This window comes from Bolinopsis microptera, chromosome 10, assembly GCF_026151205.1.
Source record: "Bolinopsis microptera isolate Bmic1 chromosome 10, MBARI_Bmic_1.0, whole genome shotgun sequence".
Lineage (NCBI taxonomy): Eukaryota > Metazoa > Ctenophora > Tentaculata > Lobata > Bolinopsidae > Bolinopsis > Bolinopsis microptera.
This window is the reverse complement of record NC_087081.1, coordinates 7,852,043-7,924,131: the sequence shown is the minus strand read 5'-3', so window position 1 is coordinate 7,924,131 and position 72,089 is coordinate 7,852,043. Positions and strand designations below refer to the sequence as shown.

Genomic DNA, 72,089 nt, shown 5'->3' with positions numbered 1-72,089 from the left:
CAGAACTACAGGCGACTTCGTGCGACACTAAATTAGAAACATTCAGTCATTTTTGTTCTGTAAAACAATTTGGTTGGCTGTTCACATGCCACCAAAATGCTGGCATGGTTGTTTAAATTAAAATAATAGTTGTAGAGTAAACTTCTTTTCTTAACTTTTCTTAGAACTTCAGAAAAGGTCTGCAATCCCTGATCAGTCATCACCAGAATGTGTAATTAAGTGTGTCCAATTGTATGTCATTTCAAATTTTTTAACAAACGCACGTGTAAATGGTTCAATGCTGACAATTCTTACTAAAATATGATAAAAATGCTTAGTCTCTGGAATCTACCATCTACTTCTACAGTGTTGAACGAGACGAAAATAACGTACGTATTTGAATTAAATATGTTAACTTAAACCTTACTTCGGCTGACTAACGATTACTTTATCGGATTATTTCATTACATTTAGAAGATTAGCGTGTACGTGTCTCGTGTGTCTAGCCTTGGTTTAACTATGTTAATGAAGTGAAAAACGTGAGAATAATAAGTGATTTTTAGTATCTATACTAGACAAAATTTATATAATATGAAATGTTAAATGTTGACCAGTTTACTCATAACACTCCATATATGTGACCAATATAGTGACTATTTTAATGACTATTATCATCATCATAGTGGCCTAATTTAACTTATAGAGTCACTGTAATATCTTAAGTGTCCAATAGTGATCACTGATCGGTTGAGAGGATGTCTTGTGGAATACAGTTGTTGAACGGTTTTGGTAAATTTTTTAATGTGACTTCTGTTTTATTCCCGATATTAAGTTGCACACTGAATAAGTTACTCCAGTTTCTTTAGAACACAAAGACTCGTAAGTAATCGGGTTATAAATTAGATATGATTCTGTATTATTTTCTGGTAGTCTTTGCGGATTTAAGAAGGTCAAATGAACACAACGGATTCGACAAAACTATTTAACATTATTCAACAGTGGTTATACGGTCGGATGCATGCAGCTGTGGAAATGAATAGAAAGCTTACACGATAAAATACTAAGCAGACTAGTCAGCAAAACAAAACTCTCGCAAAAATTAGATCTTTATTTATTGATTAATTCTAATCTACGACTATTGGGACTTAAAAGCGCTTTCAAAAATTCTAATTGAAAATAAACTCGATTTAACATCTCGTCTTTTGATATCTGACATATAAACTACACGTTTTGTTTTCATGATGTTATAACTTTCTAGAGTCCTGATGTTATCTTGAAAGTATTGTCGTAGAGTCTAAAGAGATCTATGCGAAGTTGCATGATCGCTCCTTGCACATGCAAGCGAAGGGTCGTTTCAGGAAGGTGAAGCTGTCGTCCCAAGTTCCGTCCTTACGGGACATGGCCACAACTTGTTGCTCTGAAAAGAAAATAATTAAATAGCAAATAAATCATAGGCGTGTAATTGGTTTGGAGAACTGTTTTCTACTTTAACTGGTCACGTGTCGAGCATGAATTACTGTCACGTGTCCTAACGTTTTTAAAATGGAATAAACTATATTTTAAATGTTTTAAGAACTACCAAATTGTTATTGAACAATTAAAGTAGCAATCTCAATTATTGTTCAACTTTTAACAATTATAGTAATAATCTATACCTAATTTTCATTTAATTGATCTGACACAATATGTGAAGTTGTAATGATCATTCTAATTTTTAATTTCTAATTACCTACACCTCTTTTTTACTTAACTGGTTTAGTATGAATTACTGTTAACAATAGTAAATACAATAATAATATTAATTATGATAATAATATTTAATTATAATAATAATCTATACCTCCTCGTTTCTTGACCCAGTTGTCGGGTTGCAGTTTAAAGTCCCACTTAGGACTGTAAGGAAGGGGGGAGTCGTCCCAGTGAGTCCAAACTCCGTTACCCTTACCTTCCGCGTCCATCTGCTCCTTCTCTCCTATCCATACCTGGACAATTTCATTGTTTTATAAAGTGCATACTGGAAAGTTGAATTTGTTAACAATTGCAAGATTATTCAAATATTCTACATTTAGATTATCTTCCGGAAGCTTTTTTAATTTATGGGCTCAGCCAGAATGGTATTAGTAGGTGGGGTGTCTACTGTTTGTGATATTATAGTGCACTCTATAATATTACAGAAGATAAATCACCATGGTAACCAGCTCAGTAACCATGGTGACACGTAGATTTGAAATTAAACTGACTGTCCCAACTCACCGCCCCATGATGACGTAGCATCTTAATAACGACTTGAAGCTGGTTGTAACTTTGTAAAGTGAATTGTCCCCAACAAAGAGGCAACATGGAACACCACCATCTTTAGTAGGTTGTTAAAGTCATTATGGCCCGCTTTATACCTTTATAGGAACAGTACCGCTCTAGCTCAATCATCCAGAAACTGTGCAATATAACATGTTATAATTACTGCTACCTTTAGGCAACTTTTTGTGAGTCTGCTGTGTAACGTTACACTTCAATCTAGGTTGTAGACCATAAGGTTTCTATGTGGCCAATAGTCCACATGAATGCCCTTACAACAAAGTGGGTTTAAGGTTCGGTGGAATTATTTTAAACTCCGCGAGTTCGAGTTAGCTCAAACAATGAAAACTTTGTAGGTTAGTCCGAAATTAAATGTTAGATTCTCTAAGTGAAATTGTCGCCATAAATACAAACTCCAGGATAGCTTTACCGATGGATGAATCAGGATTCTGACTCAGGATTCTGAGCTTGGCTTTATATATCGTTCACATATTACGTAATTACTTTTTGGACAATTTTAACCCCCCTCCGTTATCAGTTTTACACTTATAGCTATTGTGTCAAAATTGCACTAGCGTAATCATTCGGAAACCCCCCCCCCCCCCCCCCCACCCTCGGCTGCTTACGTAATATGCGAACGACCCCTTATTGGCAACGGCCGACTTTACGTTTCCTAGTTCTGTGGACTGTGACTCTTTTCAGCATTAGCAGCTCTAAAAGCATTGAAGCTAAAGTTAAACCATGAGAGGTTGCAAGGAAAGTTTATGGGTATTTCATTAAGTTGCAAGCGGCTTACACTTAAAGATAAGGAGTGTCAAAAATAGGCGACAACAAAAAACGGGTAAAACATTTAGGCTGCGATGTTGAGAACTCGAAAGGAGGCAGCGTTCCTGTCTACATCTTTGGTGGGATCTAACCTTATCGACAGTCCTAACCATGTGTGTGACATTCATGGCCGTGCAACTCTTGCCCGGATATTGAAGCCACCCTAAGTCGAAGTAAGTGATCAACCCCTTCCTATAGTCAACCTTTATAAGCCTCCCAACTCTTTATATAATCCCGTATATAATAATATAATATTCTCACAATATGATAAAATATAATATAATATAGCGAGAATTTATACAATTAACTGTTATAAGGGATTGGAACTAACGAACCCCATGTGGCAAAGTCGGTGAGGCATATAAAAATATTACCTCCTTACCTTAGGAATTAAAGTGATGATGAATAACGATCATGGTAAACATTATTACTATATTATAACTTATATAAAACTATAAAACTTCCTATGATTACTATATTATGATATAATAGAAGTAGTAATTTCTGAATAGATTTGTTTCTTGAGATGATCTAGTTGTTTGCTGCTGGATAATTTCACCACACCCTTTAGAACCACTCTCACATGGTTATTACCTGCCACTTGTGTCAGTTGCTAACCATATGGGCAGACTACAAGCACATTATTTCATTTCATATAACAAATAAATATAAGGGGTATAGTGATGATAATGATGATAAGATGATGAGTCACCATGGTAACCAGCGCAGTAACCGTGGTAATATAAAATGTTCTCACCCAGTTGTCGTTGTTCCACCGTTTCTCGTGGAGGGTGTCCCCTAGAGCTAGCTCAGCTGCAAACATCAGCTCAGCGTTATCTTCTTTGCTCTCAACCTGAATGTTAACCATGTTAACTATGTTAAATACGTTAACTTTGATCTCAATCTGGAGAGGGAAGGAACTGTTATAGTTGTGATAAAGGGTACAGGGTGTTTCAAGACTCGTGTCCAAATTAGAAATTATAATTTTTCTATTTTATGAAGGAGCAAATTAAATGAAATCGGTTTGGGAATGCTTGTTAGGTATTACATTTTAGTTATTTCTTGCAAAATTGTGTTAAAACCCATTTTTTCATAATTTTGCAATCTTTTGAAATTTTTCGAAGAAGGACCTATTTGTTAGATTTTAAGGACCTATTTGTTAGATTTTAACGGCCTTTCTAAATTCGGACACGAGTCTTGAAACACCCTGTAGAATAACTAGAGACTGCAGTCTGCAGAACATGTCGCAATATAGTGCAAATTGCGGTCACAATCCGATCAGCCGGAAATATTGATAGAGAAAATGAATGCATGTTAACCAAGTTAACCATGTTAACCATATTAACTATGTCAACTGTGTTAATTGTGTTAACTCTGTTAGTTCTTTTACCGTAGCGAAAGTAAGTCCCACACTCTCACAATGTCCCTTAGCTGCTGTCCAGCTCACATGTTTTGACAATACCACGTATTTTCCTGAGCAGATTTATTGGTTAACAGTTAACACTTTTATATAGCCTCATAAATATAAAAACATTTAGATTAATTAACATTGTAATTTCAAACAATCAGTAGTACTTAAGATGAATAAGAATTAAAATAAGCATCTTACCGCAGTATTGGCAAACAAAGGGGAGTGGCTTGGAGGCGAAGGTATCGTCCCAATATCCTTTCTTGTTCACTTGCACAACCACCTGATATTCATAGCCCTTCTTTCTGAAGGTTAAAAACTGTGGTTTAGGAAACGCTTGATCACAAATGGGTACTTGTAATTGTATGTTAATTTTCTACAATGTGAATCAAGTAAAATAATTGGCGTCATCGGCACATTTTACAGTCAGTTTGTCATACTAAACTTCAAATATAAAAAAGGTCAGAGAGTAACATGGTTGACAAGTTTTAAGCGGGTAAGAGCCAGTCCAAACCCTGACTCAATAACATATCATGAAGGCCTTGTTTTAATTTGTATTGAAAAACACTTATAATATGATAGCATTCTTAAATAAATATAATAAAGCACTACAAATATAACAGCTTCCTTACTTTGATCCCTGTTGTTGTTGGTCAGGCATGCGAGCACGGAAGTTGTTGTACCGAGCCATACCCCTATCTTCGTAGTACCACTGCTCTGGGTTAAACTCTCCCTGTTATCAGACACATTAATTGGGGGAAATAAAATATTTATTTTATTAGGAACATGTTACATTTTAATTCATAAGTGTGATTAACAACTACAAGTGTACTTAATTCTTATCAGTATATTTTCTTATCAGAAAGATTTCTTATCTGTCTATTTTCTTATCAGTATAATATCTTATCAAACCTTTTCCTGCTTGGTAAGTTTCCTGTCGTTGTCTATTCGTTTTGTGAGTCCGATGTAGGCCCAGTTTCCAAGCTTGTACGGGTTATTGTTCTGGAGGTAAATTAGGTTTATATTTAGATAGTTGGAGACTGAATCAGTTAACAAAATAAGGGGTTCAATTCCAAGTCATTACCAAGTTTTCAGTCGTTTACCGACTTTTTTATGTCTTTAGAATTACAAGTCCTTCATATTATAACTTTATAAAGCCAGGGTTTATTTATAAAGCCAGGGTGTGGACTGGCTACGACTGGTTTATATTAAAGTACTTCCATTACATAATACTCAATAAATTTAATTGATTTGTAGTGCTGTAATTAGTTTAAAACTCACATCGAACTTCATTCCGAACGCGTATCTGATAAGGGTCTTAACATCGTTGTTTTCAGCCGAGTTCTGCACTGTTGCCATGCCAATTCCTGTTATGTTAATATTGTGTTTATCATACAAATAATGATTAGAAAAACAAGCTGGCTTATTCCTTTCACGAGACTAAAAAACAACAACATTGTACGAATTTCCTTCGTACCTGTGATACAAACAAATAAGAATTAAAATGAGATCTAAAACATGCCCGATTTCTTAAGTTTCAAGTATCTTATACAAAATGTCAAACACAAGGAAATATTTTACCACTAACCAGTGTTGGTGAGAGGCCACTGTAAGTGGGAGCAGTAGTCACGTGCGTTAGTGTAGTTCTGTGGTATCTTGAACAGGAGATACCGGCATGCTGAAAATGTTCCCCGTTATTTTCTGTGACTTATTACGAGAGAGTGCAGTGCACATTTATTGCATGTTGGGCGAGTTATAGGTACAATTCCGACTGTAGCTGTTAGAGGGCTATAAGCCGGCTGTTACAGTAAGAGCCCTCTAACAGCCATCTTATAGAAAAACACAAATAAGTGCAAGCTGTCAGAGGGCTATTAGGGGGCTGTTGCCTGTAACAATATCCCTTTGCACCTATTTGCCGGCCTGTTGATATAAGTAAATAAATGAATGAAAAATCGAAAAGTTGAAAGAAAAAATTCAGAAATCTTACTCATCACGACGTTCTGGGAGGGAGCAAGCTTTTGCATCTTCCTAGCTTCAATAACCGTGGGGTCTGATTCAAATATTTCCTGGTCTGTTGGCAACTCCTGTAGATGGGAAGCTTAGTTAGAAACTACTTCTATAATTAAACAGTAACACTATTATTGTTGGAGGCTTAGTAACTGCTATTATTTTGATGTTTAAATAAAACTAGATCCTATTCATTTATTGATTTAAGTTAAAATTTTGATATTTATAAGTAAATGAAATAACAGGATTACAAATTTTCTATTTGATAATTTTAGTTTTACTAGAAACTGCTGCTTAAATTTGGCCTTGATCGGGTCCTCAAGACGATAATAATAAAATCACTTACTGGGGGTGGGTCGGGTTTCCATTTAGCGGCGGCTAGAGCCCTGAGAAACACAAAATATTACAATAAAGCATTGTGGTTGTAAAAGCACGCAATTTTAAAAGGTAATCAAATTGTAATGTTATATTCATGGATCAAAAGTTACTTGAAACATTGAACTATAATTTTGAAAATCCGAGATTTAACAGTTTATTTAATAGTTCAATAAGTTACTTTTAAAACTTACAACAGGGAAGTTACAAATACTAATTTCAGCATATTTCTGGGGGTGAAGGGAATGGTCGGTTTTATCTTCTCCTTGTTTTCTTATCAGACCCTATAATTGGATCCATAAATGGATGTATGATTAGAATTTTATGTAAGACTTTTTAGTTATCACTTACAAATTATTACTGCTTTCAACGCGGTTAACAGTTATTAAATTTAGGTTATTGCCATTGGTATTGCTAACGTGTTCAAACTAAAAAGATCGGAAAGTCACCTCCAAAACACTTCTTGTTTAAAGATTAAACTTGAACTATCAATTTAAATCCAGCGAATTTCTTAAATTGCAGCGGAAAATCTTTCGACTAATGCATTTTATAGATTTCGACTGCAGTCTGCATTGTAATTATCATCACTGAATCGGAGCAACCTTACAAACCATTAAATTTGAACAACGGATAAAATTAGTAAAAAGCAAAACTGATAATTCAGAATTGGTTTAAGTTATAAAAAGAAGTAAGTCACACCTTAAACTAGTATTAGTAAGAACTATTGACAATAGTTAAATAGCTGATATTGATGACGCACTGTCGTTCTTACTAATACTAGTTTAAGGTGTGACTTACTTCTTTTTATAACTTAAACCAATTCTTCAATAGTATTGAAGACTATTGTCAGCATCATCATATGGTGTGCGAGGAATTATAATGACTCCAAAAATAAAAGCGGTGGAGATCTATCTAGCTTTACGTAACTCTTAAGCCTAAACTAAGAAACTTCAAGTCACAAATGATATAGTCAGTTGCCCGGCGACGCCCGATTCAAATGTCTGCACTCGAAGACTGTCACTCAACATGGTGTTTTTCCTCGTAGCGACTATCACATAGGGTTGCAATAACAACTCAGCTCAGTGGACTAAATCCAGAACTGTCCACCACACCCATGACTAAATCCTTTTGAACCCTAGACAAGGATCATGTTTATAATTTACTCAAATTCCTCACCAAAAGTGTAACTATTTTACCTGCAACTTGCGTATCATTGTTTTATCAGCTACGTTTAACACTTGTTCCAGGCACGTGAGAGCACGCTATACCGACACAGCACCCTAGCAACTCCCTAGCAACTCCCCATCAACACAGCACCCTGCAGTTACTAACACTTGACTACAGCGGCCCTGGTGGAGTCAAGTCATGGATATAACCTCACGATCGCATCTACCTCCGCTTCAGGTTACACTAGTAATTAATTAGTACATTAGCAGAGAGTACGCTCATAGCAACAGGTTAGACGAACAACACCAATAACTATAAGTCTAAATCTGGTATTATACACTTTATACACTGTGACATTGTTGGCGGTAGCTCTAAGAGTAGGGAGGCAATAATCATTACTCAGCGGTAACAGATTACTTTAGGACACTTTCTCTCATAATACTTAGTGGTGAGGCACTGTACTTCAAATTGGTGTAATTTCTTTCGGTTTGGAAAAGGAGACACTGCGGCCACTTTACCCTATTTTGGTTAAGGTAACATTTTGTACAGGTACAGGTTTTGACACGGTCAAGCAAGCTACATAACTACCTTTTTGTATAATTCCGTAAGGGCTACGATCACCTTTGGAATGCAGGAATTGCATGCTTAAACTTTTTCACGTTGTAGGCCCGCCGCGCACGAGCAATTTCGCCCCGATATTTAAATGAAATGACGATGAGGGTCACGACGTGAGACAAGTGGACTAGTCGAGGTGGAGAGGTGCAGGAGACTACTTCACCCTGACAGATAATACTACTTCTAACAATAATAATAATTCAAATTGCACAAACACAGCACACGGCGAAGAGTAATTGTTTGAACAGTAGAGAGTATAAGCTGTAAAATAAGTTTTTAGTGTTGTGTTTTGTGCACTTCCCACATGAAACAACTACAAAATATTTTTCTGAAATAGAGCGTTTAGTGTATGTTAACTGTCAACTATAACACGATAATAAAGCTCAACTTTTAGTGTTGAAACTACTGTTCGACTAAACCACAAATCTTTCTTTACTCACGACGGAAATGAAATCCGCTCCAAAACAAGTAGCATGCACGTGCTATCAACGCTAATTCCGAATACCTTATCGAACGTTATTTGACCGGAAATTGAGTGAACGGAAAAAAATTTCGACGGACATTAAAATTAACGCTAGGGCCTTTAGTGTCCACAGTACAATTAATGTCCGTTCAATTAAAGTCCAATAAGGTAACTAAAAAGACTTAAGGATAAACTGCAACCTTAAATCAGAAGAGTGATCATGTCTACAAATATTGCGCTAAGAAATATCAAGTCCAATGGCTCTTACAGGTACCCAATACCCATACAGCAAGAATAGATTGACTGAGGAAAATCCCCATTTTTTATAGATATAACTGCAAATACAGTTAATATGTTATGGCCAAAGCATGGTTACCGTTATAGTGAATTTGATGCATTACGCTATTTTGGTTAGGATATAATTATAAGTAAAAAAGCGTAAAGACAACTCGATGTTATATTTTAGTATAAGGGGTCACATAGTTCACCGACAGAATATTAAAAGTAGTCAGTCTAACTGGTAATAATATGTTCTATTTCATGCAGTTAATATGTACTATTATCTAACTAGGTATTTATCGGACGTTATTTGACCGGACATTTTGTGAACGGACATTAAAATGAACACTCAAAGACATTCATTTAATATATTTAATTTAAATACCTTGTCGGTTTTTATTTGAACGGACATTAAAATGAACGCTAAGGCCTCCAGCGTCCAATTAATGTCCGTTCAAATAAAGTCCGATAAGGTATCAGTATCACCAAGTTCCATTCCAATATATTTTAGTCGTTTCTTGGGAACGTGAAGATTATAACTACAATATTATCACTATTCACTAAATGAGCTCGGGGCCGCTATAATATACAATTCAAAATTAAAATCATAACTGTATAGATTTACCGACTATTTAAGTCGGTAAAAATTAAACAATAAAACTTTTAACCCCTTTAAAAAGTAGTAAAGCTAAGAATCCCTATATTCGACAGTTTTCAAAGTAGTCCTTACCCCCGGTCTGGGATCTAACGAGACATCACCCCGTGAGGGGGTGAGCTAAGTGGGGCAGTGCATGGTCACGTGCTACATGGTCACGTGCTACCTGGATAGCTAGTAAAGCTATGATAATAACATCAGCTGCAATAATAATCAACCTGGACCTCATGGAAGCAACTTAACAGTTTCCCTGCGAGCTGTTGAGCAGACCTGGAAAAGTTAGGTCACAGTTGAAAGTTACTGAGTTAGTAGTGGGGGTGCTCAGGTGGTGTGGTGTATCCTGTGCGGCGAGGGGAGTGGTGTGAGGTCACGTGCTACACTTAGTGGGGTCACGGTGGTCGCGCGCGCACGTGGTGGAGTCACGTGGTTTGAAGTACAGGTGATGTAGGTTTAGCACTTCGTTTCTGAAAAAAGATGGAATTTTTTGTAGCTCAAATAGATAAGTTGAAAAATTAAATGATTATGAGGCAGCACGGTACTTATCTCAAGTTCACATTGCAATAGAACAATTCAAAGGTCCATTTGTATTTCAGCTCACATTCTGATAAAATCACAAAACCATGATCTGTATCTGCTCATGGAACCACGACTAAACTTGTCGTCAGGTCCACGTTTGGAATTAGGACCACCCAAACATGGCCGTTTAGTGATCATCTCATCATGAAGTTTTGGTAACAACCATTTAACATGAGGACCTCAGGTTGATCGCTTTAACTATAAAAGTATAAACTCTCTAAAACTCTCTAAAACTTAGGTTTAACTTAGGTTTAACTAGGGTTACCCTACGTTTAACACGAGGACCCCACTAGGTTGATCGCTTTTACTATAAACTCTCTAAAACTCTCTAAAACTTAGGTTTAACTTACGTTTAACTAGGGTTACCCTACGTTTAACACGAGGACCCCACTAGGTTGATCGCTTTTACTATAAACTCTCTAAAACTCTCTAAAACTTAGGTTTAACTTACGTTTAACTAGGGTTACCATACATTTAACACGAGGACCCCACTAGGTTGATCGCTTTTACTATAAACTCTCTAAAACTCCCTAAAACTTAGGTTTAACTTAGGTTTAACTAGGGTTACCCTACGTTTAACATGAGGACCCCACTAGGTTGATCGCTTTTACTATAAACTCTCTAAAACTCTCTAAAACTTAGGTTTAACTTAGGTTTAACTAGGGTTACCCTACATTTAACACGAGGACCCCACTAGGTTGATCGCTTTTACTATAAACTCTCTAAAACTCTCTAAAACTTAGGTTTAACTTACGTTTAACTAGGGTTACCCTACATTTAACACGAGGACCCCACTAGGTTGATCGCTTTTACTATAAACTCTCTAAAACTCTCTAAAACTTAGGTTTAACTTAGGTTTAACTAGGGTTACCCTACATTTAACACGAGGACCCCACTAGGTTGATCGCTTTTACTATAAACTCTCTAAAACTCTCTAAAACTTAGGTTTAACTTAGGTTTAACTAGGGTTACCCTACATTTAACATGAGGACCCCACTAGGTTGATCGCTTTTACTATAAACTTTCTAAAACTCTCTAAAACTTAGGTTTAACTTAGGTTTAACTAGGGTTACCCTACATTTAACATGAGGACCCCACTAGGTTGATCGCTTTTACTATAAACTCTCTAAAACTCTCTAAAACTTAGGTTTAACTTAGGTTTAACTAGGGTTACCCTACATTTAACACGAGGACCCCACTAGGTTGATCGCTTTCACTATAAACTCTCTAAAACTCTCTAAAACTTAGGTTTAACTTAGGTTTAACTAGGGTTACCCTACGTTTAACACGAGGACCCCACTAGGTTGATCGCTTTTACTATAAACTCTCTAAAACTCTCTAAAACTTAGGTTTAACTTACGTTTAAATAGGGTTACCCTACGTTTAACACGAGGACCCCACTAGGTTGATCGCTTTTACTATAAACTCTCTAAAACTTAGGTTTAACTTAGGTTTAACTAGGGTTACCCTACATTTAACACGAGGACCCCACTAGGTTGATCGCTTTTACTATAAACTCTCTAAAACTCTCTAAAACTTAGGTTTAACTTAGGTTTAACTAGGGTTACCCTACATTTAACATGAGGACCCCACTAGGTTGATCGCTTTTACTATAAACTCTCTAAAACTCTCTAAAACTTAGGTTTAACTTAGGTTTAACTAGGGTTACCCTACGTTTAACACGAGGACCCCACTAGGTTGATCGCTTTTACTATAAACTCTCTAAAACTCTCTAAAACTTAGGTTTAACTTAGGTTTAACTAGGGTTACCCTACATTTAACATGAGGACCCCACTAGGTTGATCGCTTTTACTATAAACTTTCTAAAACTCTCTAAAACTTAGGTTTAACTTAGGTTTAACTAGGGTTACCCTACATTTAACACGAGGACCCCACTAGGTTGATCGCTTTCACTATAAACTCTCTAAAACTCTCTAAAACTTAGGTTTAACTTAGGTTTAACTAGGGTTACCCTACATTTAACACGAGGACCCCACTAGGTTGATCGCTTTCACTATAAACTCTCTAAAACTCTCTAAAACTTAGGTTTAACTTAGGTTTAACTAGGGTTACCCTACATTTAACACGAGGACCCCACTAGGTTGATCGCTTTTACTATAAACTCTCTAAAACTCTCTAAAACTTAGGTTTAACTTAGGTTTAACTAGGGTTACCCTACATTTAACACGAGGACCCCACTAGGTTGATCGCTTTTACTATAAACTCTCTAAAACTCTCTAAAACTTAGGTTTAACTTAGGTTTAACTAGGGTTACCCTACATTTAACACGAGGACCCCACTAGGTTGATCGCTTTCACTATAAACTCTCTAAAACTCCCTAAAACTTAGGTTTAACTTAGGTTTAACTAGGGTTACCCTACATTTAACACGAGGACCCCACTAGGTTGATCGCTTTTACTATAAACTCTCTAAAACTCTCTAAAACTTAGGTTTAACTTAGGTTTAACTAGGGTTACCCTACATTTAACACGAGGACCCCACTAGGTTGATCGCTTTTAATATAAACTCTCTAAAACTCTCTAAAACTTAGGTTTAACTTAGGTTTAACTAGGGTTACCCTACGTTTAACACGAGGACCCCACTAGGTTGATCGCTTTTACTATAAACTCTCTAAAACTCTCTAAAACTTAGGTTTAACTTAGGTTTAACTAGGGTTACCCTACGTTTAACACGAGGACCCCACTAGGTTGATCGCTTTTACTATAAACTCTCTAAAACTCTCTAAAACTTAGGTTTAACTTAGGTTTAACTAGGGTTACCCTACATTTAACATGAGGACCCCACTAGGTTGATCGCTTTTACTATAAACTTTCTAAAACTCTCTAAAACTTAGGTTTAACTTAGGTTTAACTAGGGTTACCCTACATTTAACATGAGGACCCCACTAGGTTGATCGCTTTTACTATAAACTCTCTAAAACTCTCTAAAACTTAGGTTTAACTTAGGTTTAACTAGGGTTACCCTACATTTAACACGAGGACCCCACTAGGTTGATCGCTTTCACTATAAACTCTCTAAAACTCTCTAAAACTTAGGTTTAACTTAGGTTTAACTAGGGTTACCCTACGTTTAACACGAGGACCCCACTAGGTTGATCGCTTTTACTATAAACTCTCTAAAACTCTCTAAAACTTAGGTTTAACTTACGTTTAACTAGGGTTACCCTACGTTTAACATGAGGACCCCACTAGGTTGATCGCTTTTACTATAAACTCTCTAAAACTCTCTAAAACTTAGGTTTAACTTAGGTTTAACTAGGGTTACCCTACATTTAACACGAGGACCCCACTAGGTTGATCGCTTTTACTATAAACTCTCTAAAACTCCCTAAAACTTAGGTTTAACTTAGGTTTAACTAGGGTTACCCTACATTTAACACGAGGACCCCACTAGGTTGATCGCTTTCACTATAAACTCTCTAAAACTCCCTAAAACTTAGGTTTAACTTAGGTTTAACTAGGGTTACCCTACATTTAACATGAGGACCCCACTAGGTTGATCGCTTTTACTATAAACTCTCTAAAACTCTCTAAAACTTAGGTTTAACTTAGGTTTAACTAGGGTTACCCTACATTTAACATGAGGACCCCACTAGGTTGATCGCTTTTACTATAAACTCTCTAAAACTCTCTAAAACTTAGGTTTAACTTAGGTTTAACTAGGGTTACCCTACATTTAACACGAGGACCCCACTAGGTTGATCGCTTTTACTATAAACTCTCTAAAACTCTCTAAAACTTAGGTTTAACTTAGGTTTAACTAGGGTTACCCTACGTTTAACATGAGGACCCCACTAGGTTGATCGCTTTTACTATAAACTCTCTAAAACTCTCTAAAACTTAGGTTTAACTTAGGTTTAACTAGGGTTACCCTACATTTAACATGAGGACCCCACTAGGTTGATCGCTTTTACTATAAACTTTCTAAAACTCTCTAAAACTTAGGTTTAACTTAGGTTTAACTAGGGTTACCCTACATTTAACACGAGGACCCCACTAGGTTGATCGCTTTCACTATAAACTCTCTAAAACTCTCTAAAACTTAGGTTTAACTTAGGTTTAACTAGGGTTACCCTACATTTAACACGAGGACCCCACTAGGTTGATCGCTTTCACTATAAACTCTCTAAAACTCTCTAAAACTTAGGTTTAACTTAGGTTTAACTAGGGTTACCCTACATTTAACACGAGGACCCCACTAGGTTGATCGCTTTTACTATAAACTCTCTAAAACTCTCTAAAACTTAGGTTTAACTTAGGTTTAACTAGGGTTACCCTACATTTAACACGAGGACCCCACTAGGTTGATCGCTTTTACTATAAACTCTCTAAAACTCTCTAAAACTTAGGTTTAACTTAGGTTTAACTAGGGTTACCCTACATTTAACACGAGGACCCCACTAGGTTGATCGCTTTTACTATAAACTCTCTAAAACTCTCTAAAACTTAGGTTTAACTTAGGTTTAACTAGGGTTACCCTACATTTAACACGAGGACCCCACTAGGTTGATCGCTTTCACTATAAACTCTCTAAAACTCCCTAAAACTTAGGTTTAACTTAGGTTTAACTAGGGTTACCCTACATTTAACACGAGGACCCCACTAGGTTGATCGCTTTTACTATAAACTCTCTAAAACTCTCTAAAACTTAGGTTTAACTTAGGTTTAACTAGGGTTACCCTACATTTAACACGAGGACCCCACTAGGTTGATCGCTTTTACTATAAACTCTCTAAAACTCCCTAAAACTTAGGTTTAACTTAGGTTTAACTAGGGTTACCCTACATTTAACACGAGGACCCCACTAGGTTGATCGCTTTTACTATAAACTCTCTAAAACTCTCTAAAACTTAGGTTTAACTTACGTTTAACTAGGGTTACCCTACGTTTAACACGAGGACCCCACTAGGTTGATCGCTTTTACTATAAACTCTCTAAAACTCTCTAAAACTTAGGTTTAACTTAGGTTTAACTAGGGTTACCCTACATTTAACACGAGGACCCCACTAGGTTGATCGCTTTCACTATAAACTCTCTAAAACTCCCTAAAACTTAGGTTTAACTTAGGTTTAACTAGGGTTACCCTACATTTAACACGAGGACCCCACTAGGTTGATCGCTTTTACTATAAACTCTCTAAAACTCTCTAAAACTTAGGTTTAACTTAGGTTTAACTAGGGTTACCCTACATTTAACATGAGGACCCCACTAGGTTGATCGCTTTTACTATAAACTCTCTAAAACTCTCTAAAACTTAGGTTTAACTTAGGTTTAACTAGGGTTACCCTACATTTAACACGAGGACCCCACTAGGTTGATCGCTTTTACTATAAACTCTCTAAAACTCTCTAAGACTGTTTAAAGCTGTTTATGGCTCAAAGGTAAAAAGGAAAAAACCGGTACCACTAAATCGTGATGTATAACGTTTCTATATTATAAACGTTTATATCTGTAATGTTTATGACAATTTAACAACTCAGCAGATACTGAGGCGTCTTATAGAGGGTGTCAAGAGTCGGAAACTGCCAGCTGTTCTGACATTTATAGACTTTAAGAAGGCTTTCGACAGTGTACATCGTGGGAAAATGCTCAAGATTCTAGAAGCTTACAGTTACGGTATTCCAATCAAAATCGTACAGCTTATACGGCTCATGTACGAGAAGACAATGGCCAAAGTCCTAACTCCAGACGGAGAAACGGAATTGTTCGAAATACTTGCAGGTGTGTTACAGGGTGATACCTTAGCACCTTACCTCTTTGCAATAGTTATTGACTACTGCATGAGGCAAGCCATAGGCGATGATACGGAGCGACTTGGACTCACTCTCGAATGTAGAAAAAGCAGAAGAGTGGGGCCCAAGATCATGACCGATGTGGACTTTGCAGATGATATAGCACTTTTATCTGAGGACATGGACAAGGCTGACGAGTTCCTGCTCAGATTAGAATCATCGGCAGCAAGCGTGGGACTACAGATAAACGAAGGCAAGACCAAGGTCATGACACTGAATATGGAGGATCGATCTAGCGACCTTCAAAGTCGATCCGGGGAAGCCGTAGAAAATGTGGATGATTTCATCTACTTAGGCTCCTGGATTGAGAGCACAGATAGGGAGATAAGGGTTAGAAAGGGAAATGCGTGGGGTGCCCTACATAGACTGAAGGATATCTGGAAATCTAAACACTCAAAGAGCCTTAAGATTAGATTGTTCAAAGCAGCTTGTGAATCAGTACTGCTTTACGGATCAGAGAAAAGGTTGGACTGGACATACAAAAAAATGTTGCGTATGGTGCTGGGTATCTCATGGAAGGACAAGGTCAGCAATATAACTTTGTATGGTAGCCTACCAAGGCTGTCAAACAAATTACGAAGCAGGGGATTAAAAATGGCGGGACACTGCATCCGACATCCTGATCTACTTTCCAGTGATTTAGTCTTATGGGAACCTACGCACGGTAGATCACAGCAAGGCCGACCTAGACAAAGCTACTTGTCTATGTTACTGAAGGAAGTTGGGACAAACTCTAAAGAGGAACTGCGAACCCTGATGCGGGACAGGGTTATCTGGCGTAGATCGGACTTAGTAGAAGTAGTTATGACAATTATGTATGCCGTTGATGTATAACGTTAAAGTAAAAGAACATTGTTAACTGAAACAATTAACAATCGAATTTTTAGTCCATATTAGGAATAATCGGTAAGATTGCAATTTGCATTTGCTCTAACCAGAGCTTCTAGGAGCAAAAGTGGAGAGTGGAGATCATATTGAGATATTGAGGAGTAGGGTCATTTCGATGAATACATAATATTTTAAAGTCGTTTATCAAGAATAAGGACTTATGCTTTTTCAAAGTAAAAGCTTGGTACGCAAGTGCACTTCACTGATACATGCAACTAGTATCAACTAGTATTAACCGATCGAACCTAACTGGATATTGCCATGCTCCAAAATTAAACGATCAGGTGGTGACATCAGGTTTTGACAGCCACCCCTTAGCTTATAATTTTATAACTAACAACGATTCAACGTCAATCTGAGGGCCGGCTCAGGTACCACATTATTTTCATTTCGTTCTATTTATTGAATTCGGTCCATTAAGTGATTAGACCCGGGATTGGGATTTTGATCAAAGTAAACTATAAAAATTCGAAAGCATTGTATGTTAATAAAATATGCAATCCAAAATTAAAATAAAGTAAGTACCTACGCGACGCATAAAAGAAATCGCAAACCTAGGAATATAAAATTCATTTAGGTTAAAAGTTTAAAAATTGTCTTTATTTAAAACACTAATATAATATTATCCCAATTTCATTATTTTATATTTCATAATTAAGTTTTCAATCTAAAAAATCGTTCTTTAATTGAAAGCCTCAAAGTTAGTAAAAATTGTCCATCGCTGCTCAAACATATTAGTTTCCCTTTAAAGTTTCATCATGGTGGTATTCATTACTTCGGGAATGCAGTCTTTTCACAGTTGTTGTTTGTAAGTCAGAAACTCGATTATGAGTGCCCTGAAATTATCAATGTAAAAACAAACACTTATCTTATCATCAAGTTGATTGTTTATATAATAACTTAAAGATTATTACTGCTGATTTCAACCCTGTTTTTAAGTAACTCGATTTTTATTTTGGTATCACTATGATTTTTCCAAATCAACTGTAAAGCTGTAAGGGTTTGAAATAGTTGGTTTCAAAATAATGTTGGATCATGAGCCGTTAAATTTGAGAAGTGCCCCCGTCGGATAGTAATTGAATATTCATATTTAAAGGTGTCATAACCTGGCCTAATAAACGTTGGTAACTTTGTCTTACCTTCTGGGACGAAGGAACAGCTTTTTCTTGCGGTGTCTGTGTGAGGGCCAACTATAACAATACATCTGAAAATTTCCATGTTAAGAGTAACATTAAACTCTACCCTGGGGCCTGTATTGTTAAGAAATATTAAGATTAGAACTTCGTCTCTCCCCTCAGCAAAGCTCGTATGTAATTGTAAATTCAAAATCACAGATTACCTAAGATAAAGATACTTTATGCTAATGCACTAGCTCTGCTGGTGCCGTATCAAATGTAAATTCTTATGCTGAGTATTCGAGTACTCAATTTGAGAACTTTGTATTTGAGAACTCAAAAAAAGAAGAAAATATCCCCAACATTAAATCGTTAATGAAACAAGGCTAATCGCCATTGTATTGCCACAATCTGCAAATTCATTCCTTGACCAAATATTAATCACACAATAAAATATTACTATTAGATATTTGGGATCAATATCTTTTGTATCTCACCGTCAACTTACATTAGTTAATCTTGTTGTCGTCAAGAAGAATCTGCAGATCCGCTTCATAGTGAGGGTTGATAATAAGCTCCGTGAAATCCAATTTGCTTTTACAGGTTTTCACCTCAAAACCTGTAATTGTGAACATTGTTGTGAATGTTTACTCGGATATGTGGACAAATGGCTGATATAAAAAAACGCAGGAAAACGAAAGAAAATCGATACTTTCTACTTTATTATATGGGCTCGGCTGCAAAAAAAGGATACGTGATACTACGCCAAAATAAATTCGTTTATTCATTTTCCCTTGTATTGTTCAATATTCTGTTGACTTACATTTTCATGTTCACAACTTTGTTATTATCCAGGGTCGCAAGCTTTCACTTTACTCGATAAACTGCGTCTTGGAGATAATTAGACATTGTTACGTTGTTAAACTTATAAATCTCTGTGAATATTAAAAATCGATTTAAGTATAAAGATAAATTATTGCGATAAGATCTCTACAAGATTTCATCTCATCAAGAAATGAGAAAGTAAATGTGTCTGACGGGGACAGAGTAACTTACTTTATGTATCCTGGTAATTGCAAGATTATAGTCCCGTGTCTTCGTGCAATCAAGTTACGTTGGTCCCGTTCTACAGGGATCTTCTTGTTTCTAAGTTGATTAGTTACTGGCTTAATTCTTCTTGTCTTCGTCTATTAATCTTCCTGAAAAACGGATCAGTTAAAACACTGATCTTCAACTATTTTATCTTGTCGCGCTTAACCACATGCTAACACTCGTTTCGTTGATAATAAATTTAGAGTTTTTCACCTTTTAGCTTTGTATATTGTAAGGAAACTTAAGAAATCTGATTTAATAATTATCACATCTGAACACTATGATGGCCTCTCATGTCAAACAATGTCCGTTCAAACAACGTCCTGTAATTAGGTACGTTTATCCTATAAGGTTTACCTAGACTCTTTCACGTACACTCAGAACTCTGATATGATAATAAATTAACTGTAAATATTCCTGTCCTGGATAGTTTAGACTTTTAGACATGGTCAGAATTTAGTCCCTCCCCTCTACAGCTTAGTCAAGATAGAGGTTCAATAGGCAGATACTGAATAACTGAATAACTGAATATATCTAATCCCAGGCTCTTTCACGTACACTCAGAACTATGATAATAAATTAACCGTTAATATTCCCTGTTTAGGATAGTATCGAGAATGTCAGAATTCAGACCCTCCCCTCTACAGCTTAGTCAAGATAAAAGTTCAATAGGTAGATACTGAATAACTGAATAATTGAATAATATATATAATCCCAGACTCTTTCACGTAGCTCTAGAAGACTGAGATGATAGTAAATTAACCGTTAATATTCCCTGTCCAGGATAGTTAAGAGATGGTCAGAGTTTAGTCCCTCCCCTCTACAGCTTATTCAAGATAAAGGTTCAATAGGTAGATACTGAATAACCGAATAACTGAATGATATTATATCTAATCCCAGAATCTTTCACGTACACTCAGAACTCTAATATGATAGCGAATTAACCGTTAATAGTCACTGTCCAGGATAGTTTAGACAAGGTCAGAATTTAGTCCCTCCCCTCTACAGCATAGTCAAGACAAAGTTTCCATAGGTAAGTAGGTAGATACTGAATAACTGAATATATCTAATCTTAGAAGCTCTTGCACTCACAAGACTTCTTACAGCCGACCCGGATAAACTTAACATAAAATTTTATCATACAGCAACAGTTATACTATTACTATAAAAATAGTAGCTTGTGTGAAAGGAATAAACAAAACACATCTCAATATTATTTTATTATGATGTCAATAGCTGTCATTAAACTTCTGGTTTTTATAAGAATCAATTGAACAGGGAGTCACTAGAAAGACGGCTATGAAATCTAGAATATTACCTTAATCTCTTATTCTGTGCTCAATATTCCCGGAGGAGGGCAGATTAGTCTCGGTCTCTTACAAACTTTCTTCTCATCGTTATAGGTGATGCTGTTACCTAGGATGTCTGAGTGATGATATTTGTTTGAAATTTCTAACGGTGGTAACATGAGTATGTAAAATACTAACAGCTGAGCTTGTTAGAAATCCTTTTGAACTGGAAAATATAACCAATATAACAATTCTTTGATCTAAATAAGCCAAATGTTTAATGAATAGAGTACGTACCTTATAAGCGTGTTATATGACTGATGTGATATTATCATTCGTCTCCCATCAGTGAAAAAGACTCTGAAATTAGGAGTGATTTATAGATTGTACCATGATAATTTGTATCGTTATAATAAAGTGATAGTACCAGGGAGTATACAGGAATTATGTTCTCAACTAAACCTATATATTTATTATCAATAAAAACTTTCATTAAAACTTTGAATGCAAATTATGGTGGTTTTAGATTTGAAATGCAAATGAACTTAGATGTGATTAATTTGACATGACTATGATCGCTCACTATGTATGATATCAGATATGTTGTTGGTTTTCTAGTTCCGAAGAAGTTGCGGTAGTCCGTAGGTTTCTGATAGTCACAATCCTTTTCTTCTCCTTAGCTCACATTTTCTTCCACTGAATGGGGGATTAATATAAATGACGAGATCGTGAAATCGCAGTACAAACCTATTTTTCTTACACATTGAACATAATTTTAATATCCAAACAGATAAAAATACTTCAGTCAGTTGAATCGCTCCGAGGTTTCAATAACTCAATTTTTATTTTGATATCCCTACGATTTTTCCAAATTAACTGTAAAGCTGTAAATGTTTGAAGTAGCTGGTTTCAAAATAATGTTGGATCATGAGCCATTACATTTGAGGAAAGCCCCCGTCAGATAGTATTTGAATATTCATATTTAAAGGTGTCATAACCTGGCCTGATAAACGTTGGTAACTTTGTCCTCCCCTCTGTGGACGAAGGAACAGCTCTTTCTTGCGGTATCTCAATCTGTAGGAGAGCCGACTATAACAATACACGTGAAAAAGTGAAAATGTCCATGTTAAGAGTAACATTAAACCCTACCCTGGGGCCTGTATTGTTAAGAGATATTAAGATTAGAACTTCGTCTCTCCCCTCAGAAAAGCTCGTATGTAATTGAAAATTCAAAATCACAGATTAGCTAAGATAAAGATACTTTATGCTAATGCACTAACTCTGCTGGTGCCGCATCAAATGTAAATTCTTATGGTGGGTATATTTGAGTACTCAATTTGAGAACTCAAAAAAAGAAGAAAATATACCCAACATTAAATCGGAAATGACAAAAGGCTAATCGCCATTGCCGCAATCTGCAAAATCATTCCTTGACCAAATATTAAAGTATTAATCACACAATAAAATATTACTATTAGATATTTGGGATCAATATCTTTTGTATCTCACCGTCAACTTACATTAGTTAAGCTTGTTTTAGTCAAGAAGAATCTGCAGATCCGCTTCATACTTTCATAGTGAGGGTTGATAATAAGCTCCGTGAAATCCAATTTGCTTTTACAGGTTTTACCTCAAAACATGTAATTGTGAACATTGTTGTGAATGTTTACTCGGACATGTGGAGACATGGCTAATATAAAGAAACACGCAGGAAAACGAAAGAAAATCGATATTTTCTTCTTTATTATAAGGGCTCGGTTGCAAAAAAGATATGTGGGTTCTTTTGCGATAGTCAAAACGCGACAACTAGCGCTGGATGGCGACAACTAGCGCTATCCAGCGCTAGTTGTCGCCATCCAGCGCTAGTTGTCGCTATCCAGCGCTGGATAACGCTGGCCAGCGCAAAATATATATGTTCGATAATTGTCGCTATCCAGCGCTAGTTGTCGCCATCCAGCGCTAGTTGTCGCCATCCAGCGCTAGTTGTCGCTATCCAGCGCTAGTTGTCGCTGGCTATGCGACACTGTCGCACGCGATAGTTTGCGATGGCCAGCGCAACTGGCCATCGCAGAAAACAGTTCGATAACTAGCGCTGGATAGCGACAACTAGCGCTGGATAGCGACAACTAGCGCTGGCCAGCGCTGGCCATCGATATCCAGCGCAAAATTTTTGCGCTATTACTCGTCAGCTAGCGCTGGCCAGCGCTGGCCAGCGCTAACTATCGCTAGCCAGCGCTAGTTGTCGCTAACCAGCGCTAGCCCGCGCTAACCAGCGCTAACCAGCGCTAGCCAGCGCTAACCAGCGCTAGCCAGCGCTAGCCAGCGCAATGTATCAAAATCGTATACTTGCGATATTAGTCGGATGATGATTACCTTACAAGACATATTTATAACGTACGAAATGTGGCGGTTTTCCGAAAATTTCGCCATATTTTCGGACCGCCAAAATTTCGGTCGTCGTACTAGAATCCGTCGCATTATCTTTTAGCTTATTTCAATGACTGTGCCTTCACTGCTTTATTTTGTTTCTAAAAAGTAATATCAAGTAAAATAAATAAATAAATTCTGGCATCTTGGGACAAATTATTACCACACCAATGACGAATTGAATGTCAAGCAATACAGTTTAAATTTGTATTAAAATACATGTATGTGCTAACATGAAAGTCTTACAGTCTTAATACAGACTAAGTTTGAACATGATTTTACCGAATTTCAGAAATTTCCTTACTGCTTACTGTCACAAAAAATGATGAAAAATACCCTTATTTTCTGTGACGTCCGAAATTTGACGGTTTTTGTTCAATTTCGCCATATTTTCGGACCGCCAAAATTTCGGTCGTCGCAAATTAGGCCGCCATAGATATGTCTTGTAAGGTAATCACTTTACACTCGACTGTCACGTGACTTTTTTAACCCATTCTCTGACTCTAGCTGGTTCTGAACGACTTTTCGAAACCTTAACCCTCTAATCTGATCCCAACCCTAACCCTAACCCAATCCTTAACAAAAACATATGCTGAAACCCTAATAATAACGAGAAATTAGACTAACTTCCTTATACGGTCATATCACGTGATCGATACATGTACAGTTTTTCGCCAATATCTCGTCAGGAGAGCATTTTAACCATATGTCATGGGCCCATGGGGGTTGATTCGGAATTAGCGTCCGAAAATACATCGATTGAAGTTGGTTACAACCATCGGGGGCCCCTTTAGAACAATCTCGAAGATCGACTGTAGAGTGATTTAGCACGCTCGATATTAGTATACTATTACTCGTCAGACACCGCTGGCCAGTTGCGCTGGCCATCGCAAACTATCGCGTGCGACAGTGTCGCATAGCCAGCGACAACTAGCGCTGGATAGCGACAACTAGCGCTGGATGGCGACAACTAGCGCTGGATGGCGACAACTAGCGCTGGATAGCGACAATTATCGAACATATATATTTTGCGCTGGCCAGCGTTATCCAGCGCTGGATAGCGACAACTAGCGCTGGATGGTGACAACTAGCGCTGGATAGCGCTAGTTGTCGCCATCCAGCGCTAGTTGTCGCGTTTTGACTATCGCAAAAGAACCGATATGTGATACTACGCCAAAATAAATTCGTTTATTCATTTTCCCTTGTTCAATATTCTGTTGACTTACATTTTCATGTTCACAACTTTGTTGTTATCCAGGGTCGCAAGCTTTCACTTTACTCAGTTAACTGCGTCTTGGAGAGAATTAGACATTGTTACATTGTTAAACTCATAAATCTCTGTGAATATTAAAAATCGATTTAAGTATAAAGATATATTATTGCGATAAGATCTCGACAAGATTTCATCTCATCAAGAAATGAGAAAGTAAATGTGTCTGACGGGGACAGAGTAACTAACTTTATGTATCCTGGTAATTGCAAGATTATAGTCCCGTGTCTTCGTGCAATCCGGTTACGTTGGTCCCGTACTACAGGGATCTTCTTGTTTCTAAGTTGATTAGTTACTGGCTTAATTCTTTTTGTCTTCGTCTATTAATTATCCTGAAAAACAGATCAGTAAAAACACTGATCTTCAACTATTTTATCTTGTCGCGCTTAACCACATGCTAACACTTGTTTCGTTGATAATAAATTTCAAGTTTTTCACCTTTTAGCTTTATATATTGTAAGGAAACTTAAGACATCTGATTTAATAATTATCACATCTGAACAATGTGATGGCCTCTCATGTCAAACTAATGTCCGTTCAAACAACATCCTGTAATTAGGTACGTTTATCATATAAAGTTTACCTGATCCCAGACACTCAGAACTCTGAGATGATAATAAATTAACTGTTAATATTCCCTGTCCAGGAAAGTTTAGACATGGTCAGAATTTAGTCCCTCCCCTCTACAGCTTAGTCGAGATAAAGGTTCAATAGGCAGATACTGAATAACTGAATAACTGAATATATCTAATCCCAGGCTCTTTCACGTACTATATACACTTAGAACTATGATAGTAAATTAACCGTTAATATTCCCTGTCCAGGATAGTTTAGAGAAGGTCAGAATTTAGTCCCTCCCCTCTACAGCTTAGTCAAGATAAAGGTTCAATAGGTAGATACTGAATAACTGAATAACTGAATAATATATCTAATCCCAGACTCTTTCACGTACACTAAGAAGACTGAGATGATAGTAAATTAACCGTTAATATTCCCTGTCCAGGATAGTTTAGACAAGGTCAGAATTTAGTCCCTCTCCTCTACAGCTAAGTCAAGATAAAGGTTCAATAAGCAGATACTGAATAACTGAATAACTGAATAACTGAATAACTGAATATATCTAATCCTAGAAGCTCTTGCACTCACAAGACATCTTACAGCCGACCCGGATTAACCGACCTAAAATTCTATCATACAGCAACAGTTATACTAGTACTATAAAAATAGTAGCTTGTGTGAAAGGAATAAACAAAACACCTCTCAATATCATCTTACTATTATGTCAGTAGTTAAGTTCAATAGCTGATATTAAACTTCTGGTTTTTATAAGAATCAATTGAACAGGGAGTCACTAGAAAGACGGCTATAAAATCTATAATATTACCTTTTAACCTCTTATTCTGTGCTCAATATTCCCGGAGGAGGGCAGATTCGTCTTGGTCTCTTACAAACTTTCTTCTCATCGTTAGGTGATGCTGTTACCTAGGATGTCTGAGTGATGATATTTGTTTGAAATTTCTAACGGTGGTAACATGAGTATGTAAAATACTAACAGCTGAGCTTGTTAGAAATCTTGTTGAACTGGAAAATATAAACAATATAACAATTCTTTGATCTAAATAATCCAAATGTTTAATGAATAAAGTACGTACCTTATAAGCGTGTTATATGACGGATGTGATATTATCATTCGTCTCCCATCAGTGAAAAAGACTCTGAAATTAGAAGTGATTTATAGATTGTACCATGATAATTTGTATCGTTTAAATAATTAAGTGATAGTACCAGGGAGTATACAGAATTTATATGTTTTCAACTAAACCTATATATTTAATATCAATTAGGAACCGACCGGAAATCCGGCTGAATCCGGTTCCGGCCGGATATCCGGCTTCAAAATCCGGTTCCGGTTCCGGCTCCGGCTGGAAAAAAATTTGCCGGATTTTTGCCGGGTTTCAGTTTTTTTTACCGAAAAAGAATCAAAAAAATATTTTCGGCTAATAATGAACAGGGTAGCCTGAATCGTGGAAAAAAGTGGTTTTCAGAAAAACTTTTTTTAAATTTTGACTTAGAAGTTTTTCGGTCCGAGTCGTTCTCGAGACGTACCTCCTGTATCGAAAGCTCCCGCTTCCGAGCTCGTGTTGCAAAGGGGAGGCCTGCCTTCCAAGATCACATTACCGGGCGAAACCTCGAGTCCAGAATTGTGTATCGATGGGTAGGTGCGGACTTCGAAAAACCGAAAAAATATTTTCGGCTAATAATGAACAGGGTAGCCTGAATCGTGGAAAAAAGTGGTTTTCAGAAAAACTTTTTTTAAATTTTGACTTAGAAGTTTTTCGGTCCGAGTCGTTCTCGAGACGTACCTCCTGTATCGAGAGCTCCCGCTTCCGAGCTCGTGTTGCAAAGGGGAGGCCTGCCTTCCAAGATCACATTACCGGGGGAAACCTCGAGTCCAGAATTGTGTATCGATGGGTAGGTGCGGACTTCGAAAAACCGAAAAAATATTTTCGGCTAATAATGAACAGAGTAGCCTGAATCGTGGAAAAAAGTGGTTTTCAGAAAAACTTTGAAAAATTTTGACTTAGAAGTTTTTCGGTCCGAGTCGTTCTCGAGACGTACCTCCTGTATCGAGAGCTCCCGCTTCCGAGCTCGTATTGCAAAGGGGAGGCCTGCCTTTCGAGATCACATTACCAGGGGAAACCTCGAGTCCAGAATTGTGTATCGAGGGGTAGGTGGGGACTTCGAAAAACCGAAAAAATATTTTCGGCTAATAATGAACAGGGTAGCCTGAATCGTGGAAAAAAGTGGTTTTCAGAAAAACTTTGAAAAATTTTGACTTAGAAGTTTTTCGGTCCGAGTCGTTCTCGAGACGTACCTCCTGTATCGAGAGCTCCCGCTTCCGAGCTCGTATTGCAAAGGGGAGGCCTGCCTTTCGAGATCACATTACCAGGGGAAACCTCGAGTCCAGAATTGTGTATCGAGGGGTAGGTGGGGACTTCGAAAAACCGAAAAAATATTTTCGGCTAATAATGAACAGGGTAGCCTGAATCGTGGAAAAAAGTGGTTTTCAGAAAAACTTCGAAAAATTTTAACTTAAAAGTTTTCGGTCCGAGTCGTTCTCGAGACGTACCTCCTGTATCGAGAGCTCCCGCTTCCGAGCTCGTATTGCAAAGGGGAGGCCTGCCTTTCGAGATCACATTACCAGGGGAAACCTCGAGTCCAGAATTGTGTATCGAGGGGTAGGTGGGGACTTCGAAAAACCGAAAAAATATTTTCGGCTAATAATGAACAGGGTAGCCTGAATTCTGGAAAAAAGTGGTTTTCAGAAAAACTTCGAAAAATTTTAACTTAAAAGTTTTCGGTCCGAGTCGTTCTCGAGACGTACCTCCTGTATCGAGAGCTCCCGCTTCCGAGCTCGTATTGCAAAGGGGAGGCCTGCCTTTCGAGATCACATTACCAGGGGAAACCTCGAGTCCAGAATTGTGTATCGAGGGGTAGGTGGGGACTTCGAAAAACCGAAAAAATATTTTCGGCTAATAATGAACAGGGTAGCCTGAATCGTGGAAAAAAGTGGTTTTCAGAAAACGGTCGCGCTAAATCACTCTACAGTCGATTTTTTATTTTCATCACTTTTAGTTTCGCATTGGATAAAGCACATGTTATATCCGCGCGTTACGTGTGATCATATTTAATCCTGATTTCCCGATTACGTTTCTACTACATGCAGCTTTATACTTTGGATTTCAAACTTCGAGTTTTCGTCAACAGTCAATAATTATCCATGATTCATCTGCATCAGTGCCACTTGTGTTATACCTTATATGTAGTTATATATAACTACATATAAGGTATGTCACGTGACAGTCGAGTGTAGAGTGATTAATTATCATCCTTCAGAAAAACTTCGAAAAATTTTAACTTAAAAGTTTTCGGTCCGAGTCGTTCTCGAGACGTACCTCCTGTATCGAGAGCTCCCGCTTCCGAGCTCGTGTTGCAAAGGGGAGGCCTGCCTTCCGAGATCGCATTACCGGGGGAAACCTTGAGTCCAGAATACAGAATAGTGTATCGAGGGGTAGGTGCGGACTTAGAAAAAACCGGAAAATATTTTGGGCCACCTCCCTGGGCTAGCCCCCGGCTATAATCGCAAAATTGGCAGTATTTAATCTTCTGATTATGAAATACGAAATATGAAGGTCACGTGTTCAGGGTCTGGGTAGCTACTTAATTAGCTCATTACTGCAATCATGTGACTCAGCTCTAGACACCAGACGGTGATTAGTACTGTACTAGACAGTGCCTGCTTACGAACAACCTTGCTAAGCACCTCTGGTTGTAAGTCACGTGACCCAATGATACTCAGACTTGCATAAAAAAAGGAAATTCGCACAAACGCGCTCAATCAGGGGTCTGGCAGCATATGCCAATTAGATATCATTTCTGATTATTACTTGTCTAGTGTCGTGACTCGTGTCTACTCGTGTTACATTGTGTCTGATACGTACTGCTTGTTTAAGCAATGTCTAGTAGTAGATAGGAAGATTTGTAAAAAAACTATATCTGTTCGGACGTTGAAGCCGCCCTAAGTCGAGTCGAGTAGTAGTAAATCTAAAACATCGTCCGTCTGGTTGTTCTACTCAGAAGAAAATGGGATCCCTTATGCAAGCTGCAAGAAGTGCTCGATGAAGATTAGGCGTGGAAAGGAAGGAAATTTTCCGGCAACATCCGGCAAAAACCGGCAAAATCCGGCAAAATCCGGCTGCCTTTTATTTCACTCTGAAACCACCGGTTCCGGTCCGCCAAAATCCGGCTTGCCGGATTTGAGATCCAAATCCGGCTGAATCCGGTCCGGCAGCCAAAACCCCAATCCGGTCGGTTCCTAATATCAATAAAAACTTTCATTGAAACTTTGAATGAAAATTATGGTGGTTTTATATTTGAAATGCAAATGCAAACTCAGATGTAATTAATTTGACATGACGATGATCGCTCACTTATATGTATGATATCACTGATCAGATACGCTTTTCGTTTCTAGTTCCGAAGAAGTTGCGGTAGTCCATAGGTTGCTGATAGTCACAATCCTTTTCTTCTCCTTAGCTCACATTTTCTTCCACTGAATGAGGGATTAATATAAATGACGAGATCTTGAAATCGCAGTACAAACCTATTTTTCTTACACATTGAACATAATTTTAATATCCAAACAGATAAAAATACTTCAGTCAGTTGAATCGCTCCGAGGTTTTAATATTTTCTTTCTTGACTGCATCCAGAAGTTATAAAACTGCAATTAGAAAAATTATCTCATTGAATAACATTAAAAAATCCTTTCGTTCAACTCGATACAAATAACCTCATAAATTAGTCTATGGACAATTTGCACTTTTCTGGTTTGGTCTGTTCGATCAACGATAAGTTGGTATTGAAAGATTTTGACAAGTATAATGCACATGCACAATCGATCCACTTTAATCAAACACGATAGTAAAAAGTAAAATATAATTATCCCTCGAACAAAGTCGATTATGGATTGTACCTGCTTCATTACAAGATATCTGTCTTTAAGGAAAAGTTTAACTCTGAAGTTAATATCCTGGAGAGACTTGAATAACATTACATAATAACAAACAAGCACATCAATTGGACTGGTCGTCGATATAAGAGACAACAATGTTATAACATTATCACCACATTCCAACAATGAGACAGGAATGTGGAAATGATGAGTGATTGTGAGTGATAATGAGCCAGGTTACTCTTTTTCATATTTATGATCAACCTATCATTAAAATGAAACTATTAAATCATTCAATACGATACGATAATATCAGCTAATCTATTGGTTCATTCACCTGAGTTAACACATTTAGGACGTGAAGACTGGTGAGAGTATACAATCCCTTTCTCACATGTTATCACTTTACTGCCCGTCAGCGAGTACTCAGGATCACAGACTACTGTGATAGCAGTTCCGTATGTGATAGGAAATGTAGCGTCAGTTGAAAGGTAATTTTCAATCATCATACCGGTGCAGCGATCTGCAGATTAAGATTAAATTTTAGTATCTTCAACTTATTATATACATTTCTTCATTATTCTGATCTCATAGGTGGGACTACATTTTTTAATTAATGATTTTCAAACCTATGGTGCAGGTAGGACGTTGACCGATGGTGAAGGAAAAATCTCTGATACAAGTGATGCTGTTGTCTCCGGCGAGAGTGTGACCCGGCTTACAGTTCACCTCCACCACAGTTCCTACTATCACGGGGAAGGTGCTGGTTGTTGTCATGTCTGAAACAGCTGCTGGTAGTTCTGTACACGTATCTGAGATGATTGGGTATTAGTTTGTGGCTACGATATTATAAATCAGGGATAGTGAGTAACGAATTTCAGGTGAATATGGAAACATTTATTCAATTCAACCAATTTTTTGTTTTCCTGATATCACCCGTACCAATGATGACAATATCATTTTGGATATAATAAGTGCTCTTAAATTGCTCTTTCTCACAATGTAACTCTCATGTCACTGCTGCAGTGTCTCAATTCTTTAATCATAATTCTTCTTTGAGAGTACTACAAAAACCTACCTAAAATACACTGAGGGGAATCCAAGAAACCCCAGTTGTTGTCCTTAATACAGGTGATGAGTCTGCTCCCTGACAGACTGTACCCCGGGATACAGTCCATTTCCACTATTGTTCCGTGGTCCACTGGAAGTGAGGTGCTGGTCTTCAAGTCAAAGATATTCGGCAATTTTGTGCACTTTTCTGAAAAAAAACCTTAATATTTATGTATAAATATTAAGACTATGATAAATCAGACTCTATGCTTCTATATATAGAAGCATAGAGTCTGATTTATCATAGTCTTTCTTAGTATGTATATTGTATGATGATTTTAGGAATTCAGATTCATGTCAACAATTCTTGTTATAACATTATACAATTAAAGTCAGTTTGATAGTGCAAGCATCACTATGAATTCAACCTTTTGAAAAACAAATTCTTACCGATGATACAAGTGGGAAGTTGAGTCGATGAGGTGTAGTCAGCGTCTTGTACACAGGTTATCGTTCTGTCTCCTGAAGTGAGGGTGAACCCCTCAACACAGTTCACGAATATCTCAGCTCCTTTCTTCACCGGGAATACAGAGTCTGTTTTTAAGTGTCCTCCTATCGGCAACTCCGTACAAGTTCCTGTAGAATCTAATGCTACATCCAGTCTTCTTATACGAATTGTTTTTTTGCTTATATTAAACAAATACTAAACGTGTACACGTATAACTTTTACTTTTGAGTGAACTATTTTTGCGGAAAGGGTTTTAATTTCTAACCGGTTAAAACAACAAATTTATAAAATGTTGATGTCACTTCAAGATCATACTTACCGCCATCGTTGCACTTAGGTTTTTCCTGGAAATCGAAATGCACACCCTGGTTACAGGTGATCATTTCGTCGCCCCTTAATTCTTTGTCTTCCGAACAGCTCACTGACACAACTATCCCGTAACTCACAGGGAAAATCGTGCTCGACTTTAGATGTGAAATATCAGGAGGTACACCGGAGCAGTACTCTGGTTGTTAAGACAATTTCTATAATAATGCAGTAGGTCGACACTACACAGTTATATTCTTATATTGTGCTATTGTGTCATTTACGTTGCAAAATAACAATTTTTTTCATATTCAGCTCTAAAACCATAAAAACCGTTAATGATAGAGGTTACAATGATAAACTCACTTTCTTCGCAAGAAGGAAGTTTTCCATCAAAACTTTGATAGCTATCGTCCTGGATACATGAGATGATGACACCACCTACAAGAGAGTACCCAGCATCACAATGCACTGTTACCCGGGTATCGTAGGGAACAGGAAATTGGGTGGTTGTTCCTAGGTTCTGGATGTTCGGCAGTTTTCTGCATTCGTCTGTGTGTAAATATTGTTTGCTAAGCTAGAAGTCAAGGTTCGACGATTGAAATGAATTAGGCAACAGAAGGGAAAGAAAAAACATTATTAAAACCAGCCCACTTATGTGCGAAAACTATTGTGTTTAAAAGTAACTTTAATTAATAAAGATAAACGAAACAACGCTTTAAATGAGCAAACAGTATATAGAAACAGTTTTTAGTTTTATTAATTATAATGTGCTCGGTCAAATAACAAATTACAAATTTGTCGAGAATAAATCGCATATTTTATACATTGGATGTTCAAACCTAGCACACAAGAAGGCTCTTCGTTGAAGGAGAAATCGTCTTCCTCAATACACGTGACAGTGCTGGCTCCAGTCAAAGTGTGTCCGGTGCTACACATCAAGGACACTTCACTCCCAGGTGCGAGGGGGAACTGTGACTCTGTCATTATCTGTCCCCAGCTTGAGGGCAAGCTCTCACATGAAACTGAAAATGGATTACATCATTTAATTTAATTGATATTGTGGTACAATCAAATTGAGTTTATCGGTTCAAATATAAGTATTTTTTGATGATGTTTGTGTAAGTTGAAAGATCGTTTCGCGGAAGACCCCCTGACAGTCTGACACTTAATTTACTTCTTAAGTCCTACATCTACCTGCCAAAACCATAGTGCGGGCAATATAGCTACAAAAAGCATTGCAAAGCTTCGAAAAATATGATAAAACAACAGATTTACTGCATTTTGTTCGATTTTCGTTTGCTTGAGATCCTTGAGGACAAGCAGTACACAATCCTGAACTCTCTGTACTGTATGTGTTAAGAGGACATTGTTGACACTCTGCCATAGAACTGTCTTTGTAGGTACCCGCCGGACAGGACACTAAAAAGGTTATCAACAATAAGGCAGTTGCCTGCAGTTGGTTCAATTTTTATTGTAAAATAAATCATTACCCTGATTATGAATGGCTCTTGTAACTGAGTAATATTACATTTAATCATTAAATCTGGACGTTACCTTTCAAGTTCTGATTTGATATTGATCGATAAAATCATATAAACAAGTAACAACTATTAGGTGACAGTTCAAATCCCAATACTCACCACAATTGGTTTTATCAGAGTTAGTGTCTTTTCCTATCCTGCAAGTGCTGCAAGAATCAGATCCAGCAGCACTAAATTTCCCAGCTTCGCATTCAGAACAGGTTGCAAATCCCGCAGCACTATATTTCCCAGCTTCGCATTCAGAACAGGTTGCAGATCCACCAGCACTATATTTCCCAGCTTCGCATTCAGAACAGGTTGCAGATCCACCAGCACTATATTTCCCAGCTTCGCATTCAGAACAGGTTGCAGATCCAGCAGCACTATATTTCCCAGCTTCGCATTCAGAACAGGTTGCAGATCCCGCAGCACTATATTTCCCTGCTTCGCATTCAGAACAGGTTGTAGATCCCGCAGCACTATATTTCCCAGCTTCGCATTTGGAACAGGTTGCAGATCCATTACTGAAGTTTCCAGCTTCACATACTACAACAGCTGAAAAAATGAAGCAAAAAGATTATATTTTCGCAATGAAAGTTTGATCCTAACATACTTTTATTGATCTTACCGTCAAGAAGTGGTACAGATTCAAACCTTAATGATAACTATATGTTAAAAAGTTCACCGTATTGTTTGACACTTACTTATCTGTACACCAAATTAACACTACGATTCATAAAATATGCTCTGGTATTAGAAAGAACGTGACTTTTTGAGGGGTGAAACACTATCTTATTATGGTGTGCCCAATTTTGAAGACTGTTAATATACTGCTGAAGCAGCCAATAGCCATCCTGGGACTTAATTCCGCGCCATATTTTTGTATCGTCAGCATGCATGGTTTATAATTATATATCTGTTCCTGGTGATAAACCCCTTGTAATGTCATTAAGAAATAATATAAATAGATGCCCGTTAAAATAAAGTCTGCGGTAAGGTAATTATTCTAATGTACACAATTATTGAAACAGTGCTTATTATAATTACACGTTTAATTTTATGTTGAACTACATTAACGTTTATTTGATAATTTACTAAACGGCAAATGAATAATATCCCCACTTCATGGTGTGTTTTCACACATATTTCACTATATAGAAAATAGTGTAAATATCCTACCTGCCAATATATAGTAAGTTTTATAATAAGTTGTCTCACCTTGTTTCCCGATTATCACTATCTCGTACAATTTAAAGCTATTAGCAGCAATCGCCTCTAGCTTCACCGTATCTCCGTATTTGCAGCTGGATTCAGGTGATAGGTTATCAGGTGCTGCTCCCTCTGTGTACACTGTGAGAGTGTATGAAAAGCCACAGTACTTACCCTCACAGGTACTACAGTCTTTAAAAGAGCAGGTCCAGGTGCGGTAAGGATCACCATTTTCTTTAAGTATTATCACTTTTTCCACACAATAAACCTGGTCTAGTGTTATCTTTAACCAGCTTTTACCGTCAGAACCAGGTACTGTGTAGGAGTAAGTCTCCTGGTCTAGGTCTATAGCACGGTGAGCACCTTCCTTCTCCTCTCTAGTTCGGGACTGTGCAGCACTGACTGGGATTATTTCACCATCCAGTCTTTTTCTCTTAGCTGCAACAACACAATATATTACTTATACAGTACCTTTAAATACAACTTATTTAGATTTTTAAGTAGCTATACTACGAACACCTAAGTTGATGTTACATGCAAAGGTTTATACAAGATGTATTGAAAAAATGTATCAATATAATCCATATAACTATAATAATTGGCATTGCTAAATTTCGTTACTAATACATTCTTACAAGTAAGAAATTGATAATTGAAGACAGCAATAACTTTATATGATACTTACCACAGTGAGCAGGAGAGAAAATTAGGTGAAGCATTAATAGGAGAAATATCGACATTTTTCTTCAGAAGGAATTATTTTCAGTTAGCTTCAAGTTTAAATTATAGAAACCAATTTTTCCCCTACAATTGTCGAATGCAAAAAGATCGAAGGAAATAACTAATAAGTTATCTATCGGGTCTGGATATATGAAGGACTGGAAACCAAGGACGATCTTAAGAAGCTTTATTAGATTTTATGTGTAAATTTTGTTTGATATTGATTTTATTTTATTCTTAAACATAAACTGATGTTAAGGTCATCAGACCTTATTAACAGTGATCGGTGACCCTATCAGTGACGAGTTATGAAGAAATAAGAACCTCATTTAAATCCTAGTTTGACGAAAATATTCCTCTGGCAACGAAGATTAGAAAGCTTGCTTGTGAAGGCATGGCGATTCGAAAACCAGGGTACCTAGATTATAACCTGCTGACTTCTTTAAATGATTTTAAAGGATCTGTTCCACTTTTACAGGCAAAATCCATATGATTGTTGTTTTAAGGATGAAGGAATGTGTTTAGAGCTCTGAAACTGTGATACTCAAATTTAGTCGAAGTCTCATGTCTCTACGACCTTTAGTTTTGGCGCAACAAATCTCGCGGCGGAAGCTCCAAACTCCACAACCACCAAGGACAAAAGAAAATCGCGATTATTTAGGCCAAAAAATCAGGGCGTCGCGACAAGTCAAACTAGGCAAAATCGCGGTCAATTTGCGGCAAAAGATAATGTATTTGCAGAGCTAAGTTAGAAATAGATGTCATAAATTCGTTAACTAGCTTGTTAGTATAAATCAAAATAAGCGCTAGCCGTAGCTATGCGCTTGTTTAATCTTGTGTATTCAGGAGAAGGTCTATACTCCAATGAACACCATAGCTCCAGTCGTCACCATTGAAAGTGCTGGAATGTTTAGCACTGACTTGCACTATCTCACCATCCAGTCTTTCTCTCGGACCTTTACTGATAGTTGAAATTCGACATATGACGTCATCTAGCGTCATCTAGCGTCATCTAGCGTGAAATATCGCCAGATGATGATAGATGACGCTAGATGACGCTAGATGACGCTAGATGACGCTAGATGACGCTAATTAGCGACATTGTCGCTAAGTGCACGGCACCTTTCGAATGTCGCTATCTAGCGCTATCTAGCGCTATCTAGCGCTATCTAGCGCTATATGACGCTATATGACGCTATATGACGCTAGATGACGCTAGATGACGCTAGATGACGCTAAGCACGCAGCACTGACGCCAGGCGACAGATAGCGCTATTTTTATAAAAATTCTAGGGACGACATCTAGCGTCATCTAGCGTCATATGTTGCCGCGACATCTGACGCTATCTGACGCCATCTAGCGATATCTGACGTCATCTGACGACATCTGTCGCGACGACATCTGACGCAGGCGACATCAAGCGCTGGATAGCGGGATAAGTCAGTTTACGACAGTTCACGCTATCTAGCGCCAGATAGCGCTATATAGCGTCAGATGTCGTTGCGACATATAGCGCTAGATAGCGTTAGATAGCGCTAAATAGCGTTAGATAGCGCTAAATAGCGAAGAATTTTGGGTCGTGACAGTCCAGGCTATTTAGCGCTAGATGTCGCTATCTAGCGCTATATGTCGCTGCGTCAGATGTCGTCGCTACATATAGCACAAGATATCATATCCTATCACAGTAACAGTAATCCTAACTCTGTGTGTGTGTGTGTGTGTGTGTGTGTGTGTGTGTGTGTGTGTGTGTGTGTGTGTGTGTGTGTGTGTGTGTGTGTGTGTGTGTGTGTGTGTGTGTGTGTGTGTGTGTGTGTGTGTGTGTGTGTGTGTGTGTGTGTGTGTGTGTGTGTGTGTGTGTGTGTGTGTGTGTGTGTGTGTGGGTGTGTGTGTGTGTGTGTGTGTGTGTGTGTGTGTGTGTGTGTGTGTGTGTGTGTGTGTGTGTGTGTGTGTGTGTGTGTGTGGGTGTGTGTGTGTGTGTGTGTGTGTGTGTGTGTGTGTGTGTGTGTGTGTGTGTGTGTGTGTGTGTGTGTGTGTGTGTGTGTGTGTGTGTGTGTGTGTGTGTGTGTGTGTGTGTGTGTGTGTGTGTGTGTGTGTGTGTGTGTGTGTGTGTGTGTGTGTGTGTGTGTGTGTGTGTGTGTGTGTGTGGGGGGGTGTGTGTGTGTGTGTGTGTGTGTTTTACTGGGACCGTAAGAGCAGCCTGTCTTTTCCCACCCAATCTTTTTTGTTATTTTTATTTTATATGAAAATTAATTTTTACTGTGTATGAAAATTAATTATAATTTAAGTGAGAATGCAAATGATATAACTATAAGCTTGCGCGGCTCGTCGAAGTCACCCAACTATTACACTCGATTTATCAAATATTCGGCTGAGTGGAACAAAATATTAAATATCACTTAATCAAGGGGTCGTTTACATATTATAATTATATAAAGGGCCTGATGCCGCCGGCCGGGGTTTTCCAAATTATTACGGTCGCTAGTGTGATTGTGACATAATACTAATAGCTTAATAGCTATGTATTACTAACAATGAGGGGTCGTTCACATACCCCGTAATCAGTTTTACCATAGCTATTATATTTATGTCAATATAATATTACACTAGCGTAATCAATAATCATTTGAAAACCCCAACCTCCTCAGCTGATTACGTAATACTAATATGTAAACGACCGTCGACCCTTAACATTTCGGGATCGGAAGAAAGCGGCACGTACTAAGTATGTTTAGTAAAGCACTAGTGGTTGCAAGAAGCATTATATTATTGGCTGCGCGGCGCGGCCCAGTAGTGCATCGCGCTACAACATACAACAAACATCGTCAAATAGATTACTCGAAGCTCAAAGCTGTAAAGTATTTATCCAAAATAATTCCGATCCCGAGGATTGTTACTGGGCCGCGCTCAGCCTGTCATTCCGCCAAATCTTTATTCGCCAAATCTTAATGTTTATGAACATGTACATAATAGCCTGGGTCCCCAGGTAAGAGGATTGACATAACTTATAAATTTATAATATATTAATTCTAAATACTGAATGCATCGCATTTTAAGGGTTTTGGTATTTTCGTAGCTAAATTGCACTAAAGCTTTCGCGCTTGCACTTCACACTTGCGCGTAGTTCGTAAACTGAAAACTCGTGGGTACGATATATGTGATTACTGAACAATAAATTCGGCTCGACTCTCATTACATTCTTTTAATAACTTGCTGTGCGAGATTTCAATACTATTAATTTGCAAATGCTAATTTAACATTTAGATCTTTACATCATCTTCTTTCACATAGCCATGTGTCTAAGCGTACTGCCGTACTACTAGCGAGAGGGCTATGGTTAGAGCATAAACAGGTTATACTGGACGAATCTCACTCGTCAACGGGTGATACTCGTAATTTACTATCACGCGCCGCTTTTTCTCAAAATATTTGTCTAAGCCTATACCAGCCGGCAAAGTTTTTATATGTAACCTACATACAACGTTAAAATTTAGTTGAGTTTTGAACGTTGCTTATAGTTGATAAGGTAACCTTGATCTAACGTAAAATAATAAACGTTTTGCAACGTTAAAAATGAAACCTATAACCAAAGTTAGATATTTAACGTTTAACAACGTTTTATATGTAACCTACATACAACTTTAAAATGTAGTTGAATTTTAAACCCTGCTTATAGTTAATAAGGTAACCTTGATCTGACGTCAAATAATAAACGTTTTGCAACGTTAAAAATAAAACCTATAACCAACGTTAGATATTTAACGTTTAACAACGTTTTATATGTAACCTACATACAACTTTAAAATGTAGTTGAATTTTAAACTCTGCTTATAGTTAATAAGGTAACCTTGATCTGACGTCAAATAATAAACGTTTTGCAACGTTAAAAATAAAACTTATAACCAACGTTAGATATTTAACGTTTAACAACTATAGCCATAGCTATAGCTGTCGCCGCGATATCTAGCGCTAGATAGCGCTATCTAGCGCTATCTAGCGTTAACTGTCACAAACCGATATTCTCCGCTAGATAGCGCTATCTAGCGCTAACAAGCGTTATCTAGCGGAGAATGTCGGTTTGTGACAGTTTACGCTAGATAGCGCTATCTAGCGCTAGCTGTCGCCGCGATATCTAGCGCTAGATAGCGCTATCTAGCGCTATCTAGCGTAAACTGTCACAAACCGACATTCTCCGCTAGATAGCGCCAGATAGCGCTAGATAGCACTAGATAGCGCTGCGTCAGATGTCGTTGCGACATATAGCGTTAGATAGCGCTAGATACCGCTAGATGTCGCAAAAAAAAGGGCAGAAATTTTATGAAAATAGCGCTATCTGTCGCCTGGCGTCAGTGCTGCGTGCTTAGCGTCATCTAGCGTCATCTAGCGTCATCTAGCGTCATATAGCGTCATATAGCGTCATATAGCGCTAGATAGCGCTAGATAGCGACATTCGAAAGGTGCCGTGCACTTAGCGACAATGTCGCTAATTGGCGTCATCTAGCGTCATCTAGCGTCATCTAGCGTCATCTATCATCATCTGGCGATATTTCACGCTAGATGACGCTAGATGACGCTAGATGACGTCATATGTCGAATTTCAACTATCAGTAAAGGTCCTTTCTCTCTTAGCTGCAACAACACATATTACTTATACAGTCTAGTACCTATAAATACAATCCGTTTAATATAACTATAATTGGCATTGTTAATCTGCGTTACTAATACATTCTTACAACTACAAGTAAGAAATTGATCATTGAAGACAGTAATAACTTTATATGATACTTACCACTGTGAGCAGGAGAGAAGAGTAGGTGAAGCATTAATAGGAGAAATATGGACATTGTTCTGTAGAAAGAGATATTTCAGTTACCTCAAATTTCACAAAGCAGCTTTAAAATTATACGATTCACGAACACTGCTCGCATTTTGCACATAACAACTATATTCCGGCGTCATCTCAGTATATATTAACTTGATTCAGTTAGTTTCAGTTCATTCAGCAGATTCTCGGTAATATCGTTTAACAATAATCCTCATCATATGAAATAAGAATGAGATAAAATTAGATTACCACATGGCAGGAAACTGATTAATTTCCGAAATTAAACTGTGTCGGATTCAGAGGAACGGATTTTACATAAACATCCTTTAGAGTTTAGACACAACTGAACATTTTTGAATAAGTTCCAATTTACAAATCGGCATAGTTTCTGAGACGATGAACTTCTTTCAAAAACATTAAACTCTTAAATGTGCTTAAGTTGGACTTGGAAGATATAAAACTAAAAGTGTTAAATTATAGGGAAGCTGATTTTGCCAAATCGATGGTGCCATTATCTTATCATTGTAAGGAAGCTAACAGTAACAAAATGAGATTTCAGAGTCAAAACTTGAGATCTAAGAAAATTTTGAATTACAGTAAAAGGAAAAAAAAGCCTTGGTAACTGTTTTGTTTGTGTACGTAATGTACTAATGTATGTAGAGCCCTGTTTGCTTGGGGTATGGAAATTGCTGCGGTTAATCGGGGTTTGCAGTAAATTGGGGGTTTTTGAATCAAGACACTTATTTTACTTCGGTGTATTCCAACAGCAACATTGTTACACAAGTGCAACCAGCCAATTGCAGGAAGCCGAAGGATTTATTGAATTTGGCCAGTGACGGTTAAGGTAGTGTGTGCCATACTTTCTTCGCCCGAGACTTTGCTGCAATGTGCAACTCCTCATTTAACCCTCACACCCTATTTCTCGAGTATTCGGCTGAGTTGACCGGGGGCTGCATAGACCACTCAGGATCCTTCGCTGAACGTCAACGACGCTCATTCCACGACCGGGCAGACAGTGGGATTCGAACTCACAACCTTACGATTGTAAAGCTGGCGTTCTAACCAACTGCGCTACCTGGACGTTTCACTGTATAACTTTAATTTCATAAAATGAATGAAAATTCGAATGATACACTAAATGCTCGAGTTGAGACTCTCATTTTGTCCCCAACTATCATTATCAATAATAAAAATGTCAAATAGCACTTTTCTCGAGAGGAAATACCAGCATCAAACTGGATAATGAACATAACTGAAGTTTAGTATAAAAGGGGGTTGCACCTAACTGGAACTACAACTATTGGCCAACAATGTTCCAGAATCGTTCTGAGGGAGCAAGTAAGTCAGTTAATTAATTTTTAGATAAGGAATTGAGGAACTTCGGCAAAAGAAAGCGTTGTGGTACGTGTATTACTATTAGTTTCTACAGCAGATAGATACTAGACCACATGATGTGAAATGTCCACTGGGCCAGGGATGGGTTAAACTTTTAAAAATGGTATTGCTGACAAAGAAGGAGGGAGGGAGAGAGCAGCAAATCTTATGTGACCGTTGAGAAACTGAGCTCATCATCAGGTTATATTAAGCTTATAACCTATACCTAGACGCGCGAGTATCACGCGTTAGATTACCTGGACACTCACGGGTACCCTCAAGCCACGTGACCTAGTGAAGCCAACCAGCTTTCGAACTGACTTAACAAGACCAATCCCGAATCAGGATTGGTTTAGGTCAGAATTCTTAACGATTTCAGTGTTGTTATTATACTCGATCACAACGTGACTCCGCGTGACAGATCATTATTCTTGGGCAGGGCATCGCATATCATTCTATTCACTGCAGTCGGCCCATTTGGAGATCAGAACCTGGCGTCGAGAATATTGATCGCCTCTTCCACGGATCCTCAAGTCTAAGTCAGCGCCCCACCCGAGGTATTATGATTCTTTGAGGAAGAGGCTGACATTTTCCAAGTGTAGTAGAGAAGACCGATTACAAAGAATAGACCTGCCTGGACAAAAGAACACACAGTGCTCTTACTCTCAAGAAATATCGAACTGCAATGTTTTACACAGAGAGCTTTTGTTTTACAAACGATTGCAAGGATTTCAAAATGTAATCACCTATGTAATATTGCAGTATATTATGGAAAAAGTACCTACCGAGCTGTATTCGCAGTAGTATTAGTAATACTAATCTTTAACATTAAGTTGAGGATTGAAAGTCAATTCGAAATCTTATAATATATAAAAATCGATGTTACTCTATACATTTAACCATGAAGACAAAAATTCATACGAAAATACGAAATATCTAGTTCTACTATTTAATTCGAAAGCGCCATTTTAGGGGCGCTTTAGTCGTTTGAATGTTGGACAATTTTGAAAAATTTGTCCCTCTTAAATCATCTATAATTTGTTCAACTTTAGGGAGGGGCGCACAAAAGGCCGGGAGGGGGCGCTAATAAGTAATAGGGGGCGCTTTTTCAGGGGGGGGGGGGGCGCCAACAGACAACGATACGCCACTGGCTTCATCCCTGTTTAAAAATCATTTATGTTTTAATTTCTGTTTTAATCTCTAATCATCTAGCTTTGCCTTTAAGCTCTGTACTGTAGAAATCTAGAAAGTATGGATTTTACTTGACAACGACGATAATTAGGTAGTGCGCCATCGACAGTAAGCCGGTAAATTGTCGCGAAATCTAGGGTTTAGTACGACAATTGACCCCCGACAATTGACCCCCCGACAATAGACCCCCTATGTAATTACACTGGGGTCAGTTGTCGCGAAATCTAGGACTTAGTACGAAAGTTGACCCCCCCACAATTGACCCCGACAATTGACCCCTCGACAATTGACCCCCATCTAATTACACTGGGGTCAATTGATCGGGTCAGGGTCCTGGGTCAGGGTCCTGGGTCAGGGTCAGGGTCAGGGTCAGGGTCAGGGTCAGGGTCAGGGTCAGGGTCAGGGTCAGGGTCAGGGTCAGGGTCAGGGTCAGGGTCAGGGTCAGGGTCAGGGTCAGGGTCAGGGTCAGGGTCAGGGTCAGGGTCAGGGTCAGGGTCAGGGTCAGGGTCAGGGTCAGGGTCAGGGTCAGGGTCAGGGTCAGGGTCAGGGTCAGGGTCAGGGTCAGGGTCAGCCGGTCAGCCGGTCAGGGTCAGGGTCAGGGTCAGGGTCAGGGTCAGGGTCAGGGTCAGGGTCAGGGTCAGGGTCAGGGTCAGGGTCAGGGTCAGGGTCAGGGTCAGGGTCAGGGTCAGGGTCAGGGTCAGGGTCAGGGTCAGGGTCAGGGTCAGGGTCAGGGTCAGGGTCAGGGTCAGGGTCAGGGTCAGGGTCAGCCGGTCAGCCGGTCAGGGTCAGGGTCAGGGTCAGGGTCAGGGTCAGGGTCAGGGTCAGGGTCAGGGTCAGGGTCAGGGTCAGGGTCAGGGTCAGGGTCAGGGTCAGGGTCAGGGTCAGGGTCAGGGTCAGGGTCAGGGTCAGGGTCAGGGTCAGGGTCAGGGTCAGCCGGTCAGCCGGTCAGCCGGTCAGCCGGTCAGCCGGTCAGGGTCAGGGTCAGGGTCAGGGTCAGGGTCAGGGTCAGGGTCAGGGTCAGGGTCAGGGTCAGGGTCAGGGTCAGGGTCAGGGTCAGGGTCAGGGTCAGGGTCAGGGTCAGGGTCAGGGTCAGGGTCAGGGTCAGGGTCAGGGTCAGGGTCAGGGTCAGGGTCAGGGTCAGGGTCAGGGTCAGGGTCAGGGTCAGGGTCAGGGTCAGGGTCAGGGTCAGGGTCAGGGTCAGGGTCAGGGTCAGGGTCAGGGTCAGGGTCAGGGTCAGGGTCAGGGTCAGGGTCAGGGTCAGGGTCAGGGTCAGGGTCAGGGTCAGGGTCAGGGTCAGGGTCAGGGTCAGGGTCAGGGTCAGGGTCAGGGTCAGGGTCAGGGTCAGGGTCAGGGTCAGCCGGTCAGCCGGTCAGCCGGTCAGGGTCAGGGTCAGGGTCAGGGTCAGGGTCAGGGTCAGGGTCAGGGTCAGGGTCAGGGTCAGGGTCAGGGTCAGGGTCAGGGTCAGGGTCAGGGTCAGGGTCAATTGTCGGGGGGTCAATTGTCGGGGGGTCAATTGTCGGGGGGTCAATTTTTGGGGGGTCAATTGTTGCCCACCCCTTTATCTTACCTCACTTCCGACGTTAATTATAAAAAATCTAAAGCCCTAATCTAAATTCTAAGAATGGTATCTCATATTCCTATCCTTTTTTTTACAACCCTGCTAAAAATCGTGAGGGTTCAACTCCATTTGAGTGCTGAAATTGGCCTCAACCGAGAATTCGGGCTTTTTGGTAAATTTTTAGTGTTTTTCTTCTATGTCCCCGTTGTCGGGGGATTTCGTCAAGTTTAAAATATAATAATAATATAGACTAGAAAGCCCGTGGTGACAGGGAGGAAGCTAATAAAATTGTTATTGTAATTGTATTTCTTTGGCAGTTAGTTTTTATCGGATCAAAAATTATTTATCCCACCGAAGATACAGCCGTTAAAAATATAGCTCGCACTGAACATAACGTAATTACCACAAAACCGATCAAAATTTCGCTCGCGAATCTTTGCGCTTACACAACGCACGTACGCTTTTGAACACCGTTACCATGGTTATTATGCAACTTCCTATTTCTCATGTGATTTGCTTGTGGGCGGCCGTACATACAGAATAATTCTTTGAATTGTAAATATAATAAAGACATATATATAATTATATATCGTCTCGCTTTATAAATAGATTAAGATATAATTATAATATTAAAACTGCTTTAAAGTTATTACAAGACCGCTCACTATTGTCATTGATAATAAACAAAATCATTAATCACTAACAATAACAATGTCACGAAGGAGCGCGCGTTATAGATAAAATGGACTTATTGGACTACATGACAAGGTGCAAGGCAGCAAGGATACTGATATAGAAGAAAATAAAAGAGAGACTGCAGCAAATCACGTATAATGCACGTTGAAAACTGAGGCCGAGGGTATAAGCTGAACGATGTGTGCTCCTGAACGAGCTGATTGCTGGACCAATTAGCTGTCGAGCTGGTTTTGCCTGAGCCCTGACCAATCGTGAAGCAGGATTCTCGGTCACGTGTTCAGTTTTCTCTATGCGACAAACACCACCACACCGTTTAGCCCATTTGCCCTGCCGCTCTGGACTCTAGAAATAGAAATAGCCACCATGTCGTTCCCTATTGTGTATTGATTGTTCAACTATTGCAAACTCTTTCAGTTATGACATTTGGACAATTTCTTGCATTGTATTTCGCTGGACAGGAAAAGCTGCCCGACGCATCTAATAACCCTCTCATCTGAATAACTTAACGACCGAAGTGAGAGCAGCTTCTCTGTGCTGAACACCGTTACCATGGTTACTATGAAGCTTTGTGGCTCAAAGTCAACGATAAATTCGAGAAGAAGTTTTCAAATGGTTATGCACGATACAATTAATTAAGTTCGTATATTATAATATTATACTATAATATTATACAGGGTGGGCCAAAAGTCAGTACCCATACGTTGGCCTTAATAGCTCCACCGTGTGTTATATTTGAGAGCTGTTGCTTTGCAGATGGCATACTGTACTTACTGGCTCGAGGATTCCGTCGTCAAAATTTGAAAATTCGAATATTTTAGACCACGCCCATTCAATATTGAAACACCTATATTGTTTTCTCTGAACATGCTGAACGCCTAATTTTTTCAGAGACGGTAGATTATCAAATGTTGCATATGATCTGAAAACATGAGGCAAAACGGATTAGAAATGACGAAGTTATCAAGCATTTTCTGTATCTCGTTAACAAAATTGACTGGGTGATTATGTGACACTGTGACACAACACCTTAATTGGGCACCCTGAACAATTCCCATAATGTTTAACGGGGTAGTTAACGGGGTCACCTTATCACGTGATTAGGTAAACCAATCACCTGATCACACGTAATGAATAAACTCGTTATGCTTCATATCTCGGTCATCTGAGAAGCTACAGTTCTAATTCTTACAGGACAAACGTAATTCGAATGGCCAAACACAATTCAATAACATTTAGCTTGATCCGACTATCCAAACTATCAAATAAATGTGAAAATGAACCTCCTTTTGAAAAAAATGAACACAAATATTTTTCGAGTTGACAAATTCCTCGAACCAGTGGTGGTACTAAGTCATACCAGAAGGAAGTATTTAAATTGGGCACTCAGTGACTGAGCTATAAAGGCCAACGTATGGGTACTGACTTTTGGCCCACCCTGTAGTTATACTATAAAGTCTATAGCCATGGCGTTTGATAATCTTAGTTGTTATTGTTCCTCATTTTTAACAATAATGATTTTATGAAAAAGTTTAGCCAAATCGACTACTGCAGCAGTATAATATTAATAGGAAAGTTTTCATCAATGCCTTGAAATAGATTTTAAATCTATTCTATCAAAATATGTTAGTGAGGATTGACTAGAAACGAAAAGTTTGTTCTAATCGAGGTATTGACATTGTATTATTATTAACTATTCACTATTGTTCATGTTCCTTCGATGTTAAAGTTTGCGTTATGGCAAGGTCATTTTTTTAGTGTTTGTTTAACCTTTATCTGCATTCTGCATGATGCGTTTCATTTAAAAAATTTCCTAATCTTCAGGTGTTTCACTGATATATTAGATGTCAAAATTTAGATATGTTTAACATCATACATTTCATGATAGGGCGAAATTATTATTAAATTAATTGACGCGATGACTCGATGACATGAGCAATAAGAATCACGACGTGAGACAAGTCATTCCGCCGAATCTCTATTCTAATTCTATTTTTATGATCATTATATAATAGCCTGGGTTCCCTAAGTTAAAAAAACCTAATATTCTGCTTTTGCAATGATTCAATTTCAACGCCAGAAAATTAACTCAATAAATATTATCAAAATTCGGCTCCAGAAATACATTGACGTTGTTTGAAACAATTTTAAATCCACAAAATTGATACATATGTGATATGTGAATTGATTAAAATTGTTATTATTATTAACCATTCTGGATTTCAAGCCGCCCCAAAATTTACGTTTTACTGTCCGCTCTCTCCAATTTTCAATTTAATCCCAGCACTAGCTTCTAAATTCAACTACAAGTGTACAACTACAAGTGTTAGCCAGTAAACCTTTGTATTTCAAGAAATGGTGGATCACGAGTCTTAAACGTTCAGGAATTTATATGTTATAGTAGTCAAGTGTTTCAATATTATTATTAAATATCTTTAGGTAGTAGTGCGTCAACCATTGTTAATGATCTGGCCCGGCTTTGTAGCACGCGTGCTATGGAGAAAGCGGCGCGTGCTACTTCGAAGAAATTTAGACGAGTAACATCCGTCAAGTAGTGCGCCATCGACAGTGAGCCGCGCGTGCCGACTGTAGGATGGTTTTTTAGCGCTAATTATAATTTCGGCCAGCACAAAATTCCTAAAACAAATGTTCACATAACTTGTATTACGTGGTAACCCCCACTGTCGCTTCACTATAGTAAGTATCGTCTTCGACGATACAGGGGGAGCTGCGCACTTTGTGCGCGGCGGGTCATACAACGTATGACAACACCTAACCATGTGCTTTCGCGCCATTGCGGGCGCGCGCTACTGCAAGCGCATAAGGGCTCTGGATAGAGCAAAAACAAATGCATATTGAGTAACCTTCCCTTGATCCAATTTTAACTTACTGCGGTCGCGCTCAGCCTGTCATTCCGCCGAATCTCTATGTTTATGAACATAATAGCCTGAGGTCCCCAGGTAAATTTTAACAAAAATTGGTTTGACCATTGTTAATGGTCTGGCCCGGCGCGCGCTACTTCGTAGCACTTGCACTTCGAATAAATTTGGACGAGTAACATCCGTCAAAAATTGGTAAGCTTACTCATAAACTTACAAGGAAAGCAGAAAGTGTCTGAAAAATTTAAAGCATATCCAACCATCAAACATTATGTGACAGCTAAAAGCAGCGTATTTTGCCCCATTTTCATCACTATATCAACTCTGATATCCACCAAATTTTGTGGACAGTTGTGAAAGCCCCATTGGAAGGTTCTCGCAAATTTTTAGATTAATTGACGATGTCAATTCATCGCAGCTATTCACTGATCATTCCAAAAAGGTATCATAAATTTGGTACTGTGAAAATTCTCACAGTCTCTAGTCGAAATGTAAAGTAACACTGATGAAGACAGAGAGTTAATACTGAGTGAAAAGTAACTACTGAGGGAAATGTAGAGTAACACTGACGAAGACAGAGAGTTAACACTCAGTGGGAGAGTAACTACCGAGGGAAATATAGAGGAACACTGACGAGGACAGAGAGTTAATACTGAGTGTCCCCATTCTCCAACTCCTGCTGCTCACAGGGAGACCAAAGTGCAAATAAACTGCTGCTGACTGCTGCTAACTGCTGCTAACTGCTGCTGTTGCGCACGCGCCATTTGCAGCAGTTAGCAACAGTTATCAGCAGTCAGCAGCAGTTAGCAGCAGTTTCTTTGCACTTAGCCTCCCTGTGTGTTCGAGAGAGAGACTCCCAAATTATATACCATATTAAATATATTAAACATGGATATCGACAACAGACTCCGAGAGTGTTAAAGTTCTGTTACCACCGCCTCCGGTGCAACCCCGCTGGGTTAACGACGGAGAGACAGGGACTGCTACGTCTCTACGTGCAACTCGTACGCGTAGGAGTATGCAATGTTCCTTCAACTTCACTGTAGACCGCTCTTTAATTAATTTTAATTTAATATAATTAAATTTTTTTTTTGAGTGGCCAATCCAAAACCAAATCCTGGAGTTACACGAGACATGGAAGCCTGTGAGCATGTCAAATCCTGTGGTTACACAAAAAATGGTAGCTTGTGAGTGTGTAGACCGCTCCTCTATTCTTGTTTTGAGTGTCCGATCCAAAACCGAAACATAGACTTCACAAGCGGTGGTAGCCTGTGAACGTGTCAAATCCTGGTGTTACACAATACCTGAGCTGGGGTGTCCGAAAATTATTGGTTATAAAGGGCGTTTTTACAAAATAAACAGAGTTTATTTGAGATTGAAAATTTATTTACTGATAAATGACTAAATTTTTGCTCCCACTAAAGATGCTCACCAATGTTTAAGATTCTCAAAGATTAAACTGGGCTCAGTGCTGTGATATGTGCAGAAATTTAGATAGTGTTTTTATCCCAATAAACCCAATCTTATCCCGCTTCTTGTGCAAAGGTTAATTATGGCTAGTTTCCCAGTTCCCAGCAAATTAAAAACCCAGACAATCAGCAGGATGGCTTGATGATGTCTGCTACAACAGAACGTATGAAAGCCATGACGTTGAGCTGCAGTGATAACATAGTGTAATTATTTTCGAAGATGAAAGATTACTCTAGTTATGGGTTTGCATAATTTTTACTTTGTACAATGTACATAATATATACGTAGTAAGTGTATAATTTTAATCTCATATATAATGGTCATTAGTTCTAGTTATATTATATGCTCTAAAATGGTTTTTGTAAAAATAAAGAAAGCTTTTTTAAAGTAAAGAATTCAAAATTTGTTATTATTTTTTATATTTACTATTATATGACTACATTGACCATTATATTTAACATATTTAACAATATAATATGATAAATCATAATGTATTAAATTGTTTTCAGGTATATGCAAGGTCCCATTCGGACCATGATATTAGAAGATCTGAACAAGATGGGTGTAGTTGCCAACACCAACCCCCAAAAGCGAAGAAGTAAGGCAGGAGTCAATTCTCATCTCTCAGAAAAGTATCAGGTGATCAGACTTTTAAGAATTGTTTTATCAGAATTTAGATTTGGTTAGCTCTGATTGTCATGTCGAAATATTATCAACGCATATTATATTTTGTTTAATAAATTGTATGTAAATACTACATAAATACCGTAATAGGGCTTCAAAAGTAGGCTGAACGAAGCTATTAAAATTGAATATGAAGAGGGCAAATTAGTAGTGAGTAAACGTTTACTCCAACATCAATATAATTATATGCATACAAATAATATGAACTATTCAGAATGAGTGTGGTATTTACGGGAAGCCACTGGCCGAGTTAGAGACTCGTCCTGTGCCTGGACAGCCTTATATTCGTGTGCCTAGGTTGGTACAGCTACATCACATTTTGGAAGTGCAATACAAGTTTTAAGTTAGGATCACATAGTTATTTTGGTGATAGGCTTTAATAAAAGCTTTAATTAAGTCTTAAAATCATGCATCACATTTTCCAATTTTTCTATAATTTGTGTAATTGACCCAATTAAAAATGTGGGTAATTCACAGTTCACGAACGTTTTGTTTTCTTTGAAAAATTGGTCAAAAAATTGGCTTCACATAAAATTGTTCAGGTTATTGCTGCGATCATGCAACTTTCTCTTGCACCATCTTGGAACTGAGGGACTGTTCAGAAAGAGCGGGTCTGTGTCCAGACAAAAAGCTATTCGGGTAAATTTGATATTTTGATCTTTAAATAGGGACAGGTTTGAGGCGTCACGAGGAGGGGGATAAGGAGCACTATTATTAGGCTAAGGAGACAGATCATAGGCGAATTAGTAATCCCATAACAGATACAGGTAGCTGGTAGATAGGTGAGGACATGGGGAACCAGGGTACAAAATGTGGACAGATCGGGATGCTGGACCAAGATTTCTTTTAAAAGGGACGCCAACCGGAGGCATCTTTAAATTTAAAAAAATCATGCTTCATCGTAAAGATGATATCATTGATTCAATGTATATAATTATTTTCAGAGCCCTTATTAGTTGATTACTGCAGTAAATTCATCTTTCAGATCTCGCTAAATGAGGGTAATGGTATTGACGAGGAATCGAACCCTCATGATGTTGCCAGTCTTATGAAACAGTTCTTACGTGAACTCCCTGTACCGCTCCTGACGTATGATCTCTATAACTCATTTGTTCAGGTGACAGAGACCAGAGAGGCCTTGTCTCATAGTATTGCGATTTAAATCAGTAGATTAGCAGATTAGCTAAAGATAAGCTATATTAATCTAATAAGTTAATTAGTAAATTAAGTTATTAGTTAATTAGTTAATTAGGACATCAACTAATTGATAAATTAATAAATTAATAGATTAGTAAATTTAATTAATAAATACGATAACCCACAGAGTCAGATGTTGGAAGAGGAAGATGACAGAATGCAAGCAGTGTTATCACTAACGCTCTGTTTACCTGACATTAACCGACACACTTTACAGGTATTATAACTTAATATAACTTACTTCTTACTTTTATTTATATTTAAGATATAATCTTTAAGTGATGATATGCCATATCACTTATAACTTATATAGATTATTGAATATGAATACTGTACATATTATTTGTTCATTATCAATTACAATTTGCATTACAATCCACTTGCACTCGGTTCTGCCTCCGCGATCATTAAAATATAATAAAAGACTATTAAATACGGATTATATTAATTAAAATAACTAGAAATCATATCCTGATAATAAGTAACTTTGCCTCCTAACCATCTTTACATCCCCAACAGTTTCTGACAACGTTCCTACATACTGTGGCGGAGAAGAGCTCATCTAACAAGATGACGTCATCAAACCTTGCTGTAGTTATTACACCTAATGTGATACGAGCCACTAGCTCTGCTGCTGAGGGCACTAATATAAAACTGGAGACCCAGCTTATGGAGACTCTTATACAGGTGCTACTTTGTAGTAGTCAGAAAGCGTGGGAATTAGTTCATTTATTTGTTAATTTGTTAATTTGTTTTTAAATTAGTTCATCAGTTTAGTAGTTTGTTAGTTTAGTACCACTGATCCTTAATGATTTATAATATTATGATTTCAAGTTAAGAAAATTAGAGCAAATCTCATATCAGAATGGTCATATAATGAATCAGAATTCTATAAATTGTAAACGTTCAGAACAGTTCAGTGATTGGTCTGGTTCCTGATGATATCGCTCACAGAGCACAGAGCATGATACTGGAACTTAGTGGTGAGTGCGGGACAGTTATTACAGTCCATTATTTTATTAGTTAATTACTTTATTAGTTTATTAGTTTATTAGTTTATTAACTTAGTATATTGCCCATCTTGCACAGAGCATGATACTCTACCTTACTGTTAGTGATACACTGAGAGAGGATGGTTATTAAAAGTCAGTGTTACCTGTTTGCTTTCAAGAAGTACTGTTAATAAATAAACGGAGCAGTCGAGTATATGTAGAGGCAAATAATTGAAAATAAGATAATAACTCAACCAGAAGCACACGACAGTGCAATCACTGTTATACAGGGCCCCTTATACACTGTATATTATTCTAAAACGATATTTTATCAGGTATTTGGGGTGTCAGTGAACAGGAAGCAGCGTACAAGTTACCTTTGAAAGGGAAACGAAAACGTAGCGGATCTCTTTCTGGTAGTGTACAACATATACATTATACATTATACATTATACATTAAATTGAAGTACTCTTCTGTAACTAATCACAGGATTTCAATTTGAAACAAAAATTAATACGGTAATAGCAACACCTCCAGTGTGTTCAAACACATGATGTCACGTGGTGTTGTTATGACGTCACGTGGTGTTGTGATGACGTCACGTGGTGTTATAATGACGTCACGTGGTGTTATGATGACGTCACGTGGTGTTATGATGACGTCACGTGGTGTTGTGATGACGTCACGTGGTGTTGTGATGACATCACGTGGTGTTATGATGACGTCACGTGGTGTTGTGATGACGTCACGTGGTGTTGTGATGACGTCACGAGGTGTTGTGATGACGTCACATGATGGTAATAGCAATACATTTAGGTATACTAACCAGCGTGTTCAAACACAACAAGACGACGACTAAACACTCTGTTGTTTTGAGAACCAGACCAACTTTAACTAGAAAGTCCGTCTCTAACCAAGATCTCAGTGTTGAGAATAAGATGAGAAATATTCCCATACACGGAGGTGGAGTATTGCTTCTTATTTGGATGTGCTGAATTGCATAATGCTGCTTAGCTATTTAACTTTCATCCTCGAATCCCTGTTAATTTACTTCTCCAGTTCTCTATTGTATTCCTTTAAATATGGCCTGACTCAAATATTTATAACAAATTACCTCTGTATAAAATTAGACTTCGTTTAAGTTTCTCCACAGATCTGTAACTTTACTCCCTCACAGATCTGTCGTTCTCTACTCCCTGTATCAGAACACCTGGGCCTGCTCCACGTGGACCTGTTATCGGAACTCCTCTTCTCACGGCTCAGCGCAGGTATACAGCTAGTTATAATTTATACAGTTCCCTCCATATTATCATACGGAGTTTTAACTCGCTCGACTTGCTAAACTTTTATAGTCTCAAATCATTCGAATAGTTTTATTTTAATTCACCTGTCATGATCCTAACATTCACCATGTAGAGTCCATTGTTATGTACTGTACAGGTAATCTAAATGAGGAGATCTAACAATTATAGGAATATCGAGAATATCTGTCGGGGGGGGGGGGGGGGGGGGGGGGAGGGGGTGGGGGGTTCGCATATTAATAGTAGTAGGACAATAATACAACTTTGGATTTTGGAATAAAGTGAATTTTAATTCTTCGTAGAAGCTTTGAGGGGATTATTTAAAACATACGAAAGAAGAGTAATAAAATTACAATCATTTGAGAAATGAAGGAAGGATTACGATGTTTAATTAAGGATTAACCTTCAGCAGTTTAACAACTCTTATAGTTGTGCAGATGTAGCTTAGGATTGTAGCAATGCTAGTAATATTATGTCATAATTATGTTGACCGTAGGTACTGTTTAAGAAGGAACATGACCGCGGACGGCCGGTAAGTAGCATGGACTCTTAGGAAGCTGAATAAAATAATTATTATCAAATCTGATTTAATTTATTGTTACTAATAACTTTAGAAATTAGTTAATTTATGTAAAATTTAAATGAATTCCAACACTAACCTGCACTTGTAGACATGAGCCATTGATTAAAAATATAATTTGAAAAAAGAATAATTTGAAATTGTTAATGCATGGTATGACGTGAACGACGTTACTGGCTGTACTTTTGTCACCAAATGCTATGATCTGAAATCTACTAAATCATGAGATTTATAGTTAAAATAAGATAGTTCTGATGATCGTTACATTTGATATAATATTATATTATCGTGCAACTTGAAGTTCATACTTTAGTTTCTATATCGCTCCTATCAGTAAGTTATTTTAACCTACAGTTCCACAACTGAATATTATTAACTTTCAGCCAATATAAGTGACCATCTTGTTAATGATCAGATATCGCTTGTAACATCCACTTGAGTTACTTACTTTAAAGTAGCTCCGAGACAAACAACCTGTCTTGTCAAATGACGTTACGTGGTTTAGTGATGACGTCACATGTTGTTTTGATGACGTCACAAGTAACTCCGGGAAATATAACATGTCCTGTCAAATGACGTCACGTGGTTTAGTGATGACGTCACGTGTTGTTTTGATGACGTCACAAGTAACTCCAAGCAATATAACCGGTCTTGTTACCTGTCTTGCTACAGTTACACGTTTTATAAATACGGAATTTGCAGATATTATAATGATATTTATGTTATTACACATATTTCAGTTATTTCCAGTATTTGTTATAATTATTTTTCCACAGTTTTATAATATCATTAACATTACGACTCTTTATATGTTTAAAGTTGTCATGTTGTATGCCCGAGTAGATTATTTAATACCCTACAGATAATTTTTACCATAGGGATATGCGCTGTATAATTATATAAGTCTGGACAAAAAGTCTTGAAAATAGACTACAGAAAGCGTTGCTGACACGTCACGTGATGTTTTGATGACGTCACGTGGTATTCGAATGACGTCACGTAGTTTTGTGAAGACGTCACGTGATATTTCACAACAAATGTTACAGGAAAGCGTTATTGAGACAGACTCCTGTCGATCCCAGGAAGAAACCAGCCAAACCGAATAACACAACAGTAAATGTGACGGACTTTCCCTCACCAGTAGATCTAGGTGAGTGTGGTGTTGTGACATCTCGTGGTTTTGTTATGACGTCACGTGATGTTTTGATGACGTCACGTGTTGTTTTGATGACGTCACGTGATGTTTTGATTACGTCACGTGTTGTTTTGATGACGTCACAACGTTCTACAATGAATGGCACAATGTTATCTATTATCTATACTAACGGTATCGGCTATGTCCGTCTTACGGACTATTAGTTGTGCTTGAAAATATAAATTTATGTTTTTAAATGTTCCGCGCCCTCCATAAAAAGATAACTTTTCGCGCCCTCCATAAAGTTAATGCAGATATATACACACAATAACAGCCAGCGACTTCACGTTGCATTATAAGGAGTAAGCTTTATTGTATCTAACCACTACATTATCACAGATCCCCCAAACAAGAGATCTAAGTTTGACATGTCACCACAAGCTGATCCCGTTAAGCGGAAGAACTTTAAACAGAGGCTCAGCGAGGGATTGTGAGTGTGGCATCTTATTGTTAAGTTATAATACCTTGTTATTTTACCTTCTTATAATGATTGGGATGATTGATCTGGTTAAGATTTTTTAATTTCTGTGACGTCACGTTGTGTTGTGATGACGTCACGTGATTTTATGGTGGTGTTTCGATAATGTTAGGTGACAAGGGACTGATGGAACATCCCATGCAGATGTCGTCGTCGAATACAATGTAAAATGAACACACTTTCAGGACATCCCGCTATCGTAAGTCGCGACTAAAGCGCAAGAGATCACGTGTCCACCGCAGTTCTGAGGGCAGTACAGTCACCACCACCACTTCGACCACTACAGATGTTACTGATGTTACAGGCGAACAGACAGGTTGTGACACTCCACTTACTGATAAAAAGAAGAAAGAGAAGGCACCCGTCTTCTGCTTCAAGGTATGTTTCATATTTTCATAGATTCTTCTTGTTTTTATGCAGCACCGGATTTTCCTAACTAAATCACGGAATTTTCCTAATCACGTATTGGAAATTAACTTTTTGGGGCTCATCGATTTTTCTGATCTTCTTATGCAATATGCATGGATAATATAATGGTGGTATGAGTGTTAACGTATGTAACGTATTTAAAAATATATAATATAACTAAAATTCTTATCATGTCCAGGCAAAGCCTGGTAGTTTTAACGACCAACAAAAGAGGTTAACATACACAACGGGGTTGTCAATTAACAACATAAACAACTCTGAAGTGGTTGTTAACAACTGTAACGTTGAGCCCAATCTGGAGTCTCCTGTACAACCTGGTTAGTACTTAGCTTTATCCCACAACCACGTGACTACCTTATAAGGAGTGTTGTGTCTTTCAATTTGTTAAGATATTCTGTGTTATTCCAATCTTTTAATATTTTTTCAGATGTGGTTCAAGGCTGATCATGCTTGACAATTTAGATTCCTCTTTGGGAAGTTTCTCATGGATAGTTTTGATATTTATCATTGGTATTTGTTGTTATCGACGTATTTTTCAGAACTAGGAGAATATTCTCCGTCAACTTATGTGAAGCAGCTAGAACATGGGGCAGCAACACCTGGAATAACTGACACTACAATCAGTAAGAAGAAGCTTTTCCCCTCTCCTCGGGTGAGTTGCTGATGATTTACTTGAATTTTGCTATATTCTGTTATTTGCGCGCCATTTTGTGGACAAGGCAGGAAACGAAACATGCTGTCACGGTTTATAAGCTTGTAAACGTAGGGCGCGGTGAGTGGCTTGTGTTGAAAGTTTTCCTGTTTTCGCGCAGTGCGGTAAATTCGAAATTGAATTTAAATTATGTACCTTACTCGGGATTATTATAACCGGGATAAAGTGGTGGGTTTTGGAAGATTCCGCCATATTTTTCCCGGTCAAAAATTTTACCAGTCATAAAAAAACCCGCCGACTCAGATTATGGGGTTCCAAGGGGGTGGTGATCATCATATTTTACCTGAAGTCTCATATGTGCTAGAGAAGACTTTTGAAGCAGTGGAAATCAGATTTCAGGGTGGACCGTGATTCTCACTTTTCTTGCCCATGAAGTGAGTAAACTGTGCCACTATTTCAGTTACAATCAGTTATTCAGTTACAATCAGTTATTCAGTTACAATCAGTTATTCTAGCATTTGCAACAATTTTAATTGCTCTCTTATCAGTTGTTTTATCTTTACATCGACACGCCAGCTACTCAGCTTGCCTTTGCTTTGTACAATGGACTTCACTGTGGAAAATTTGAACAGACTCGAAAAAGAGTTATCAGTGGCGTTGTATGACATTTTGAAACTCTCGAAAACTCAAACCGTTACAGAGCTGAATCATTCGAGATTAATGGCCATTACGAAAGACCCCTTGGCTAATGCTGTTGAAAAACTTTCTAAATTGATGACAGGCAATATTGAACTATGTAAATCTGCGGCCAGTACGATAGACAGACTGAAATCAGAGCAGCTCAATTATCAGAAGGATCTTATCAAACAGCAACAGAAAGAGCTCGACTCTGTCCAGCAAACTGTACAAACTGAGATGAAAAAAACATGGTGCGACATCGTGAAGGAGAACTGTGAAACAACTACCAGTGCTCCGTCGATTGACAGTATAAAGACAGCTGTAAAAACTGTAGTTGAAGATGACGTCCGCAGTAAGAATTTCATTGTTTACGGTGTGCCAGAGAATTACGGCAGTGATCCACATATAGTGGCAGAAGAAGTGATTACCGAAATTTGGGAATCATCGGGGTGTGATCCTCAAGTGGTGGCAGCAAGTTTGATCGGGATTAAAAAACCTGCAGATAGTGGTAAACCAAGACCGTTAAAAGTGACATTGGCTTGCACGGAATCAGTCAAAATGGTTCTTGCTCGAGCAAGAAATCTGAAGAAATCTAATTATGTAGCGTACCACACATGGTACATCACACCTGACAGAAATAGGGAGGAGAAAGCAGCTCACCAGAAACTTGTTGTAAAAATGAAGGAAATGATTACTGCTCAGCCAACAAAGTATCATTATATCAGAGACGGCAAGATTTTAAGTGTAGATAAGGTCAAGATGTAACATATAGTGTTTTTGATATCCATATTTCTTCGATTTAAGTGTACTATAAGGCTCTTATCTATGGCTGTTGCGTGTATTTGTTGATTTCGGCGTGTATTTGTTGATTTCGGCCGATAACGAGGAACTTTTAATTGTGAGTTATAAAACTGCAACCGTGATTGTAACTCAGGTATGTGATGACTTGTAGAGCACACATCGCTGAATAGCAATCGCAATGCAGGTCTTACCCAGGCCAGGTTTATCTATAGGGCTCTTTTCTGAGGATACACTGCCAGTTGTTTATGTATTGTGTTGTGTGCTAAGGTGCATCGTTTCATTTTTGGATATTTTGGTACGTCCTAAGCAAAGGGAATTTATATTTATCTAAAATTTTATGTAATTGTAATACTTTAATATTATAGTAAACATTAACCAGTGTACCAAAAGCTGGTCCCCAATCAATCATGGTCCACGGTGGATTGATTACTGGAGCAGTTGAAGATGCAAAGCCAAGACGTTCCCCAATACCAAGCGGTGGGCAGGAAATTAAGCTCCGGCTGACCTTCAGAGCAGTAGCCCCATTAGCGGACAAAATGAAAGTCTTGTTAAGACAACAATACAACTTCGAATTTGACGGTCAGCAGCAGGGGGATATCAATAATGATAATGGAGGGGACATTAGCGATAATGAGAATGAGAATACGCTTTAATGAAGATTTGACTTATTATTGTTATAGATTTATTTTCCTTTAAATACTAGACGTGTCTTTTTTTCTATTTCTGAGTAATATCAGTAACTGTAAATTGAAACAACTTCTTTAACAAGTAACAAAAACAGAAATTTCGGTTGAAAATTTGTTGACCTCTGAAAAAAAATTGAAAGGTCGGCCACCGGTAAATACATGACCGGGATAATTTGGCGGGTTTTGGGAAAGTCCGCCATATTTTTCCCGGTTATTAATTTTCCCAGTCATAAATTAACCCGCTATAATATTCCCGAGTAAGGTAATCGTAAATCATATTCAAGTTGGGATACGAATTATAATGGGCTGCTAACGTGAACTAAAGACTAAGTTTCCAGCGCCAAACTAAGGTCTAAAACGCCAATATTAGACAGACTTTGTGATGGGAGACATGTGGAGTATATCATAATAGGATTCGACGGAAATGTGGGACTAATATTTAAATCACCCTGCAACCTCAGTTGGACGTATCTATCGAGTATCATCCCGCGAAGAAGAGTCACATGATCCCAATATCACCTAACGTAAACCTGCACAGACGAAGGGACTCTTATCTTCAGAGTTGCCAGGTAACAGAGGAGGTAAAGGTAGATGCCGCCCCGCCCCGCAGGAGGAGCCCCAGACTCAGACGATCTGCTCCAATCAGTTTAGCTAATGTTCAGGTGTGTTGCTTTCTTTAATTGAGATGTTTATATGAACCTCGATCCACAGACTTAGTGTTTTCTGTTGATTGTTTTGCCAAGTGATTACGTAATATAATGTGAACGACCCCTAAGTACAACTGGACCCGATAAACACCCCCACTAAACCCAACCTCCGCCAGGTCACAAATACACCCGTCTCTCGACGTTCACCTCGTCTGGCTGGCCTACCCCTCAGTCCCCCCAAAGTCCGCTCCGTCTCCGGGGACTCCTTCACAGCTGCTCGTCACAGCGTGTCTCTCAATGCTATTAATATTACTCCGCAAACTTTCAGTAGATCTAGCATGAACAAACTCCAGCCTTTCTCTCCCATCAGAGTTTCATTAAACTGTATTGCTAAGTCCCCTTACGGGAATGGTAGCAAGGCATCACCCGGGTGCGAGAAACTGAGGTCCAGTTTATCGTCAACCAAATCTGGAACCTCTGATGGAACTATTTCTCAGTCTGATTTATCGAATACCCGGAATGAGACCTCAGATTTGGCTAACAATATGACTGATTTGTTTACCTCACGCGAAATAACGAGACTTGACATGAGCTTGAACGTTCGAGAGTTTGATAAGAATTTCTGTCAACAACTTGCACAATCGACTGAAAAATTGGCCGCTCTCCAGCAAAAATTGAACTTTGACTCGCTTGATGCAGACATTCCAGAGTCTGGCTCAGATAACATTGGTGAAGGTCAGGTCACTGGGGAGGTGGAATTTGAAGACTCAGTAATCATATCAAAACCAAACGCCAGCTATAAAACTCCCGATGAAACACTGAACATTACCGGTATTAATGAGTCTCACATGACCTATATTACTCAAAACATGTCTAATTTCTTTGGAAACAACACCACATTTCAACTGGATCCTGATTCCAGTAGGGTAGATTTTCCAAAGTTTGGTGCTCTCCCTCAGTTACCGCCAATTATTGCCCTAGAAGAAAACCCCCTTGCGGAGAAATCCCTGTCATCCGAATGCTCTGACGCCAGATCAATGTTATCCGAACTTGAATTATCGGAATGTAGATCACGAGATGTTACCCTGAGATTGAGCTCTGATGTGAGTGTCACGACTAGAAATCCGAACACAGCAAATTCTTGTTCGACTTTATCGTCAGGTAAAGCTCCACTCAACTTATCAATCGAGCCGAACTGTTCCAAGAATCTCACTGAATCTCCCTCGGTTCAGGCGATCTTTGAAGACTCTATTAAGTCACCACCAAAAATTAGTAGAGTGATCATGCCTGAAATGCCGGCTTTTCAACCGGACTCCTTAGCGCTTAGAAGTTCAGATGTTTCTCCACCCCAAGACCTGGTTCAACTCTCTCGCTGGATAGGTAACTTTTGTAATGAATTCAATATTCCTGGTATAATGAAAAAGTCGTTTATTTATCGGGATCGAATTTCCAAAGGATGTCAAACATCAGTTTTGCTGTGAGACTAAACAAATTGGTTCATTTTTTATAACACCCGACTTTCAGGAAACAGTACAAGAAATATTCCTGCAGAAATCGACACTGAACACGGTCAAACGTTACCCAAATTCTTTGACGAACCAAACACTTCGGCAAATAGTTCAGGTTCTGGAACGAGTTCTGGGTCTTCAGATCTAACTCCCATGCAATCGATAAAGTCAAGTGTCGTTTTGAGAGATCGGCAAGGTTCCAGCTTAGCACCCACAACTCCTCTTAACCTCCCGGAGCAGCAGAAAACGGACTCAAAACGGGCACTTGTGGTCAGGAAGCAAGCCACAAATCTGACCCTTGAAAGTAATCTGAGTGTTTCGGGAAACAACGGGACGAAACCTTCTGCCTCAATAAATAACAGAACTATCAATGCTGATGAACAAATTTCCTCTGTACCAAATTATTGTCCGATAACAGTAAGTTCGGAAACAGATCCCGGACAGTTGAGTAGAGACTGGATTAAGCAAGTGCTTCAAGACGACCAGATATCAAGCACAGTTCAAGGTACAAACATTAAATCAAACCTGGACTTGTTTTTATCACATTCAGAGATTAGAATAAGTAAATTCAGTGCTTTTTATTAATTTATTAGTGCTTTTTATCAGAGATCAGAATTGAGCCCATCCATTCGTATCACTTCTGAGTAATTAATGTGTTTCTCAGGTAGTCCTGTTAAAGAGAACATAGCACCAGTTTCCACTTCCGTGACACCCAACCAACCTTGCTCAAACACCATCACCCCTAACGTCACTCCCAATGTAACCCCTGCCAAGCCTGCTCGTACACCAAAACACAGCGGTGAAGTGGACATGAACAAGATCAACATCACACCTCGAACTAAAATACCGAGGGGTTTTACTAAAAACCTGGCGAGCCAGTGGGAGAATATGAACAGGTATTTTGGGAGTTGATAACATGGTTGCTACTTATTCATGGTTTGTTGATTGTTGATAGCCTACTTTGTTGGCGAACATGCAGTGTTTGAACATGTAATATATAGTTTTTTCGCATTAAGAATGTGCCTTTTTTGTAAAGAATCTTCTATCGCAGTGATAAAAGCACCAGGCCGGGGACTCGGTCAACAACTACAAGGAAAACTAGGATACCTTTACGCAACGCTAGCAGGTAGAGACTAATTAATAAATTAATAATTAGCAATTATCATAGATTATTTATCATCATGCTTCATTGAATGAATTAATGCTATTTCGGGTAGTAAACGTTGTCTGTCTGATATTTGCTTTATGAATTTGATTGGGGACTGGCCTCTTAATTAAATGTACTTTATCCTTTATCCTTCCCCCGAATAATAAGATTGAATTTCAGGGCTGGTTCAAACAGCAGGACAAATAAAACAGATGCCGTCCCCCCTCAGTCCACCGTGTCCCGCAAACTGAAAACTGGTAATCAGATCACTGAGTCTGTGCGGCGCGCGGACCTTGCACGTGCAGCTTCAGTCAAATCAGTTGTGAAACCTACTCGAGTTTTAACCAGGACCAAGTCGGACAACGCCGGTAAAAGATCAGGTAGTAGCCGGCCTGCTTGGAGGTTGTAGATACATCATACATGAACTGGTGACGATTTCTGCTCTTCTCGGTCATAACTTTACACCGTGAAGAAGACCTTACCTAGTAGTAAACAATGACTAAACTAACATTTGCAGTGATTGTTTTGTTAAACAGACCACTTTAAAGCGGATACTGATTCTTTTTAACTTTAATTGTTAAGGTAAATTAATTTATTGCGATGGTTAATTCGTTTTGTTCCGTTATTTCAGAAATATCGGGTTTTTTTATTTCAGACAGGCCTTGAAGCCTTCTTTCAATCCAAATAAGAATGTTCTTCGCTTATATCGATAACTACTACAAAATATGATACATTCAAACTGGCATGAAATTGTTTTTCGGCGTACCTGATCTTCTTTAGCATAATATTGAGCGTTCGAAAGTTATTCCGATTCCTTTTCGAGAACAAAATATCACTTATTCTTCAAGTAACTAATTAGCAACTGATAGACCTTTTCATCTACAGTTAATTTCGATTTATTTTATTGATTGAAATTCAATATAAATTTGTTTCATTGCTCTTTGGGGAAAAATGACTTGCTTATTTCAGCCATTTAACTAGACTCTGTGTCTACCTGATTGTAATTAATCGCAACATCTGTTTTCTCCTTCGCCCATTTTTATCGATGGGATGATATTTGGGATGATGTTTGGGCAACGTCTGACAACTAAGGGGCCATCTACTTAGGACGTCCGCCAAAATCGCAGATATTCAGACCACTCCCCCTGCAGTGGCGTAACGTTGCTTGTTGGTGCCCCCCCCCCCCCCCCCCCCCTCCCGCCGAGAAAGCGCCTCCTCCATCCTCCCCTTTTGGTGCCCTCCCTAAAATTGAACAAATTAGGTGATTTTAGAGGATACGCCGGTAAAATCTCTAAAGAAGTGTGTATCTACAATCTAGAGCAAAACGCGCAGTTTTGCTAGTAAAGTTAAGTTTTCGAACTTGTCCCACATTCAAACGACGATTTGCCCCCCCCCCCCCCCCGCACAGCGGGGTCAGCGGAGCCCTTCTATTCGTTACGTCACTGTCCCCCTGTCCGAATTTTCAAAACCACCCCCCCCCCCCCCTTCCCCGGACGTCCGGATTTCTAGCTAATTTTAAGAGTACAAATAAAACCAACTCAGATTCATTGTTTAAATAAAAATCCAAAGAGTTGAAATAATAATGGGACTTTTTCGATAATTCTGCCAAAATTTCCGGATTTTCAGAAACCACCACCCCTGTCCGGAATTCTAAAACTACAACCTCCCTATTTGCCGGACGTCCTAAGTAGATGGCCTCTAAGCCCTAAGGCCTAACTGCATGGCCGTCCTTTATGTATTGTGTATACAACAACGTATTACTCCCTATACTAAGAGAATCGAACTGCATTTATGCCGGAACCGGACCAGCCACGTGCGCGCCCAAGTTCTAAACGCGCGCACAAAATATCATAAAAAGATGGATTGTCTTTCGCGCTCAGCGATTTGAACATGTGCCAAGATTTGAACATGTGCCAAGGCAAAACAAATACTGATTAGACTAATTAATATAATTATTGGGGTTGTGTCTACAGTAGTATTCGTCAAAATACTCATAACTCATCAGAGAAGTTTTATGTCACATTTGGTAACTAATTCACGACACAAAACACACGATTTGCTGTCAACCATTGTCTCCTGATCACACCTATATTATATAATATAATTAATAATTATGTCCGATAATTAAATCCCCGGAAAGTGGTGAGCTCTGAACGCTGATAATTCCCCGCAAGAGTCGCAAGAGTATAACTGCGAGTCGTCCTGATAAGCAGTGTAGGAAGTTTCAAAACAAATAACAGTTGCACACGATACATAACACACTTTATTGTATGTTGTGTATATCACATTACACATTATTGCATTCTAAGCCAAGGTGATAATTATGGGCAAATAACTCCTTGGCTTAGTTTCGTGTCACGCTATCCCTCCGCTTGAACTTCGGGAATTATCGTGTGTAGCACTCAGCAGCCAAGGTATCATTTTATTACATCACACATTTAATGTGATTTAACACGTCATTTTCCACCAGAAAGCAGTTATTTTTAGATAAAACACCGAACAGTTTCAATTATGCAGACTTTCAGTGTGACTTGGTAAAAATAGCTAACTCTGACAGTCAAACAAAATGTTACATTGTCTCAAAAGCGGGTTCTCGAATTTCATTCTCACAAAAACCAATTTACCAGCGGTGAGATTAAGTTTGACAGTGGTCCTGTCCAATAACTATCTAGCATTTGCATCACGTGTCTTGGTTTCCTCCAATGAGAGAGAATTTGAGCGCTAGAAAACTATCGTGCCTTTCGGTTAACAAGAAAAACTCGTGAAATTTCCTTTAAAAAGAGTTAAAAAATCCAAACACACGGTGTGAATATAACTGATAAGGTATAGAATAATATACTTAGTTGAGCATAGAACTTATTCAAGATAATGCACACAAAATAATCAACACACTAGATGAAGTCACGCACAAGGAGCCATCGGCGATTTATTACAGTTTTTATTAGTACGATCTAATATTATATTAGATTGATTTATTGAAAGGGGAGTGTCAAATGAAGTCAAATGTGATAAAGCACAATCAATGTAATCCTACCTACCCATGTCTCTATGTCACCTATGTATGTCGATGGTACATTGATTTTAATAGTTGTAAAAAAAATTATAAGAATTAAATAAATAATCAAAGAAAGTCCTGTACAGCTAATTGGTGCTAATGTTTATTATCAAGTTTGAATATGCCTATTACTCTATTGTGAACTTCTCACATCACATTTACATTGAGTTTAATTACACTGTGTGAATAATTCTGCAATAATTATAAACATAGCATTGATTTAATTGGATGATAGAGTGGTCTCAGGAATCGCATAACAACTTAATTGTAGACATCAGCAGCAAAACAGTTACTTCTATCTAAACTGCAAACAGTGCGAAGGCCGATGATTTTGTGAATGAGAAATTAACTTGGGGACCAATCATTTACATTATCAATAGTTGAGAACTCGTAAAGTGTTCCCTCAACTACTCAACCTCAAATTTATCAAACATGCTAACTTTAAACGAAGTTCTTCTTCCTTCATTTCTTGGATTTAACTTTTGTTCAACTGAGGCAGTACATGTCTTAATTGAAAGCTGGACGATGACAGGCGGTTCTAATGACCAATTAAAACATATTTTAATACATTTTAGCTTATGTTTAATATTATATTTTTACCTATAGTTTACCTAGATATAAAATAATAGTGAATAATATTCCTCTATTCAGGCGCTCCCACTAAATTGCTTTTAGGAAAATTATTGTGAAAAGGCCCGAAGGTATGAAAGTAATCTAATTCGGTGTTTTAACAAAGCGTCCTTGGATTTAGGATTACAGTCACAACATTCGCCTATTATGAATCCAGAAAAAACAAGCCTTTTCAAAATTGTAGCCATCTTTAATTTCGGACCCAGCATTGTGTTAAGGTTTCTCTCCTTTGTGTTTGATCTGTTCGTGAATGAAAAGAGGGTATGCACGCCTCGCTTTATAATCACAAAATCTGCAAGAATAAGGTTTCTCTCCTGTGTGTGTCCGTTTGTGAACAGTAAGGTGACTCGATTGATTTGATTTGTAATCACACAAACTGCAGGAATAAGGTTTCTCTCCGGTGTGTTTCCGTTTGTGAACTGTAAGAGCACTCAAATGAGTCGATTTAAAATCACACAATCTGCAAGAATAAGGTTTCTCTCCGGTGTGTGTCCGTTTGTGAACAGTAAGGTGACTCGATTGATTTGATTTGTAATCACACAAACTGCAGGAATAAGGTTTCTCTCCGGTGTGTGTCCGTTTGTGAACCCTAAGAGCACTCGAATCACTCGTTTTATAATCACACAAACTGCAAGAATAAGGTTTCTCTCCGGTGTGTTTCCGTTTGTGGACAGTAAGAGAACTCGATTGATTATATTTATGATCGCACAAACTGCAGGAATAAAGTTTCTCTCCGGAGTGCGTCTGTTTCTGTGTTTTCAACTTTCCAGAAGTCCTGTAGTCATATGATGCACATTTGTTAGCAAGCTCAGCGTGTTGTCCAGTCCCAGAAGGAATGGTTTCCCCAATAGATAGAGTTTCATCTACTTGGTTGAAATGTTCTGAACCAGCTTCAAACTGACAAGCCGTCAGTTCCTCCATCTTTACAACTTCACCTACTTGGTTGAAATGTTCTGAACCAGCTTCAAACTGATTAGCCGGCACATCCTCTATCTTTACAACTTCACCTACTTGGTTGAAATGTTCTGAACCAGCTTCAAACTGATTAGCCGGCACATCCTCTATCTTTACAACTTCACCTACTTGGTTGAAATGTTCTGAACCAGCTCCAAACTGATTAGCCGGCACATCCTCTATCTTTACAACTTCACCTACTTGGTTGAAGTGTTCTGAACCAGCTTCAAACTGATTAGCCGGCACACCCTCAGCTTTCAGATTGTTATTTTCGTTGTTTTCCTCACATTTACCAAAGCATACTGATGATGACCAGGTTGAAGTAGTGTTAACTTGTTGAGCGTCTATCATCTCTTCTTTGATATAAACCTCCTCAAACGTTTCTGTTTCTTGAACTGACATTCCTGATAGAAAGTTTCGTATATATTAATGTCAAATTTTTTAATAAGCATGATTAACAAGAAATGCGGCCGCTTTTCTTTTGTGGATGGCCGCTCAATTTCCCGATCCGTGATGGAGTATTTGATCATATTCCATACCACCTGGGAACCCCAGTCTTTACTGTTTATAAGCATGCAGATATGGCGGAGTGACAGGCCGAGCGCCGCCCAGTTGATATAATTCCATATTTAATTTGAAAATCGTGTATATTTCTATGTAACCATATGTTTATTGTTTATGCAACCTGACACGGATCTGTGCAAAATAGTAATACTAACTCAAAATAATAATACTATGCTATCAATTAGTCCCTAGCGGGATGCGTACATGGTGAAATTAACAATGTACTTGAACATTTCAGCACCGCGCGCCAACAATTGTTTAATTCAGATTTTCGCGCAAAATAACTTTGCGCAGGCAGACACGTGGGCGACACGTACGCAGGCACGCACGCTCGCACGGTCGCACGGTCGCAAAGCTACCATATCCCCAAAAAAACCTCGATTGCTAACCCTTGTCCTTGACTCTTTTGTGCCTTCGGCACTTTGAGTCATGGATCGGGAAAAAATAACGGGTATCGGGATGACACTTATCATCAAGAATACCAAATAACTAATAAGATATTATAAACTAGCCACAAATTTTATTTAGGGATTGGAGGTCGTTGACATATAATTATATTGTAACATGATAAATGTTTTGGTAATTTTAACCAGCTGGCTACTAAAAAATCTCCCTTTTGGTCGTCTACAAGTACAAATTAAGACAGTGTAGTGTATACTCCTGTAACAGGGTCAATGAAGTCTAGTTAACTAACTATACCACGTGATACTATCATAGAGAAAATATCTACAGTTATTAGATAGATTTGGAATATTGTGTTCCAGTAAATACAACATCACAACATGATGTACCATATTGTGTTTTTAAATAGCAGTAAGACTATTGAGTAAGATTTTAAAAATTGAAATTGTAAGTTATCAAAATTTTAATTGTCAGAACTACAACATCAAACCAACACAATAGAAAATAAAACATGATAGAAAATAAAACACGATACGATAGAAACTGCACGATAGAAACTGCATGAAATATAGTCTTGAAGCAAATTCAAATCCAGAAATATTTATAATTTTTTAGATATCTTAACTTATAAATAATCAAACAAATCTAGAAATAATAGACATTATAATTCCTATAAGATAAAGCAGTTTTATTTCAAATTGAATTTTTTATTTCAAATTGAATTAAATGTTTCAACATATTATTATGACTAAAATATTTCTACTCACGTTTCTGCTCAATTTAACCTAATGATTAAAATATGTTTAACTAAATAACTAATAGATATATGGTAAATGAATTTAGATAACAGACATGGTCAAAAAGCAGTTGTGCTCAGTATAGCTAAGTCCAGCAGTCAACGTAATCAAGCACTACACGACAACTCATTTGCAGTCACTGGACCTCGATTATGGAATGTAATCCCAACACATATGCACACCATCGAGGATCCTATGCAATTCAAAGCAGCTTTAACGAACTTTGTGAAGTCATTTCCGGACGAGCCTCCAGCTCCAGGATACAGCCGTCGGAATGGAAACTCCTTGCTTGATTGGAGTGGTGATAAAACAGTTTCTACACTGTCCGGGGGGTCGACTTTTTCGATGGCCCGATAGAGGATTCTATGAAACCCTACAAAGTAACAAAGTAAGTAACAGAGGGGAAATTAACCAAATTTGTTTTTACTCGTGACGGCGATCCCCGGTTTTGATTGGTCATTGCTGGAAACTGATTGGCTCACCCTCCCACCTGTGTTATACAGATCAATATATTATTCAGTAATTACAGTCTATCCTGACCTTCACGCCCAGTTCTTTAAGTTCCCTTATAATTGAATGGCTTCCAAAGATGGTGTTCCTCATAGGTTCAAGTGGTAAAGTTATCTCTTTTAGGTTTTTTAACGTCATTATTTTGCTCATATAATCGAAATATTGACATGGTGCAAATCTGCGGTACAAGGGACGATCGTCTGTTAATATAGTGAGACTCTCAACGTTCACCATGGATCTAAACAAGCTCATTACAACATTTTCATCGTGTTCCCTGATTCCACCGTTTTGGCAGATCTCATACATAGTTACACATTTCAATTTCTCCATGATCAGCCCAGCGGGGACTGGTATTGTCATGATGGATGTTGGGAAATGTAGCTCTTCAAGTGTACCATGATAAGCTTTGAAGATAAACGAGAAAATAGATGGTTTAAGTCTGAAGCAGCCAGAAAGGTCTAGAACCTTCATCTTACAGCCGTGTAAGTGCTCAACTATGGACAGCCCCGAAAATAATCCAGCTCTTGTTAATTTGAGTTTTTGTAACGTCATGCAGCTTGATTGAATAATGTGGCTCAGACCTGGTTCCTTTATCCACTTGTTTGTAATCGAAAGTTCGTTGAGGTTTGAGGGGAATAAAAACGGTTGAAGACCCACTTCCTCTAGATCTACTATAGGGAGGCCTAAGCATCTATCGGTGGAAAATTTATTAAGATTAGGACACAATTGCACGATGGCCCTGTAGCGAATTTTAATAGTGCTCACCGATGGAACGACTTTAATTACCTCGATTGTAGCGGAGAAGTTATATGGTTCTTTTCTCTTCGATAACATCAGCTCAGATACTATTTCCTCTGTAAAATACAAGGCCTGAACAAAATTGAAAACACTATGTCCAATTTGAACTACATTCTCATCTCTAGGATATTTGTCATCTTTATGATATTCAGTAGCCGTGAACAAATTCAGTTTTGGTCTACGAAACATCATAGAGTTTATCAGTGTAAACCATCTCTTGCAGACTAATTGGACATGAACTGACTGAAGAGTCTGCCTAGAAATAAACGAAAATATCAGTCTCAAGCAGTCATCATTGAGCCAATGTAGGGAGGTTGTTTCAATGTGGTCTGCTTTACTGTCAACAGTGCTCACGATTGATCCAATGAAAGCTAAGGCATCATCCAGATCAATCTGATTATTGTTTGACACAATTATATCTTCCATCAATGTACCTAAATACTCATTGGAGATAGTAGCGAAGAGGGTGGTGCTTCTCGATCAATCAGTCTTCCTTCTTTAATGATATCTGATGTTGTGTTGTAATGTAATTAGTAGTTCCCAACTAATTGTGCTGCCAGTAATGTTTTCTCCTTAAAAAATCTACCTGAGATGATTTGTTAGAGATAATTATATTCAGATAACAACATTAAACTTGAAAGTATAAAGTTCATCTTTAACTAGAACTGGATCTTAGTTAATATTACATTTTTTATTTGTGTTAATGGAATTATTGGTGCCAGTACATTAAAAAAAATTTGCATTCGAACAAAATGTGTTGAATAACGAATGAACAGAACAATAAACTTTAATTAAGAAGTATACAAAATGAAATCACACGATAAGTTACACAAAAAAGTTTTGACGTTCAGTAATTGACAATCATATAATAATATTATTAAGTTATTCTTGAATCATCCAAAAGTCTAACAAAAATAAATTAACAACCGTCTTGGAACAAACATAACTAAATTAAGTAAATATCAAAACTCTTCCATCTGCGTTATCTTCAAAACTACTGATCGAACCGTTTCTTGTTCTGTAGTGGCATTGCTACTGAATCTCTCTACTAGTACTGATCGAACCGTTTCTTGTTCTGCAGTGGCATTGCTACTGAATCTCTCTACTGATCAAACAGTTTCTTGTTTTGCAGTGGCATTGATACTGAATCTCTCTACTGATCAAACACTTCCCCGACAGAGTTCCATACCCTTATACTCTGACCAGTGCTCTTCACCTCGTAGTTCAACCTAAATATAATTTATTTAATTAAATCAAGTTTTATACAGTAGAATACAGTAAATATCAATGTTATCACCGAGATAATATTATGATGAATATTATTACATAAGTATAAATCTGAACTACAGTATGGTGAAAAATGTAAAAATGGTGGCTTACAGTGCAAGAGATAGAGGTTTTAAGAAAAGCTCCTGAAAGTGGATATATAATATTAATATAAACCTGAACTTGATACCAGGAAACACCGTCACAGATTCCCTATCTAGCCTCATCTTGCTCATTGTAGTGGAACTTGACTTGAAGGAGATGTCCGCGTACGAGTTGAGGTCTCTGAGCTGGGGATGTCCGTCCAGACGGGAATGGCGGGAGTCAAACGTGAGGTTACCCGTCAGTGATAACTTTTCTGAGGGATAACACGTGATGCCCATATAAAGAGATGTTATTGTTGACTTGTTAGCTCGATTTTTGAGTGATATTAAATATTATATAAAAATATGATATCTTACTATATATAAAGCGAGACGATATATATATATATATCTGTGCCATTTTACTGACACCACGGCATCAACTTTAACGCAACTTTCCGCAAAAACCGTAAAAGATATACAACTGAAACTTTTTTGACTGGGTTAAATGCTTTAATGGCCTTCAAATCAGCATGAAAAAATAAAAAATTGGCCAAGGAATAATAATTTTAGTGCCCAAAATTTGGACTCCCAAGTGGTGTCAAAAACGCGAATTAAATAGGTAATAATTATTTTAGTCTCTCGAGTCTTGACACCACTTTAGAGTTAGACGGGTTCCTGCTAGTTTATTTAAATAA

The 72,089-nt window shown here is 38.2% G+C and overlaps 6 protein-coding genes across 6 annotated transcripts in view; 1 reads left to right on the top strand and 5 right to left on the bottom strand.

Moving 5' to 3' along the window:
• Positions 1-947: 947 nt before the first annotated feature.
• Positions 948-8,301, bottom strand: LOC134821727 (uncharacterized). Its single transcript, XM_063832470.1, has 13 exons — positions 8,086-8,301; positions 7,084-7,173; positions 6,861-6,900; positions 6,495-6,591; positions 6,096-6,185; positions 5,789-5,874; positions 5,420-5,509; positions 5,140-5,240; positions 4,709-4,812; positions 4,490-4,572; positions 3,857-3,952; positions 1,820-1,961; positions 948-1,396 (listed from the first exon to the last, which is right to left on the bottom strand). The coding sequence occupies exons 2-13, from the start codon at positions 7,113-7,115 to the stop codon at positions 1,284-1,286; spliced, it is 1,074 nt and encodes a 357-aa protein (XP_063688540.1). The 5' UTR covers positions 7,116-7,173; positions 8,086-8,301; the 3' UTR covers positions 948-1,283.
• A 10,667-nt stretch (positions 8,302-18,968) lies between these two features.
• LOC134821568 (sushi, von Willebrand factor type A, EGF and pentraxin domain-containing protein 1-like) lies at positions 18,969-31,993 on the bottom strand. The gene is made up of 6 exons (XM_063832271.1): positions 31,930-31,993; positions 31,553-31,738; positions 31,131-31,310; positions 30,682-30,864; positions 30,390-30,575; positions 18,969-19,078 (listed from the first exon to the last, which is right to left on the bottom strand). Exons 1-6 carry the CDS (start codon positions 31,991-31,993, stop codon positions 18,969-18,971), a joined length of 909 nt encoding a protein of 302 aa, XP_063688341.1.
• A 1,281-nt stretch (positions 31,994-33,274) lies between these two features.
• Positions 33,275-35,367, bottom strand: LOC134821566 (major surface trophozoite antigen 11-like). Its single transcript, XM_063832270.1, has 5 exons — positions 35,334-35,367; positions 34,949-35,086; positions 34,658-34,789; positions 33,560-33,994; positions 33,275-33,369 (listed from the first exon to the last, which is right to left on the bottom strand). The coding sequence occupies exons 1-5, from the start codon at positions 35,365-35,367 to the stop codon at positions 33,275-33,277; spliced, it is 834 nt and encodes a 277-aa protein (XP_063688340.1).
• Positions 35,368-49,429: 14,062 nt separating this feature from the next.
• On the top strand, positions 49,430-63,311 carry LOC134822348 (uncharacterized). The gene is made up of 22 exons (XM_063833373.1): positions 49,430-49,598; positions 49,866-49,995; positions 50,255-50,337; positions 50,583-50,679; positions 51,026-51,157; positions 51,365-51,454; positions 51,757-51,924; positions 52,148-52,220; positions 52,565-52,645; positions 53,047-53,193; positions 53,408-53,498; positions 55,158-55,261; positions 55,646-55,736; positions 55,970-56,162; positions 56,392-56,530; positions 56,753-56,865; positions 59,492-59,692; positions 59,854-61,057; positions 61,202-61,690; positions 61,850-62,081; positions 62,237-62,311; positions 62,513-63,311. Exons 1-22 carry the CDS (start codon positions 49,576-49,578, stop codon positions 62,739-62,741), a joined length of 4,185 nt encoding a protein of 1,394 aa, XP_063689443.1. The 5' UTR covers positions 49,430-49,575; the 3' UTR covers positions 62,742-63,311.
• Positions 63,312-65,987: 2,676 nt separating this feature from the next.
• On the bottom strand, positions 65,988-67,373 carry LOC134821565 (uncharacterized). Its single transcript, XM_063832269.1, has 2 exons — positions 66,731-67,373; positions 65,988-65,998 (listed from the first exon to the last, which is right to left on the bottom strand). The coding sequence occupies exons 1-2, from the start codon at positions 67,371-67,373 to the stop codon at positions 65,988-65,990; spliced, it is 654 nt and encodes a 217-aa protein (XP_063688339.1).
• Positions 67,374-70,864: 3,491 nt separating this feature from the next.
• Positions 70,865-72,089, bottom strand: part of LOC134822336 (uncharacterized) — a 5,979-nt gene continuing 4,754 nt past the window's right edge. Inside the window, exons 6-7 of the mRNA XM_063833347.1 lie at positions 71,486-71,666; positions 70,865-71,271 (exon numbers count right to left, since the gene is read on the bottom strand). Coding sequence (XP_063689417.1) covers positions 71,196-71,271; positions 71,486-71,666 — 257 coding nt within the window. The 3' untranslated portion in view covers positions 70,865-71,195. The remainder of the gene's footprint in view (positions 71,272-71,485; positions 71,667-72,089) is intronic.

Coding starts and splice junctions, on each gene's coding strand:
- LOC134821565 (XM_063832269.1), bottom strand. CDS start 67,373: ATGTCAGTTCAAGAAACAGAAACGTTTGAGGAGGTTTATATCAAAGAA.
- LOC134821566 (XM_063832270.1), bottom strand. CDS start 35,367: ATGCTTCACCTAATTTTCTCTCCTGCTCACTGTG. Junction 35,087..35,333: donor TTTCTCTCCTGCTCACTGTG/GTAAGTATCATA, acceptor GTGTTGTTGCAG/CTAAGAGAAAAAGACTGGAT. Junction 34,790..34,948: donor CACAGTACCTGGTTCTGACG/GTAAAAGCTGGT, acceptor ACACTCTCACAG/TGTACACAGAGGGAGCAGCA.
- LOC134821727 (XM_063832470.1), bottom strand. CDS start 7,115: ATGCTGAAATTAGTATTTGTAACTTCCCTGTT. Junction 4,573..4,708: donor CTTTGTTTGCCAATACTGCG/GTAAGATGCTTA, acceptor AAATCTGCTCAG/GAAAATACGTGGTATTGTCA. Junction 1,962..3,856: donor GGTGGAACAACGACAACTGG/GTGAGAACATTT, acceptor GAAATTGTCCAG/GTATGGATAGGAGAGAAGGA.
- LOC134822348 (XM_063833373.1), top strand. CDS start 49,576: ATGAAAGATTACTCTAGTTATGG. Junction 50,338..50,582: donor CCTTATATTCGTGTGCCTAG/GTTGGTACAGCT, acceptor AAAATTGTTCAG/GTTATTGCTGCGATCATGCA. Junction 61,058..61,201: donor TCAACTCTCTCGCTGGATAG/GTAACTTTTGTA, acceptor CCCGACTTTCAG/GAAACAGTACAAGAAATATT.
- LOC134821568 (XM_063832271.1), bottom strand. CDS start 31,993: ATGATCACCTGTAACCAGGGTGTGCATTTCGATTTCCAGGAAAAACCT. Junction 31,739..31,929: donor ACCTAAGTGCAACGATGGCG/GTAAGTATGATC, acceptor TAGATTCTACAG/GAACTTGTACGGAGTTGCCG. Junction 31,311..31,552: donor ACTTCCCACTTGTATCATCG/GTAAGAATTTGT, acceptor GTTTTTTTTCAG/AAAAGTGCACAAAATTGCCG.